Below are 72,089 nucleotides of genomic sequence, written 5' to 3'. Positions count from 1 at the left end.
CACATTCACAAATGGCCTGCCAAACCATTAGCTTCTTGCCGAATTTTTCGGTGTAAATGGCTTTCACTAGTCCAGGGATATCCTTTTCTCGGTGATGTATAAAATTGCGGTCCTGGCAGAGTCTTATAGTCCAGTTTTATATAGGTTTCGTCATCCATGATAACACACCCCATTTTTTTGGTCAGAAGTTTGTCATAAAGCTACCGAGCTCTCGGTTTCACAGATTCAGCTTGTTTTGGATTTCGTTTTGGCTGCTTCTGCTTCTGACGGGTCTGCAGACCCATTCTTCCCTTGGCATGCATAACGTTACTCGCCGAGGTTCCAAGCTTTCTCGCCACATCTCGTACTGATACTGAAGGATGCCGCTTGTAGTTTTCCTTAACCTCTTTATCCATTGTGGGACCAACAGGCCCGGGTTTTCTACCACGTCTTGGGGCATCAGTAAATGTGCACTCTTCACAATACTTTCGCAATGCGGTTTGAACTGCTCCGACACTTATACCTTCTTCTCTGGCTTATCTTATAGGAAGACCACTCACGGTGCCCCATTTGTGCACAATTCGCTTTCTTTGCTCAGGAGAAAGGCCACGCATTTTCAAAATTTCGCACTAAATGTTAGAAAAAATTACAGCATCTGTTTCTTTTGGATGTAAACAACAGGACGCAGCCAACGTTTGGTTTAATACTGCACGTTATTTGAAATGACGGTTGATCGTAAGTGTATTTATAATTATCGGAACGGTCTATACGGTAGTCGACGTCATGCGGTCGTGTCTCAATTACCACCCTCCTACCATTTTCACAGCGTACGACGAACAAACTAACACATGTATACCGGAATAATTTGTTACTTGAGTTGGGTTACAAATTTGTTACAAGAAGGTGAATTTTTCAATTTTATTTTCAAAGCGGTGAGTAAAAAAATTGTAGATGAAGCGTCCATTGTAAGTTGTGTTCTTGTAATAAGTGCAAAATATATGACAGTATGTGAAGACACTTGCCTAGCGATAAATTTAATTGCTTTCTTAGCAACAAATTTGTTACAAAAGGGAAAATTTTTCGTTATTGCTTCTTAAGTAGCAAGTAGTAGCATAATTCATTCACCAAACAGCGGATCAAAGCTTTCCATTCAATAGTTAACCAGTTTTCCAGTTCAAAAGAAATTTCTAAGCACAGATCTTAAGTTGAAAAATAAAAGATTTTAACAGTAGAAATTTACGAGATCAATTTTAGCAAAACTCAAACTCCAACTGAATATTTTCTTATCTGTTTCACTGTGATAAAGATGACCCTGGCAAACATAGGTTATGTCCGGGAGCTCAAGCTGGAATGTAATGAAAGCTCATTGCTTTTTACTAATCCTGTGAGTTTTGATCTTTCTAGCAAAGTTAACTTCTTGAGAGACTCAAATGAGTCTTCCCGTATGCCAATGTGGAAGTGACAAATCCGGCGAACACTTACTCTGCAACCTTTTTACGCACTTTCGTACTAAGGGCACTAAAATTCACAGAATGATTAAACAGCAATCATCTTTTTAGAGCAAGTCAATTTTTTTTTCGTTTCTGTTGATCAGTGTAATCAAAAGTTATCAAATCAATTTCAACTGTTTTTTTTATTAAAAAAAAAACAACTTTCTTTTGAAAAAATGGTTACCTACGGTAAAAGCACCGGTTTTCGCAATAGTATGTTATTGATGAGAGGTATTTGGCCTGGTTCCTTTGAAAAATATGTAATTGAATCAGTTCAACATGGAGATCGGATGAACTCGCCTATATTTTTCACAAACATTGGGTTTAAATAGTAAAATTATGTTATTTTGTTTATATATTTTCTAACCAAAAAACTTCTTTAGGATCTTATTTCTTAATTAACCACTCGGGGTACCTATTTTGGCCAATTCGCGAAAAAGTTGAATTCACACGAATTTATTTTATAATTTGACTTTACCATGTAGATATATTTTATCAGCAGAAAATCCTTGTTATTTAACTAACTAAAAGGCCAGTATATCTTTTAGTCAAACTAACTAATAATATTATATTCACACATAACTAGCAGTGCAAAGTACTTCGAGTAAGATTTTTTTTTGAATTGAGTAGAATATTCAATAACACTGACACCACATCATTGATCTATGTTAATTTTTCTTTTGTCATTTATCTTTATTAATAAGCTTGCGCTCTTTGCTTTTTTTTCACATAGAAACTTATTTGTATTATTAACCAACTATAGTTTAAAGCCCGAAGCGTTAGTTTCGGTAGATACAACCGAAGTTACAATTTTGTAAATAATCTGAACCAATAGAGAACGGATATATTACATCAAATAGCGGTGCTGTAATAATATATGTTTTCTTATCCAAAACCAGTTTTGTGTTTTCACGAATCTCATGTGATATATTATGACAGCCCGAAAAACGTCGTACTTTTCATGTTTTGCGTCAATGTTAATACGTTACCATGGATTTGTTTACATATGACCAATATCAGGATTATGAATTATGAAATTACTTTGATATGTGGCCAAGAATGGATCATTGATCGTTTATGGAAGCTTTTGATATTTTTGATATTGCAGAGAAAAATCATACCATAATGCTTATTTTTTTTATCCATGTGCTGTAATAAGTTGGACCTGATGCTGGTAACAAAATTTGCTATAGAAATGAACAAACTTCAACAAGATTATGCTCTACCAAAAATAGTTTGTAAATTACCTAAACGTTAGACTGTACAGTAAAACTGGGAGAGTTTATTTAGTTCCTTTATTAAAAGTAAATCACGCATATTTTTTTGCTATAGTAAGTAATGTATTTGTCGAATAACATCAGCAGTTCCAATAGGAAACTTCGAAATAGGAGTAATTTAAAATACTTCTTCACAATTATCAATTTTACTCTATCATGGCTAAAACTGGTGCTATGGCCAAAACCGGTGCTTCTAACCCTAAAATCATTCAAAGAATCGCTCATCGCTAGCTGTATAAAATGTACTGCTCATCGCTGGCAACAATTAAGACGGTAGAGTATTTGGGAAATGTGCCAAGCGAGGTAAAACTTCCGATGACATGTTATTTTAGCGTTTCTTTGTAAGCTTTACCGACATTGATAATATGAGGCCGAGCGTTGTCATGCAGTATAATCACTCTTCGTGCCTTTGCTCGTATTCTGGTCGTTTTTCGCGCAGTGGCCGGTCAGATCGCATCCATTGAAGTTGATACTGTTCCCCAGAGACGGTCCCAGCAAATAAACAGCATAACTCTCGCAGCGTGTATATTCGGCCGAGCCAACGACGCACGTAGAAGCATGACCGGGCAGTCCCCATGACTTTCCCTTCTTCGGGTTGCTATAATGAATCCGTTTTTCATCACCAGTGACGATATGAAGCAAACCCTTTCTTTTTACCGTTGGAGCACTTGTTCATAAGTGAAAAAAAACGACGCTCTACGTCTCTTAGCTTCAAATCATAAGGAACCCAAGTGTCTCATTAATCAATCATTTCTATAGCTTGCAATCGCTTGCAAATGGCTTGGTGGATAACTGCTAATACCAGAGCAAGCTGTTCCTGCAATTGGCATGGATCCTCATCGAACAATTCCTTCCAACTCTTGAAGGTTTTTGGTCATCTCGTCAATACGAAATTACGTCCTTAAAGCGACGGAACCAATCACGGCTCGGTATATCATTAGAGCCGTTCGCCTTTTGATGAAATGAGAAAAGTGACCCTTTCCGTAATTGAGAATTATTTGGCACAAAATCAGACATTTTCACTCTACAACTATTCTAACAATATGTTCCACTCGTTGTACGCTTTCAGCTTTAATGACTTTCTGGATACAGGATTCACCGTAGAGTTTAGCTCGTGGTGTATTTATCTTTCATCTCCATTCATCATTCTCACATATTCTGGCCTGAGCTTGTTCGAAAATGGTCAGCGCTTGCAAGTCTTCCTCGAGCATTGTACATGTTTCGTACCCGTTGAGAACAACCGTCTTGTACAATACGTCTTCCAATTTCTCTGCTGCATTTATTGTCTGACGTTACCAACGATCTCAATCGATCGCTACGCTACTGTCTATGCAAATTCTACTCCGCTCGGTTACTCCTGCTAGCAAATACTTGGTCTTCTACGTATTCGCCTTCAATTCAATCCAAACTCGTCTGCTTCACGTTTCCGCTTGATGTGCTGTCCTACAACTGGCTGGGGCGTTCTTCCAGCAAGGTCCACGTCGTCAGTAAATCAGATGAGCTGGCTTGATTCATTGAAGATCGTGCCCCGCATGTTGAAGACCGCGCGTTTCATAACACCTTCAAGCGCAATATCCGATGCTCCTCAAGGCAGCAATTTGGGACTTCTGCTGTTCATATTTTTCTTTAACGACATCGTCTTACCGCTTGTAGTCGACTGCAAATTAGTGTATGCTGATGACCTAAAACTATATTTAGTAGTTCAATCTGTTGATGACTGCTTATGTTTCGAGCGCTGTTAGACAGCTTTGTTGACTGGTGTTGACGAAATCGGCTTATCCCTAGTGTTTCCAAATGTCAAGTCATGACGTTTCACCGAAAAAGCAGTCCAATACTTTTCAACTTTCAAATCGATGGACATACCCTCAAGGAAGTGGACCAAGTTACGACCTGGGTAGCCTACTTGATGCCAAGCTTACTATTAAACAACATCCCTCGGCTGTTATCTCAAAAGCTACACGTCAACTATGTAGGATTTATCACAAACATTGCTCGAGACTTTAAAGTCTTACTGTCTTCGTTTGTTTCTGTATCGCTCTACGTTTTGACGAGTCCCTTGCTAACACTCTGACACTCCTTTTCAAACCAACCAGCCGTTACGTTGATTCCTTTCGACAAACTCGATAGCACCTTCCGCTGCGTTGTTATTAGCTGCTTTGACTATACTCTAGCACTCTTCTAGTAGAGCTCCGATGAGCTCTCCCTTAACCAGCAACACTACCTCAAAGCTTTGTGACGACTTCGGGTAGCGCAAGTCGCTCCAGATCATACCGTGGCAGTCGACAGTAGCGGATGTTGTTGACAACCGAAAATCTTTGGAGCATTTTAACCATCGGGCTAAAGCGGTCAGAAAAGGTAAGAAGAATACCCGAGAAGTTGTGGAAGGCTGGAAGTAGGTACTACGTATGACCCTGTTCTTGGATGCAGCGCTCGCTCGCTTGAAACATCCTCACAACAATGTTTCCCAACCAAAGTCAGTAAACACCGCAACCAACGCTATCTATGAGTCAGGTAAAAGGCTTAAACTTTAATTTGAAAAAACAGCAACTTATTTATCTCACAATGAAATATGGATTTCGCTGTCAGAAGAGTAGTTTGGTCGACCGCAAACTGTTTCAGCCGATATTAAATCGTGTAAATTAGTTTTGCAACAGAAGGGTTGATTATGCAACAGAGCACGCACTTTGCGGTTTGTTTGATGAGCACTATCCATTATCCAGTTCTTGACTTTGTAACATCCATACATTCATTACGGTGCATAATTGCGAGACACAGGTAGTACAGCTGGTCAACAAAACATTTAAACAAACAAACGCACACATCGCTGTGTTTATCGTCGGTAACCAATAATTGATGTTTAATGAGCCTAATCACAGCTCTTCTGTGGTAAGAATATATCTTATTCGAGCGCCGCGCACAAATGATGGATGTGTCTTTTAAACAGCGAAATTGTAATACAGAGAGAAAGTCCCTTAAGTCCACTTCCACTTGATAAGACGTCGGTTTGAGTAACCGTGCCACAAACTAATGAATTATTAATACTCCACTAAAGAAATGGTCCAAATTGCGATGAATCTCTCGAGACAGATTTAAAAGGCCATACATCTTTGGATTGTCCAATCTCAAGGCGGCAGAAGTAATCCTTTTGCCGCCTCTGCCTTTCCCCTCATGCCATAAATGTGTTATTGTTTCGAGAGAATTGCAAAACGTTTTTCCAACCCACCACGCAACACATATGCAGTGCGAATCGAAAGCGATTACCGTCCTATTAGAGATCCGATCCGGAAGACAACCGTCCAGAATGAAGAAATAGATCATCAGACCAGTTTTCGGGGATTGTTTTATTGTCTTCCTGTCGGTTGCCTTCGGACGAAATTTATAGCTTTTGTTGCAACCTTACCGGTGAAATATTTTCCCGGTGGGAATATCCTAACTAAACTTACCAGCGAATGTCAATGGAAATATGTTTTATTCATTTGTACACTGTACCTACAGAAGGATATTTTTATGCGTTTTTGATAAAGCGCACCCTTCCGCCTGCGGAAGGCCGGCATATTTTGACCACCAACCGAAATTATGACAGATTTATTGCCGCAGATTGTCGCTGATTTATGAAGGGACTCACTGCTGATCCACGTGCATTTTTTTCCTGTATCTAAAATTGTTATCTATTTTTACGTTTCTTGGCGCAATCTTCAATTTTCAAATTTGCCATAATTCTGTAAGTAAATCTCATTCCACTTGAGCTTCATCATGATGAAAATCCTTTCCAGCAGGCGAGGTAATAAATGAGATTTTAATTGTGTCTAAAGCTTGACGAAATCAAGCTTCCACCGTTCAGCGTTTCGAGCCACATAATCAAGCCAGGTCCGAACAAAGAAGCATCCTGTCCCCCGTCTGCCGGGTGGCACGAACCGGAACCTTGCTCGGGCAGGCAGCCCTGTGCACCAGTTGGTTTCAAGGACTCTTATCGTTCCGGGGTTTTCTCTCTGTAATAACAACCGCCCCGTTGCTGCTGCCTGCTACAGCGCGGCACGGCACAAGCTCCGGAGTGCATATGCTGATAAGGACGCAGCTTGCAAGCTACATTTACTTATTGCCGCCACCCGCCAAGCGGAAAAACGTAAGAGCTTTTATGTTTCACCCTGGCTGGTAGCAGTTACTACTGCCGCCGCCGTCGCCGTCATCGTCGCTGTTTCTGTCGGTTGGTTGATGGTACGGGGCGGGTAATGCTATGAATAATGTACGCTATTTACATAATTTTCACCGACGGAAGTGTTGTAAAACGAAGCGAATGTGGGACGCTTTTTGCTACACCGCACCGAAACATGCAGAATAAATATATCATTAAAATGCATCCTTCGCTGTGCAGACGACTGAATCTTCGGGTGAATTATTGTGGATGAAATGTTTATGGAACCTTTCGACAATTAACTTCCAATATGCAGCTTTATACGATCTTTGTTTGATACTTATGTTTTCATATATTTTGAAGATTTCAATTGTCTTAACTTCCTGTCATATTATAAGGTTATCAATTGTCCTAAATTTCTGTTGTATTTTTTCTTCCATTTTTGGAAAAAAAATTGAACCTCAGATCACCCTTTCCTCCAGATGCACGGTTATGATTCAGTTACATCGCAACTTGAAAGGTCCAGTGTGTAAATTATCCCTGCCGTCGCCTCCCAGACGCGGTCATTCGCTCCGAAAGATAAAGTTTTCGATTTTTGACTACCGCTCACAAAAAATAAACTCAAGTGTCTCACTCGGTCCGGCAAAAGTTGTTGAGCTTTTCTCAATTGCAGAAGGGATCGCAAAATATGAAAATGCACACTGCTGCACCCGTCTCTCGTAGGGGTGGGAACCAACATGGCCATGGACCGTCACTTAATCATAATCTAAAATCGATGGCGGTATTATTATTTCCTCACAGCAGAGTCCAGTATCAAGTCCAGTGGACAGCACTGCTATAGAGAAAGAGGGGTTGGAAATTGGTCCTTGCTATGTCCATCCACTCACGTTTTCCTCTTGGAGACAGAACCGAACATGTGTCGCTTGCAAATGTTTGTAGATTTCGCTCCGCACTTCCAGCAATCAAATATTTTTGCTAGATATAATAACTTGAAAGTGGTATGAAGTTTACTCGTTTGTGTCTTTGTTTCGCTTGTCCGCCGAATATAAACCCAAGCCATAGTAAATTATTTCGTATGTAATAAAAAAAACTCGCTCATTCCACAAAAGCACCAAGCCAAATGCGATTCCATCAGCAAAGGACAAATTTCCTGATTACACGAGGACGGGTCCGGCAATTGAATATGTCATCGAAAGAAAATGTCGAGCTCTGGTGGAGTAATTGAATTTTGATGAACAGTTCCGAACGTGTGTCCTGGTCAGTCAATAAAAAACAAACCGTCTGCGTCTTACAAACCAACTGTCATAAATTACCGGGAGGAACCAGCCGGAAGCGCGTGATTTTTTGTTGCTTCCCTTTATCTTGTCAGCATCCGTCGCCTGCTGTCCGATCCAGAACACGGATGGTTAACTCAATAAAAAACGATAAGTGCTCGGTGTCATTTCCTCGCTTGACCGGATGCTGTAATATGCACAAAGGAAACGAAAGCCGAATGCCGGAAGTTGCTTCCAATAAATAATTGTATTAGATATGCAACATTGCGAAAGAAAAATCACTACTAAGCGATGGGTGTTGTCCGATGGATGGGCTCTCTTGAGAGGGAAATAGTTACCAATAATTCATGCAACATGTGTCCACTTGAGTGGTGGAAGTCGTTACCGGCCTGATTCGATTGTGTAGCGAACGCTGCGTTCGCATCTTATATTGCATCTGTTGTCTCGGAGATGCATTAGAAAGATTTCTGCACTATTGGCTCTGTTACTTCAATTTTTGCAACTGAAATTTGGACTCCTACTGTACAGCTAGGATAGATGAACTAAGATGGATTTAGAAAAATATTGAACAGTCGATAGAGCTTCTTCGCTCAACGGTCAGTTTCCGCCTGTCGACTAATACATCCAAAGTCTCTTTAACGGACCATACCATTCGCTCCCAGTGGTCAGGAGAGTGTCTCGCTTGTTCAAGAGCCGTCTGATGGCTACCTCTACTGGTCCTAGATAGTTGACTAGTCGACGGATAACGGTACCCCCATTAGAGAAGCAAGAACACTTCGATTTATCTTGTACCATACACATGCCACGGTAGCTTGTCGAATTACTGTATGTACGTTCTGGATCCAAAACTTTTGACGAAGTTCGCTGACCACGGTCTCCCCTGTAAGCATGGCTGAACTTCTTGTAGTAATACAGGATCAGCTTTTGAATTATATGGCCTCTTCCCGATAGGATGATCGGGAAGTTCTAGTCGAACAGGATCGCTCCATTAGCCTTCAGTCTTCACCGTTCTAGCCGTACTGAGCTCTTTCCGGCGATTCTGAGTTCAATTTAGGATCATCTTCTGTTTTGGATTTATCTGGCCTTAGAAAGCACTTTTCGACGATTCTGAGCTCAATTTGGGATCATTGACTATTTTAGCCTTTTTTGGCCTTAGGGAGCACTTTTCAGCGATTCTAAGCTCAATTAGGGATCAATTTCTATTTTGGCCTTTTCTGGCCTTATAAAGCACATTTCGAAGATTCTGAGCTCAATTTAGGATCATTTTCTATTGTGGCCTTTTCAGGCCTTAAAAAGCACTTTTCGACGGTTCTGAGCTCAATTTGGGATCATTTTTTATTTTGGCTTTTTCTGGCTTTTAGAAGCACTTTCTGGCGTTTCTGAGCCCAATTTGGGATCAATTTCTTTTATGGCTTTTTCTGGCTTTAAAAAGCACTTTTCGACGATTCTGAGCTCAATTTGGGATCATTTTCTGTTTTAAAATTTTCTGGCCTTAGAAAGCACTTTGCGACGAATCTGAGCTCAATTTGGTTCATTTTCTATTTTGGCTTTTTCTGGCCTTAGGGAGCACTTTCCGACGATTCTGAGCTCAATTTGGGATAATTTTCTGTTTTAAACTTTTCTGACCTAAGGAAGCACTTTTCGACGATTCTGAGCTCATTTTGGGATAATTTTTTATTTTGAAATTTTTTGGCCTTAGGGAGCACTTTTCGACGATTCTGAGCTTAATTTAGGATCATTTTCTGTTTTGAATTTTTCTGGCCTTAAAGAGCACTTTTCGACGATTCTGAGCTCAATTTGGGATTATTTTCTGTTTAAAGCTATTTTGGCCTTAGAGAGCACTTTTTATTGATCCTGAGCTCAATTTAGGATCAATTTTTATTTAGGCCTTTTCTGGCCTTAGGGAGCACTTTTCGACGATTCTGAGCTTAAATTGGGATCATTTTCTGTTTAAAGCTGTTTTGGCCTTAGAGAGTACTTTCCGACGTTTCTAAGCTCAATTTGGGATCAATTTCCATTTTGGCCTTTTCTGGCCTTAGAGAGCACTTTCCGGCGTTTCTAAGCTCAATTTAGGATCAATTCCTATTTTGGCCTTTTCTGGCCTTAGAAAGCACATTTCGACGATTCTGAGCTCAATTTAGGATCATTTTCTGTTTAAAGCTAGTTTGGCCTTAGAGAGCGCTTTTCAGTGATTCTGAGCTCAAATTGAGATCATTTTCTATTTTGGCTTTTTCTGGACTAATAAAGCACTTTTCGACGATTCTGAGCTCAATTTGGGATCATTTTCTATTTTGACCTTTTCTGGCCGTAGGTAGCACTTTTTGGCGATTCTGAGCTTAATTTTGGATCATTTTCTGTTTTGGCTTTATCTGGCGTTAGAAAGCACTTTTCGAAGATTCTGAGCTTAATTTGGGATCGTTTTCTATTTAAAGCTATTATGGCCTTAGAGAGCACTTTTCAGCGATTCTGAGCTCAATTTGGGATCAATTCCTATTTTGGCTTAATTTCTGGGCTTAATAAGCACTTTTCGACGATTCTCAGCTCAGATTGGGATCATTTTTTATTTTGACTTTTTCTGGCCTTAGGGAGCACATTTCGAAGATTCTGAGCTTAACTTGGGATCATTTTCTGTTTAAAGCTATTATGGCCTAAGAGAGAGCTTTGCAGCGATTCTGAGCTCAATTTGGGATCAATTTCTATTTTGGCCTTTTCTGGGCTTATAAAGCACTTTTCGACGATTCTGAGCTCAATTTGGGATCAATTTCTATATTGGCCTTTTCTGGCCTTAGGGAGCACTTTTCGACGATTTTGAGCTCAATTTGGGATCATTTTCTGTTTTGGCTTTTTCTGGCCTTAGAAAGCACTTTTTGGTGATTCTGAGCTCAATTTGGGATCATTTTATATTTTGGCTGTTTCTGGCCTTTAGAAGCACCGTCCGGCGAATCTAAGCTCAATTTAAAATCATTTTCTGTTTTGGCTTTTTCTGGCCTAATAAAGCACTTTTCGGAGATTCTTAACTCAATTTGGGATCATTTTCTATTTAAACCTATTTTGGCCTTAGAGAGTACTTTCCGGCGTTTCTAAGCTCAATTTGGGATCAATTTCTATTTTGGCCTTTTCTCACCTTATAAAGCACTTTTCGACGATTCTGAGCTTAATTTGGGATCATTTTCTGTTTTGAATTTTTCTGCCCTTAGAAAGCACTTTTCGAGATGCTAGCAATGCCACGATAATTTCTATCGTTTTGCCCGTCACCGAATTTAAGCACGAGAAATTTCAGTGACTGCTTCCAAACTGTAGGAAACCTTGAAAGAAGACAGTATCCCCAATGAGTTAAAGAAACTTTTAACACAGCGAAGGACGTTTCGTTTTGTAGACCGCTTTTTACCACCCCAAATAGATTTGTATTCCCGACCGAGGGGTTGCGAAAAAGGCAAAGGCATCCTCGTCTTGCTTCCAGCTTCTTCTAAGAACCTCCGCTTCACACTTTGAATTGTCTTGGATGAAGACGACTAGAACCCCCCTCCCGAGTTTAGCGTCTCCCAGTGCTGTCAGGACCCAGTTGCGGCACTCTCGAAACAGTCAGCGGCATAACACCGTTAGATGATGGCCGCTACTGCTTCCGGAAACTATCCATGCATAGCATGCTCCTATGTATTCCGTTTCGTGACGTTCATCACCTACAATTTTTGATTTTTCTCCGCTGTTTTTACAGAATAGTAACCGTTTTGCTGCTCATCTTCATTTGATGTACATCTCACAGATGTCCCTTCGAAAGCAATCCGCAACTCTCCGGATGTTAAGAAGCACCGATACTAGCCTTTAGCAGTAGCATTGGATTCATGATTGAACCAACGCGTCCCCGGGGGGTCGGATTTTTTTCCAATTTCTTCTGGCTAAATTCAGCGGGAGGTACCATATCTTCGTGAGAACCACCAAGCGCAGCTTCGGCGACTTTTCCAACTTTCTATCCAACTGCTTGAGTTACTTCAGTACCATAGGGTAGCTGTCCGGGAATTTAACGTCATTCCTGATCCAGAGGCGTCCCGTCCCGTTACAGTTCCCTACGCGTTTCATGCTTCGCTCCAGTATCGTCTGATAGCTTTTATCTTCAGGTGATTCCTGGTATACCCGTAACACGGATTCTTTGAGAACGTAATCGTTTTTGAGGAGATCGTGAAAATCTAGGCTGGTGGTAGACTAGAGAGTGCGTACTGCGCCGATAGTTCATCAGCCTTGAGCGTCTGAACTAGTTGACCGTATACACTAACCGCATTTTCCTTCTTAGCAATGTAAGTCCACTGATTCATCCTGCTGGAATTTTTCTTGACTCGATAAACGACCGCCGTCCATTTGAGCACTTGTTTTTTCTTCACTAGGTCCCAGACTGAATCAAGATTGGATTGGCTAGGTGCAGTGTAAGCAGCTTCCAAATCCTTGCAAAGCCCCTCCATCCGAAATCCGAAGGGGATGAAACTGGCCAACTGGTTGATTAACGGGAAATCTAACTTCCGAACCTGTAGTTGCTTTGAGCGGCCATAAAGTCGTCGCAGCTCCACTTTTTTTTTGTGTAGTTCCAGAACACAACTGCGTCCATTAATTTGAACTATTGGTGTATGACTATGGTGTATGCCCCATATTTAATTTGGTATTCGTCAAATATCCCGTCACAATTAAGAGGTTATATACCTTTTTGGTCGAGAAAAATGAAGGAAGTTTGAATTTATTTTTAAGTGCATAGCACCATTTTCATTGCATCAAAGTGGCATTTTTCTGAAAGTACAGTTTATCAACAACAAGAAAATACGTTTGATTTTGAAATATACCAATTATTACTGGAGTAATGGCCGTTTCCCCGAAACGCTATTTTTTTGTAGAGGGTTGCGGTGATCCTGATAGAGACTCAGCGGATTAACCGAAATCAAAAAACTCATATTATTTCATTAGTTTAGAAGTGTGCCGGGTCCTTGAACGATCGCTTTTATGAGTATTTTGTTTTCAGTGCAAACGGGAACGTTTTTCCCAAAAAATGCACTTTTTGAGCGCAAAAAATTGCATTAAAAATTTTTTTGCGGCAAAATGTAACTGTATGTTTCAAAAAGCGATCGTTCAAGGACCGGCGAATTTAATAACGAAAATTTAAAAAAAAGATGAAGGAAATCGGTTCAGTAGTTTTCCCGCAATCAGGAACACGGCAAAGTCATTTTCCGGAAAAAAGTATTCCGAGATAATCGCCTGTAAAGTTTCAAGTTTAGCTAATGCGACCGTGGCGAGGCGCGTTGCAAATCGCTCTAACTTTCTTCCTATTGCTCAGATCTTGAAATATTGATGAAAATTTGTGGAAATATTCTCAAGATGTTGTATTTGAAGATAATGTAATAAAATTTTTTCCGATTTTTTTGAAAACTAAAAAGGTATATAACCCCTTAAGGTGTGATGGACATTGGTTGACATAGTATCCGATCCCAGTTTGGATCGGCTCGTTTAAGAATTCCAATACCTTTCCTGAATCACAATACCGAATTTCAAGGGGCTCTAGTAGCTCGTTTCCGAATACTGACTTCCTTTGACTGAACAATGTTTCACAATTGCAGAGTATGTGGTCTGCAGTTTCAATTTCAAATTGACAGAAACGACATTCTGTTGCGTAAGTTCTCCTAATTTAATTTTGATGATTCCTACCAACAGACCCGTTACTACCCGAAGGTTTTTTTTATTAGGATTAGGTAAGATTCAGGCTTTTCCTGCACCCGGTTTGATAAATGTTTTGGCTTGTCTGGATGCGTTCCAGCTTGATTATAAATAGCTACCATCGACTTTTCCCAGATTCTTAATTTAGTCCTCAGAGCACATCCATAGACTCCACAAAATGGTTCCGGATCAATAAAATTTTATGCTAAACCTTCTCTCGCTAGGCTGTCGGCTTTTTCATTTGTAACTGGACAAAGACTCGACCATCCTGACTCCCATTCATAGCGACTTGATTAACAATTTTGAAGGGAATATCATAGTTTCTCTTCGTCGTCATCCAATCTTCTATAGTTTTAACTTTGGAGTTTAGTCTTAATTCCTTAAATGTCCTACCAGGTCAACATCTAAAATATTGTTCTAACGTTTAAATAGCAAAGTAGGCACATTTTGCAGCCTGCTGCTTAACAAACATGTGTAAAGGTAGCATGTAGAGAAGAACTTCCAAAGCAGCTGATGGTGTATTTTTCATTGACCCAGTTATTGATATACAGGCAAGCCTCTGCAGTTTACCAAGCTACGCTTAAGCGGCTACCATGTTTATTTTAGGCTACCATATAAGTGAGGCAAATGTTATTTTTCTAAGAACAATTGTCGAACAAATCCAGTAGAGAGTTTGGATCGCAGTCTCCATGTTTTGTCGTACGGCTCTGCTACAAACCCATTTGTACCCTTGCCTAGATGAGAATTGCACTTCAGTTTTTTATCCAAAGTTACGCCGAGCACTCCTCTTTGAGGACATCTCTTTATCGATCTGATATTTAGCTTTGCACCTCCAAGATCAGCAGAGATATTTCGATCTTTCAGCATTGCCATTGCCCATGCAATGAAACAGTTATCCAGGCCACTTGCTTCTTTTGCGAAACGCTCTAAGCTATAAGAGGTATTATCGAATGCTTCTTCAATATCAAAAGAAGCAACCAGAGCTTTTTTAGCTTGAAGAGATTTCTTGATTTCACTAACTAGCGATTGTAGCGCCGTTATTGTAGATTTACCTGATTCCCAAGCAAATTGGTTATAAATTAAAGGAATCTTCATCAAGCTTGTTGGCTTAACAAAGGCGTTCAAAAAATTTTTCATGATCTTTGAAAAAACAGAGGAAAAACTTATGGGTCCCTATTTCCAACTTTTAAAATTAAAAAAAAATGAACCTGTTGTAAGTTTAGTAAAAAAAATACATTTCTCTCCATTTGTGATCAGATATTAGGCGGCTTTTTCTCCGTTTTCTACGTCACAAGCTTCATTTAACACTTTGTAGGCTCTGAAGATCAGCAGCCACACTTCCGGTTTTCCAATGAAGTTTTCTCGAAAGCCGATTCCTAACACTTAGTTGGGTTTTACTCGGCCTGGCCTACTGGTGGTCAAACCCTTTTTTGGGAAGCTGAACAGACCTTCGTCTCGAAGACACGTTGGTCCCAAACTTTTTCGCCTTGTCGGAGACACTTGGAGGGATGAGCGCAGGATTTTTACAATCACGGGTCTTCTCCAGCTTCTCCTGGCAAACTAATTGACACGGCACATCCCAACGAGACAACTTTTGGTCCTTTTTCGGCACCGTAATTACGTCCACACAGCGTGTGTGATAACTCACATCAGTCACATCAGAGCTTCATTCTCAGTCGAGACCTGTCCACATTTTTTGGGGGAATTGCTATTCATCGTGGTTCAATTTCTACACGCTGTCAGTTTGATAAAAAATACATTCTTCTTCATTTGTGATTAGATATTGGGCAGATTTTTCCCTTTCAAATGCTTCTTATCACATCCATTATTGATGGAATTTCAAGGCAGTAAATGAACGTTTTGTCACGCTTATCCAAAAATACAGAGGCTACAGCAACATTGACAGGCCGTTTTTTCTTTGAGAGTATTTGGTTTTTGTTTTAGAATATGAAGAGGATTTCACATGAAAAAATCAAACCAAGCTATCATAAATCATCCCCCAGGATTGGTTAATTTTTATCGAGCGTTTCCTTTGTTTATTTTGTTGGTAAAATGATTTAACCCGTGCTCTTGTTCCCTTCCAGCTCAAACTTCAAATTTTCCAGCTTACATGCTACCAAATTTTGATATGGATGCCAGAGCCTGTGAGTCGGAAAGTTCGGGTAATTGAAACAGAAAATTTGCTCCTTTTTGGCAGTCTTCTCCCTGATGTAAATAAACTTTCCAACCAGTAGTCGTGCCGCATTGGATGAGCACACAATGCAGCAGCCTGCGACGTGCAACAACACATGAGGGTAAAGCGGATCAATGAGGAAATTTTAGGATTTTTTTCACAATTTTGTCAAAAGACAAATCATAGAGTTCAGCCATCTTACTCGTGACATTCTCAAAAGAAAATCTGTTTTGAACAGCGGAAATTGCTGCCCCATCGACGGAGTATTTGTTTGTGCTGTGCGGTGGCTCTGTCGTCGCGTCCTGAGGGAGCGAAAGTTTTTTAATTAATACTCGATGCAGTTGCAGTGAATGAAACTGTCGATAGTATCTTCTCGGTTCTTGTTGTAATTAAGACGGGGGAAGAACTTGTTCCGAAGATCGAAGGTCTGTGGAACAACAATTAAGTAGTGAGCGGATAATTGGCGCGTATGTTTGTGGCAGTCTTCCTCGCAGTAAACTTGTTGACTTCAGCTGCTAATATGTATCAAGATTTAGCAGATAATTTCGCTAGTCTTCGGAGCTGAGCGCTAATCATAAAACATGATACGCTGTTAGCAGTTCAGTGGAGTTTTACAATCACTAAAATTTCGACAGGCATGTATGCTGTACGTCACAGACGAATTGAAGCGATGAAATTCAAGGACCGCTCCAGAACAGAACGCTGAGCATGTCATAAAACCATTCAGCGGCAAAGCGTGTACATAAAATTTTAAATTTAATTAAATTTTATTAAAATGTGCACCGTCAGTCGGTGACGCGGGTGATGATGTGGAAAACTGCACTGCTTTAGGATACCACCGAACTGGAAAACGTTGCGCCGTTCTCATTACGATGGTTAATTTTCTCACATTCCCTGCAGATTTGAAAGGTTAACATGTTGGCAGAGATGTTAGTAAAATCGCTTCAGGATACAATAATTACAGCAAGCCGCACTATTTCGGAGGAAACTGAACAACAGATGCGTGAGTCATACTAGCAGAATGCAATTTTGTTGTACGTTGGCGTTTTTACTGTTATTAGGATCCATATAAGTATAAATCTAGTGGATCTCACTCTGCTTTTAGGGAAATCATTTTTGTTTAAAATAGAGTGGTAGATAAAGTTTCATTGCCGTCGTATCACTTTCTTGATTTCATCATTCGAATACAAGCTCAAATGATAGGAAGTTAGAATTGTACTCGCCATTGAAAATTTTTCGAACCATAAATAAGATTATCCCACGCACAACGCAGAAAACTGATGTTATGACCTTTACAGCATATATTACTGTTTTCGCCTGACTGTGTTAACATTTTCATTAGTTTTGAAGTTTTTTCACATTTTAGAATCTATTTAAATTTCAAAACGCAATAGTGGAGTAGCTATTCTGCTTTGCTCACTGAAGAGTACGTTTTGCTTACCCTCCACAGATCTCTCAAATCAAAACTACCCACAAGACGCCTGTAGCTGTCTTTTCCACAGCTCCAAATGAAAAATTAATAGCGCAAATTTCTCGCTCATCTGCAAACATCAACCCAATCTAAGTAGAATGATTCTTTAGCATTCAAAGATTTCATATCGTTCATCAAAATAATACTCCTGCGACCCTAAGAAATCTTCACATGGTCAGAAGTGAATCGGTCTGAAGAATGTAAGTACATACATAGAGGTACCTACTCTAGCTTTCAGCTTTTAGCCTAATGAGTGATAATGGATTATTGTAGAAATTCGTCACCACTTTACCTTTCAGTTGCTATTCTTCTGCGTCGTACTACTTTTGGCCATGGAAAGGGCGTGCAGCCGACCACCCATTTGTGCTTAGTTGCAATCAGTGTGCGAGCAAGCATTTGTCATCGCAGCTAACTCCGCACAAAACTGGCACATCGCTCCCGGTAGAAGTTATTGTGGGAGAGATAAATAATAGTTTTTCGGGTTGAACTTGATTAATGATAGCCCTCCGTGTGTATGTTTGCAGCGCATGTTACTGCGGGTATGAAGTGTGACTAGTTGTGGCCCGGGAGGAGGGGTGAACGAATTCATGTATTATGATTTTAAATGAAGATATTTATAATTTTTCCTACGTCCCAGAGTGGCCGCAATGTGGGGAGGAAGTTGTTAGCAGCTTGCTAAACGAGACATCGTTACAACTGTCCGGCTACCGGGGATGATACTTTTCGGAGCCATCCGAACCAATTTGGATAAGTAGTTTCGCCTGTTTCCATAAGTGACTCGCCGTACGGAACCGTAAATACCGTTTGACGGAATTGGGGATGGCATCATTAATCTTGTTCCGGTTGTCCGGCGAACGATAGTCAATTTCGGAGATTGGATGTCTCAGTTATCATTTTGACAAATGATTGGAACATATTTATCAATCGTATCTACGTGTGTGTGTGTTTTTTTTCTTCTTGCAGACCAAAGATGTCAAATCATTAATTGTCGTAGTCAGGCGTTACAAAATGAAATTGCTCTCCAAAAAATAAAATGTACGAGGATGCTTATTTATGCCTAACTTAGTTTCTTAGTTTCTTAGTTTCATTTTTTATGTGGATTTTCCGGAAAAGTTGACGTAAAAACGCGAATGTTTTTGATGATGTTTCTTTTTGATAACGTTTATTCAGAGTGTGGAGTAAATTTCCGAAATCAAAATTCCAAATATTCACTGACTTTCCCTAACTTTCTACTCTTTTCAGATTTCTATCTCGATTCCCGAATGAAATTCTTCTACTCTGTAGTTATTTACGGAATCAAATCTAATTTGCTACATAAAAACCTACGCAAAAATCGATATCGTTTTTCGCGCTAGCTTTAGCGTTTAATTTTTCAACTATTCACAAAATATTATTAGTTTGCTTCTAATATCTTTGATTCAAACACCGCGAACTAGGCCACGGTCAAAGTATTGATTGGCCCAACAACATTTCTATGACCATCTTTTTTGTATAAAGAACACGTATGCCAAGTTCAGTGGAAATCTGTTCAGGCATTCAAAAGTTATGTTGCAACATAGGGTTATCATCTTTACGTTTTACTCAAAGTTTACTTCTCTTTCAATCCATGAAAACTCTCATAATCCGGCTTGACTTTGAGACACCTATTTTTGATTTCAAGGCGCCATCCCAACTTTAGAAATACTAATTTTGGAAAGTATGTGACACATTTTGTTCATTTTCAACAGCTTGTTAGATTTCAAAATGGCGGCGAGCATCGATAAAAGAACCGAGAATCACATCCCGATTCCGAAAGTATGGCAGGTTATATGATTAGTTTTCGTGCATTTTCTGAAAGCCTTAGTCATCATCTTGAATTTTTAAATGTTGTTGGACACTAATATCACTAATATGTCAGAAATCATCGAGGCATAACTAGTCTCTCAGCTGGTTCTAAGTTGTTCGAGATTATTGTTAGTAACGTAATGCTCCATTCCACTAAGAATTACATCTCTACCGCGCAACATGGTTTCATACCGAACCGCTCAGTTCATAGTAACTTACTGGAGTTTACTTCGATGTGCATTGCACATATCGAACAAAAAGCGCAAGTTGATGCCATCTGATACACTGATTTGAAGGCAGCTTTCGATCGTATTGACCATAACATACTTTTGCGTAAAATGTCACGGCTTGGAGCTTCGCGTTCACTTGTGGAATGGTTAAGTTCGTATTTATGTGGAAGGATACTTCGTTCTTGTGTCTCGTCGCAATTCACTAATAAATCGGGAGTTCCGCAAGGTAGTAATTTGGGGCCTCTGCTTTTCGCTATATTTTTTAATGATACAATGCTACGGTTAGGTGTTGGCTGTAGGATGGTATATGCGGATGATCTAAAGCTATATCTGGTAGTTCGTACAATCGACGATTGTCGTCGTTTGCAACATTTGCTGAATATATTCGTCGAGTGGTGCCATAAGAACTGGCTGATAATTAGTATTGGAAAATGTGAGGTAATGACATTCCACCGCATTTTAAATCCGATCATATTCGAATACCGCATTGATGGACTTGAGCTGAGAAAAGTTGACCGTGTTTGCGACCTTGGTATTCTACTCGACGCTAAACTCACTTTCCACCTACATCATGCCATCTTAATTTCAAAAGCGAGTCGACAGCTGGGATTCATTGCAAAAATTGGCCGTGACTTCAAAGACCCTCACTGCTTCAAAGCCTTATACTGCTCTCAAGTACGACCACTTCTTGAAAATTGTAGCTCGATCTGGTACCCTCATCAGTTAACTTGGTGTCTACGGATCGAACGTGTTCAGAAGAGATCTGTCCGACTGGCATAACGTGACCTTCCCTGGCGTGATCCGGAAAATCTTCCTCCGTATCCTGACCGCTGTCGATTACTTGGCCTCGACACGCTCGAACGTCGTCGCAAAATCCAGCAAGCTGCATCTGTTGCCAAAATATTGAATGGCGAAATAGATTCGCCAACGATCTTGTTCCAGCTAAACTTCCGTGCTTCTCAACGTTCCTTACGTTTAACTGGCCTACTACAAACCGCATTCCATCGGACGTCGTTTGGATTTAACGAGCCTATAACCGCTGCAATCAGGACCTTCTCAAGCGTAGAAGATTTGTTTGAGTTTGGCGAACCATCCAGCAAGTTTGTGAATAAGCTGAAAATTTCGAATATTTTGTAAACTTGACACTTTTTTTTTTTATTTATTAAGACTACATACTGTCAGATAAATTATTGAATAAAATTAAAATTAAAAAAATTAAAATCCAGTTTTAAAGCGTCATCTTGGCTTGCGAAGGGTTTGCGAATTGATTCCCTAGTTTTGTATAACTCCCAGAACCTGAAAGTCGCCATCTTGGAATCAAACGTGTCGACGATGTTTAAGTGTTTGGAGATCAACTTCAGGGCACGAGACATGGCAGAGGACCTGGAAATCATTGAATTCAATTAGTATATTCTCATAATACACTTAAAATTATGGATTCGGAACTAGTGTCTCACAAATGTGACGAAACACAATGCTAAAACGCTGTAGAATATGGGAAATACGAGAATACGCATGGGTCATTCTATCTCAAGTGTGCAATAAAAAATACAGAAGTGTCAACGACAATCTCTTTTTTAAAATAAATTATTCTCTTATTGTTTGATGAAACCGAAATTTTTTGTCAAAATTTTGTCGAGATAAAAACTTATACTTTATACCGACGGATGATGCCTTACGGCATCACCTGACATTCAAAGTGTTTTGTAAGTTTAACATTTATACTTGCAAATTTACATAATAAAACTATTCAGTATGATAAGAGAATAGATTGATATTCAATGTGCAATACGGTTTGTGTCGATTGTGCACATAGTTGATGAGTAATAAGAGTTTTAACATCATTTTTTGACGCAAAAACCGATTTATCTTAGCCAGGATTGGGTTAACTTGTATTTTTCGGCCAATGAGTTTTGATTTTAAATTTGATAATCTTATCGTGCTCCTGAGAACATTTTTCAAGAAAAACATTTATTACTCCGATGTATAATGAGCGATTCTTGAGATAGAGTATTTTTAAAAAACAAAAACAAAATTTTGATTTGGTTTTAAGAGCCAGTTCGCGAGAGGCGCAACCACCTTTCTCAGAGACGTTGTTTTGATGTTCTCCGATTGAGCGAAAATATTCAGCCTTTGTTTGTCTATTCAAGCTAGGAAGTTTTGCAAAATTTAAATTTTTGAGGATAAGTGAGGTAAAACGGCCCTTAAAAATGTTATGTCCAAAATGTCCAAATACTGGAAAGAGCAATAATTCCTGCTAGACTTGATGGATTTTTCTAAAAATTTGTGTTATTATAGTAACGCATGGTAACAATATATGTCAAAGAGGTAACATGACGAAAAAAATGCATTTTTATTTTAAAAATTGGCAATTTTCAGGGTCTCCCTACTCTTCTCAACAGCGCTAGAAAACATATCTGAATATAACGTTTTGTAGAGCAACTCAAAAACTATAATTTTTTTTCCAAAAACCGTCAAAATTATTAAAATCACAATATTTCATGCTAGACTTAATAGATTTTGTTGAAAATTTGATAATCACTCTGCCTTACTAAAAATCCTACTTTACCAGAAGATTCGCCACTTGGGGTAAAACGTTCCATGAAGATTTTTTTTTTTTTCGAAAAATGCCGTCAAAATCATCAAAACTGCAAGAACTCGGGTTAGACTTGATAGATTTGCTGAAAGTTTAGATTATTACTCTAGTTAAATAAGGACTTAAGCGTAAGTTGACAAAAGTGACAAATAAATTTACATGAGAAAAAAAATTTTTTTTTTTCTAAAATACTTGGCGATTTTCGGGGTGCTGTTTTTTCTACAGAAAATGGTCCAGAAATGATACAATCATCATTTTATAAAGCAACTAAAGAGCTTTCATTTGATATCAAATCCAGATGCATCATTTTTCACTGACTAAAAGGATTAAAGTTTTCTTGACTCTATCACTCAGTTTCAAGAAAAACATCAAACAAGGTATGTTATCGATATTACGGTTGCTGAAACACTACAATGTTTCGAGTTTTGTTGAAGCAAATGAAGTAAGTTATTCTTTGAGTTACATGTTCATCTTTTTAATTCAGACTTACTTTTAAATTGATTGTCATCGGTCCCATTCCTCGCATTCATCGCTTTTTCCAGAGTGTTGGCCAAAAAACATGTTACTCTGGTTGCTGTTATATCAATAAAAATAAACAATTATTCAAAAAATTGCGACTTCGAACTCTGATGCTCACCAATTTATACTCTTGATGTTTTTCAACGTTCATCAAAGCACCATCTTCCTCTGAGTGCGTGTAGGAATGTTTTTGAGTTCTTTCGTTTTATTTATCAATTTTCGCGACAAAATTGCTGGAGTAGATTTTACGCTTTAGTTTAACGGTTGTTTGGAGTAGTGGGCCGACGGCAGATTCCGCCAATACACTGCGTTTTCGCCCTCAAGGTATTTCTTGATGAACAACGCATCATTCGGCTGGCACTCCTTACTATAATTTCCCCCGTTCACGGTCAGTCCGGATTAAAAGAAGAGTGGCTTTGGCATCTCCTTCTCGCTGATTGTCATTCACAGCAGCACCTGCTTGGGGAACTTGGTGTTAAATGAACTTCACCTCGGAGCTCACTTCCTTCGTGGAGGAAGTAAAATACGAAGTGCTCTGCCAGTCGTTGCCATCCATGTTCGCCAGGTAATTTCACAGTTTGGCCGGTGGCATCAACCTTCCAACCAAGCGCACGCAGCTATATAGCCACTTTTCTTTCGGTCTTTCTCTTCACCATCCTCTGGAACTTTTTGTCGCTTAGGATCGTCGGCCGTTCGGAATCAGGCTTTCTTTCGATGCTTTGATTGTTGTCCAATAGTGTCAAGATATTGTAGATGCCGACACCGGCGTATCCGCGTCCACAAAGTGTCGCGAGATATCCATTCTTGAACGCACACACTTCTGAATGTAGTAGTTTCACTGTTATCGCCATTACAGTTAGAGCTCGAGTTTATTTTTTGCTGCTGACTCATGGGTTACTATGATTGATACATTTTTTTATGGTTTCATCCGATAATTCCGTGTGGGTAATTACAACCAGAACCAAGTTTTTTTGGTTCGTTTTGGGGCCCCTAAACAATCCTAAACTTACCGGAAGTCGATTGGTTTTGTCTCCGCTTGGCGCATTGCATCTTAAATTTGTATGAAAATTTGTATGGGAAAACCTACTTTTTTGCATTTACCATTCTTAGCAGCTCAGTAATGCTCTATTAATGCACTACATTGTGTTAAAGTATAGTATTTTAGATGCCTGACAACTTTGCCGAAGACATTGAAAAGTTAGGATATCCCTAAAAAGAGCTATAGCTGTTTAAATCTGAGTACATCGAATTTTAATGCTGAAAATTTTGTTTTCTGCCAACACTACCAATATCCGGTACATCAGTAGGATTGCCTTCAGAAGTAACCTACCTTAACGAGTTTATACACTCAGCTGGATCAAGCAAACAAATTAAAGTCAATTTTCTGGGCGTAGGTAGGATCTACAACTTGTTTCGGAGGTTACTTCTGATAAAAATCTGACTGACGCCGGTACACTAGTAGTGTTGGCAGAAAAAATGATTTTCAACATTTCTTTCGACATACTCAACTTTAAATAGCTTAAGCATTTTTGGGACATCCTAGCCCTTTGGTGTCTTTGGTAAAGTTGTTAAGCATCTAAAATACTATACTTTAACATTATGTTTAAAAACCCATTGATTTGAATTCAACTATGTTCATAGCTTCTGAAATATATGAGCGATTTTTACATTCTGACGCAGGGCCAAAACTAAAAGTTTGAATACAATGAAATTCAATAGCAGGTTTCAAATAGACCCCTCATTTGACACCTAGATAGAAAGAATCGGTCAGATCATCTCTGAGAAAAGTGAGTGCGAAAAAATGGTGCATATACACACGTACACACGTGTGTGGGTACACACAAACATATACACCTATACATGCATACATGCAGAAAATGCTCGATTCGTCGAACTGAGTCGATATACTGTTGCGATTGGAGTGCGAAAATAAAACCTTCTTCACACTCCAGCCGGAGCACGAGCAGCATGCTATGTTTTTCAAATCATATTCGCACATTTTGGTGTAGCTCCTGAAAGCTCACAACACCAGCCGGAGCGCGACTAGCAAAAGCAGCACTCCGGCCACTCTTTTATATTCAACACTCCGGCGTGATATTTATCACGCCGGAGCGCACCTATATGAGCAAACACCAGGAGTGAGTCGATTGCTATGCTTAAATTTAAGCGCGAAGGTAATGTGAACCATATGTTTCATATAATGTAGGGGAAAGTAGGTAAAGACGGACACTGCGGGTAAGATGGACACTTTTAATATTTCACAAACTAGAATGTATTATGATAGTTGAGTGATGCGAATACCTTCTTTATAGTGTGTTAATGCTTTTGAGTTGCATTATCGGTTTTCAGCAAGCAAACTGTCAAATTTGTAAGTAAAACAAAGAACATTTTCGTGAACGCGCAATTTCATGTAATTTTTATTCCACGGAAAATAGTGAAAAACTCGTGAAACTTACGTGTTTTCATTTGTTCACAATAGTAAAGTGATTAATTAGTCTTTCCTCGGTTTTCTAGTGAAAATCCAGCTGATTTTCGATGTTCCGATGAAGAGCTACGATCGTTTGAAAAATTTACAACCAGGTCGGGCAAGACGGACACACTAAGGTAGGGAAAGATGGACACACAAATTTTCCAAGAATTTTCACATGCAGCATCTGTTGTGTACTACAGATGTTCACAAAGTACACCCGCGAGAGAAACCAGCAGATATTAATCACTTAGCAGTTAGAACAGGCCATATAGGCGGAGAATTTTCGCCTTCATCGAAACCCATCCTCTCAAACTGTTCACGTGATGTATAGATGGACTCTAATAACGTAGAGTAATGTATGGCCATCACTTAACACATAAATCAAAAGAATACTTAACGTACTACATCTTTTTTGTGAGTGTCCACGTTACCTTCGTAGTGTCCATCTTACCCACCCCAAGTGTCCGTCTTTCCCAACCATGTCAAAAAACAGCAATTTGTAGTCTTATTTTTGAAGACCCAAAACACATAAAACTTGGAGGAAGTTCACTAATACCAAAAATGATTATGAAAACAAATGACCTTAAGTTTCAATTTGTATGACTACTGCGATCTAAATAGCAACACCTAAGTAATTATTTAGATTAAACCCTAGGGTGTCCGTCTTTACCTACTTTCCCCTACCTATGTTGCCACACGATAGATTGCGCTAAATGGGTCATATGAAGTATGTCTCTTTCAAAGAAATAGAGCCCACACATTGTGCCGAAGGGTGTAGTGATACTCACAGGGGTCAATACGCCTCTTACATTATTCAATGTGAGTGTCAACATGCATAGTCTGGCTGCAAAAAAAAACGGACGAGTCGCAGCTTGTGGATAGGGAAACAATCTCCAAATATGGAGAATTGGTGCGAATAAAATAAGTTAGCATATTAGAACAAGCTGCAGGAGTTTGTTAGGGCTGAGAGATGCGGCTACCAAAAGACGAGACGACGCCGTCATAAGCGTATCAACGCTGTTCCCTGCTAGCTACACCGAAGTTGATGTCTCAATCGCCAGGATTCAGGTATCGTGACATTGGTAAGGTAGCATACCGAAACCTCTCCTAACCACGAACAGAAAGACGGAACGGATCAATTGGTAACGGTCCGTCGGCCATCAAAGTGAAGTACGTATTATGGATCAACCAGTATTATGGGCCAGACTACACTTAGTATTGACTACCACTAACTGATAATTTGTTGTTGTTTTTACCATAGTCGCAAAAGTTCGGTCGTGGAAAATAAAGCTAGCTATACATACGTGAAAAACATCGTTTTATTTACCAAAATGAATGGGACTATGAATAATTCGTATGTATTTATGGAATTATGAAATACCCTCTCTGTAATTCATATGATAATTCTGAATTTTACTGATTTTGCTTCAAGGTCAATATAAACCCTGCGAGTGGTGCTGCATGGTATCATAGGCTATCCGTTTTTTTTTTTTTTTTCGCAATTGTACAAAACAAAGACTTTTTTCTGTACATAGGTATATTATCCAAAGTCTGAAAACAATTTTTCACAATTTGTCCATGGACAACATTTTAGTATATTTTCGGGACGCAATTTTTTAAAGATTTCATCTACTAAAACTTACTTCCCCTTTTGAAAAATAAAGCTTGGGTCAAAATAGTCCAAACACCTGTAAATAAGTCAGGTCTCCTCTAGTCAAAACCAAACACAAAGTTTCATTAAAATATTGTCTTTTGTCATTTACCTGTTTCAAGTGGAAATGCATAATATTCAGCTATACAATATTTCGATCTTCAATTACTTTTCGCGCACCGGTTGTAGCAAATGAGTTGAAAGCAGCAAATAGAGTTAAAAAAAATCGAAGTTGGAATGCACATGAGCAATTTTATAATAATGAACTAATATTAATTTCGTTTCGTTTTGGTTTGTATTTTGAGTTTGTATGGGGAAACAAATAGTATTTAACCTGAATTGCGTCATAACCTAAAGAGATTCTCATTTCAAAAACACAGAAACTACTTGCTTAAATCAAACCTCCTGCTATTTGCATGAACCGATTTCCCGCGAGTATCACTTAACATTTAAACTTTGATCAGAATTTATTAACTGTACTCGAAATTTGGAAATGAAACACTGTTAAATATGGTTGCGCAATGAAATTTGTGGCAATATGATTTGCAGTTGATTGAAATTCGAATGTCGTTCTTCGAGGTGATACTTATTTCTCTTCGCGGAAAGTGATTTGAGACAACAGTTGTCTTTCAAACAAAATCTGTAAGATACAAAACTATTAAAAAATATTCGAATGCTTCAAAAATGAAAACAGTTTTGTTATACCTTTAGCATATTTATTTCGTTCCTGGATATGAATACCATTCTATTAAAAGTGAAAGCGAAAATCCGGTCACTGCTACTTGTTATAAGGTAGAGATAATTATGTGGTTAACAAAATTATTCCCGTTCAAATCCTGATACCATAATCGTAAATATGTTTGATGATAAAAAACATTACAAGTCCTTCCTATCCCACCAGACTCAACTGTAATTTCGTTCGCGAAAAAGAAAATCAATCGCAGCAAACACAAGCTGTGTGACGCTCCGGAGCGATGTACTGCCGCTCATAGCAAGTCCGTCCCATTTGCGTTTTGGTGCTGATGAGAAAACAGCAATTAAAAATCGTAACACTTTAAGTGAAATTTTGCACTCAAATGCTTTTTCAATCAAAACCATCAACAGAAATTAGTACTGCAATGACAATCTAACACTTTTGCATCATGAAACTTGCATAAACACTGAAATTTGATAAAAATTTGTTGATAATCATAAGCTGGGACTCACATCTATTACTTTTAGAGTACGTAGCCAGAATGATAGCAAGTCAGTCCCATAGCCAGCTACGACCGGTTATGAAAAACAAACTAAATATCTACTGCAAATCGATGGCGGTGCTATAGCTTACGTTTGGAAAGAATCTATCGCTGGTCAATTCATAAATGACCTTCTCTCGCGCTTCATTAAACAAGTTTTTTGTGAGAAGCATAACACAATGTACCAACTGCGCCGCTCGAAATAAAATTAGATTTTGTTTTTACATTTGATACTACTGATAAATTCGAAATCAGTTTATGTGTAGACACTTGTTCTAAATTTTCCTGAGAGCGGTCACACGTTCGTGACAGCGGACAGCTTCCACGTAGCAATGGAAGCAAATATGAAAGAACACCTATAGGAAAATGATTGCTCCGTTAAAAAACAGCTAAGTAGCGTACTGAAGTATTTAATATGACTGACAAATTCTTCAAAACGAAGTTCACGACAATAATTGAACAATTCTCGCCCACGTCTTTTCATAAAAAACGGATAAAATACGAAAACTAGTATTTACTAAAGAGTGCTTTAACTAACAATACAGTGACACACCTGAAGCGTTCACTGTCAACAAACAACAGCTGAAAAAAGCTACTGGTGGAAACTTTGTCTTGAAGAAAAGATTGTACTATCACCTAGAGCCACACGATGTAGAACGCGTAGAATTCAATCAAACCTCCTATCGAATATCATTTGGTACATCCAATTCTAAACCTGAAGACCATACGTTGTGGTAAATATCACATTTTTTCATAATCATTATTGGCTGCGGGGTTAAATTGCAAAGATTTTTGCAATGGAACCGACTTGCGATCACTTTTGCTATGGGACAAACCGACTTGCTATTTTTTTCATAGTTCCTCAGAACAAAGTTTTCAAAAATATTTGTTTTATCGAAAGTAGATATAAGAAGGAATTGATTCCATAAATAAACTCAAAATTGACAAAAATGCAATTGGGTCAGACTTGCCATGAGCGGCAGTGCATATGCCTGCAGCTCACGTCGGGGTGCGAGGCGGTCGGAGTGGCTGCTACGATGCTCCATGCACGCGTGGAGCAATTGAAAATGAAATGCAGCGTGTGCATGGGTTGCTTGGAGTAAACTCCACTGTGTGTATAGCTGATAAAACGCACTCAGGAGCAGTGATGGAAACGAAACGAATATGATGCAATCGTCGTTTATTCATCACTTGTGCACTTCGCGAAGTGTACAGGCCGGGACTAAACTTGAATCCTCTCAACCCATAATGAAATGATGATATGGTGCATAGGTTTCTGGGAGAAAACAAACACATGACTAGACTACATCAGCTCTGAGAAGCGATACGATCGTTGCGTTTGTCTCTCCATAGGCCGGTAGTTAGGGGAAGAAAGGATAGCAACAGGAGAATAGCATGTCGCCTGAACAGCAGCAGAGGTTGGGTGCGGTGAGAGGGAATGTGTGGGGGAAGGGACTAGTTCGGCAGCGGTTGAGTTTAAGCGAGAGTAGGAGGGCATACACTGTCATTTTCTTTCTTTTTCTGACAAAAATTCATATTCATGAGTCAAATGAACAAGGATATAAAAAGTTCTATTCCCTCTGTGTAACAGAGACGAATAACTTCATATTCCGAGTTGTGCACATTGAGAACCACGTGTTGTGGTGTACACTAATGAATAGAAATATATCGTAAAGAAGAAAGCAGAGAGAGTGCACCAGCACCGATACTTTGTTTTTCGCATACTGACGACGATTTCAACGCATCTTAGGCTTGTTTTATGTCTATTCATTAATCGCTAGAGGTGATTTTTTTCTTCGCTGCTCAGGAGGGCCCGCCAAGCAGCTGGAGCGAGTGTGCTTTGCAACACTGGTAGTATATGACATTCGGTCATTTGGATCACTTTTCTACCTTTTAATTAGCCAGTGATCGTTAGGAGAAAGTCAACTTCCTACTTTCATTATGTGATTTCACATTTTTATGAACAACGGACAAAGTTACAATCCGATTACAATGGAATTCAATAGAAACCTATGGAGAAACTAGACCTTTCATTTGCCACTAATTTTGTGAAAATCGGTTTAGCCATCTCTGAGAAAAATGAGTGAGTTTAAACAACCTCAGGATAATTTTTCTATACATAACTTTTGAACCATATGTTCAATCATAACGAAATTTAAAAATTAAGGGTTTTGGAGACAATCCGATCATTTGAAACCAGTTTTATTGAAATCGGTAATGTGGTTTCTGAGATATTGATGTTTCGTGATTTTTACATTTTGATACATAACCTCTAAACTAAAAATCCGATTACAATGAAATTCAATAGCAACCTATGGCGCAACTAGACCTTTCATTTGCAATTAATTTCATGAAAATCGGTCCAGCCATCTCTGAGAAAAGTGAGTGAGAAAAAAAGTTGCACACACACACACACACTCACATATATATATATATATATATATATATATATATATATATATATATATATATATATATATATATATATATATATATATATATATATATATATATATATATATATATATATATATATATATATATATATATATATATATATATATATATATATATATATATATATATATATATATATATATATATATATATATATGTATACATACATACAGAGAATGCTCAGTTCGTCGAAAGGGGTCGAGTGGTATATGACATTCGGCCATTGGGACCACTTTTATACCTTTGGTTTCTCCAGTGATTGCTATACCTTTCTAGGAGAAAGGCAAAAAGAAGATGGCGGTATGACTGTATGACGGTTTGGAATATATAAAACTACAAGAGGCGTACAATATTTCTAGTCTTAATATCAAACGTCCTAATCTCTAAATTATTTGGCAACACTGTATAGCAAATGTTTACAGGTCTCAGTCAAAAAGGACAGGACTGTCAAAAATTAATTGATAGCAAAAGAGTAAAGTATTCTTTTCTCGGTTGTTGATATCTCTCGCGCCGGGTCAAGTGGCGATGAAATTATTTATCTTGTGAAGGTTTTCAGTTGAGAATGTGTGGAAAAGAGGTAACACAGCATACACACAAGAGCTTTACTTAAGTTCAAAATCTCGGAGATTGGTCCTTCAGTAAATTGCGACCTTGTAGGGTAAGGGACCCATAATTCGCCCTGACCCCATAATTCGCCCACCCACTAATCAACGAATTGTTTACGGGGTTTGTCATTGAATTATGCCAAATAATAGTTAATTTTCAATCTCAGCTGTTTCTTTTTTATGTTTAAACACGGTTCTAAGAGTTGACACTGTATTGCGAACAATAAAAAAAAAGGTGGGCGAATTTTGGGTACTCAAATAAAGTGGGCGAATTATGGGGTCGTTACCCTATCAGTTTTCGGAAGTGATTAACTACAGTCGTATAAAAACAGGATTTTTTTCAGATTTATATCATTGAAAACTACCAAATTATTTGAAAGAAACTATGCGACAGTGCATTTGCAATAACATTAAAGAAATGCTTTTGAAATATTATTCTAATAGGATGATAACTCAGTTCAGAATCTTTGTACGTACACTGTATTTGAATTTCTAGATAACTTCGGATATTAGATTTTGCTAGGTTTATAAATCGGTATTGAAATGAATTTTGTTTTCCACCTTGCACTATATTGAACTCAAGTAATAAATCCAACAACCTAAATCAAGAGGCTGTCCGTTTAGTTACTTTTTTTTTTCATGAAAACTTAATTGTTAAAACCAGTCAAAATATTTAAAAAAACGACCGACACTGACAATATTTGAATATAAATTCAATCATATTGTTGATTCTATCAATGTTATAGTTTGAATATAAATTAGTTATATAGAGTATTTCCACACCTAATGAAGGATTAACCACTGTCTAATGGCTCGAAATATTATTCCCTAGAACTCGTTCCTAGCAAATTTTTCTATACAGCTAAAGGATTCTGAGCTACAATCCTTTACATGAAGTATACATTAGGGTGTCCCAAAAAAAATCGATGTTGATAAAATCAAGGTGCTCAGCCCTAAATTGAAAGATAATGTTATTTATAGCATTTTTGTAGAACATTTCGACTTTCTAAAACATTGTTTTCAGGTTGCCCAAACGTGACTTATGAAAAAATGACTTTTTTCAGCTACAAACCCACTCTTTTGCACTTTTTTCAATTCTGTTCGATTCCTAAATTTTTCCATATATTTTTTTATTCTTGTGGGGTTGTTTTTGAATACTTTGCATGATTTGGTTCAGCATTTCATTCAGTTTTATGACTCCTAGAGCCTATTAAACATCACAAAAAACAAATAATTTTTCTAATAGTTTTTAGATAAAACCCTACAAAACACAAATAAAAAAAATGTGATCTAGAACTGAAATTTTCATTACGAAGCGGGATTTACGACGAAAGTTTACACGCAAAAAGATACTTGATATCTTATCAGGGAGTTGAGATATTGGCATTTTTATATGTGATGGAAAACTATGCATTTTAACAAATATGTTGAATAACTGTTTTATTTTGGGAGATAAAAAACAACAATGTTTAGAAAACAAATGCATTTTCAGATGGCTGATAACTTAGTAGAAGGTTTAAAAATTTGTGAAAAAAGTTAGAACGGGAATTGTGATTTTTGGTGCCTTCTATTTGAAAACTCAATGGTGCTCGTAATATATAAGAGATAGAAACATGATGTCTTCGGTAAAGTTTCTTGTTTTAATATAACCTAAAACTTTGTCGAAGACACCGTGCGTCTATCTTATTTTGATTAAAAAGTAAATTTTCTATCTCATTCATAGGTGGATTGATCACCCATCTTTCTACATTAAAAGATGCATTTTTAAATATCCTGAAACTCCTCCGAACATACCTTATGGCTATAATCATCATTTGAATCACAATTTAGGAAATTATACGCACAAACAGCAAAATAAAACACTGTGCAATGGAGATATTGAGCTTTAGTGGCATTTTTGACAAAATGCATAGTTTTCCATCACATGTAAAAACGCCAATATCTCAGCCCCACGATAATATATCAAGGATCTTTTTTCATGTAAATTTTCGTCTTGAATTCCGCTTTGCAGAAATAATATCAGTTCTTGATCAAAAAAATTTTTTATATTTGTTTTGAAGGGTTTTATCTGAAAATTATAAGAAAAATTCACTTTTTTGTGTTGTTCAATGAGCTCTGTGAGTCAAATAATTGAATGCGATGCTGAACCAAACCATGCAAAATGTTCAAAAACAATCCCACAAACATAAAAAAAATATATGGAAAAATTTAGGAATCGAACAGAGTTGAAAAAAGTGCAAAAGAGTGGGTTTGTAGCTGAAAAAAGTCATTTTTTCATAAATCACGTTTGGGCAACCTGAAAACAATTTTTTAGAAAGTCGAAATGATCTTTAAAAATGCTATAAATAACATTATCTTTCAATTTAGGGCTGAGCACCTTGACTTTTTCAACATCGATTTTTTTTGGGACAGCCTAGTGTACATACGACGTTTTAGAAAATTACTATTATGTCTCAAAAATTTGAAAGTACTACCTTTGCCAAATATTTGTGCAAAGCTTAATTTGAATGTGGAATTATGAATTGATTTTTTTGCATTTATTTCAAGTCATTTGGTTTGGTTTTCATTTTATGATGAAAGCCCTTTTTTCAGAAAATGTGCTCGAAAATTTCTCAAAAACAACAAAAACGTTATTGAAAAATTTCCAATCTATGCGGCCAGATCTTCATCAGTTAGTGATTCGTGTTGATTACATGGCACCTTTTTACTGTCTTTTTTAACTTATAAAATACCAAACATTCAGAAAGTTCGTCTACTGTGGAGAGGTAATGATGTAAACTTATTTATATAATCGAAAAAGATGTACTATGATTCAGACAATTGAAATTTTAAAGATTATGAATGGAATGAAAATAAAAGAAATGTTACGTGAATCTTTTTTTTTTTTCAGTTTTACTCCTATTTCTTGTTAACTGGCCGGGATTACACACATGCATGAAATAGTCTCAAATAAGCATGTTTCTACTGCTCTCAGATTTAATCAGTTTGGAATATAAATCCCACACAAAGATACACAAAAAAGTTATTATTGCATTAAATCTGGAAACGCCGCATTGATTCCACCATATCAAAGAATTTCACGGCCACGGTCAATCTGCTCCGAGCTGACGGGGGCTATCCGACACGTGACTGTCATCATCATCTGTCGAAAAATTATGGGCTCCCTTACGACTTTCGGCTGATCCTTCACGCGTGTGACAACTTAATCGTCCCCTGGGAAGCGCAGTTCCGGCCGACGCACTGAAAAGTAATTTAATCGTCGATTACAAATCAATGCTTGCTGACCGGTGGTGCCCATCTCCGGTGCAGCTGCAAACGAAGGGATAACAAACCACCGAAACTGTATCAATCGTGCATTTTTCATCGTCTTGTCCATCCGTTTGCTTGACCAGTCCGGCAGAGGGTCAACAAAGGAAAGCATGAACTTTCCCCCTGGTGTTTCGCACCCTCGTTCTAAGGTCACGCAGTCGATCATAAGATAAATCAATCAAATGCAGAAGCGTAGGGCACCAGGGGACAGCGATTTCGGCTTTTAGCTTAAAATTTAATTAAGGCCCCGATGACCACAAAGAACCGTGTGACAGTTCCTTTGCTTGGTCACCAGGGGCCCGACGGAAGGCTTTGTTCGGAATTACTCGTGTAATTGATACACGTGTGGCCTTTTCAGGAAGTGAAGTTTTGGCTTACTGTTGACCACTGAAGAGGCCACTTACCAGTGTCATTACAAGGGTGGTAATTAGTGCGGCTTTGGTCTGTAGTTTTGTGGGAAAGTTTTTCTCACTCAGCTTGTGTGAAATTGTGCGTAAAGCTTCGTCCATGTTTGCTATTGAAGGGTATCGCCATCTCAACTTTTAAATCCACTTTTTAACGACCAATGCACAAGCCAAAATGCGATGCAATTCGCTAAAAGCACTCAAAGCAATAACATTTTACTGTTATGGAAGCGAGTTCATGTTCAAGCATAGGAAATACTGTAAATAACAATAAACATTGACCATTGGAGCAATAAACATGAAAATTGATTGCGCTTACCGAGCAATCACCGCAAAACTGTCCTGCTTTCTTGGTTACCAAATCATGCGTGAAAATTGCATCTTTCCGTACTCCTGCGGGCACAGTCAATGAACCTACCAGAACAGACAATGTTGTCCTGCCGCACACCGGCCAACTACAATGTTGCTTACCATTATTACACCACCCAAAACCGTTCGTTTTAGCCTCCCGCAAAAGGGAGGGAGCCATTCGAACGGCCTCAGACACTCTGGACGGTTGTGCGTGTACCAACAGCTTTCCAATATAAATTGTAATTTATTGCATAGCTGTAGGCTGAATGTGAACAGGACGAATGCCCGCATTCGCACTTCGCCACCCAGCACCCGGGACCCGAGACTTCCACGTCAACGCCTAATATGCCTTGTAACACCGCGTTGACAGGTGGTTAAATCAGGATAAATAAATGCTCATGACTCAAACCATTGCATCTCTCAATCCTGTGGGAGCCAGGATCGGTCACACACTGGTATGTGCGAACAGAAGTGAACCGATAAACTGGACGACCGCCGGTGTATATTTCCAGTTTGGTTGGTGCTATGCCAGTACGCCACAATTGTCTTTAAGCCGCATGAAAACCGCAACGAACTCTCAAATAAACTTTCACGAAAATTTTAGTACTCTGTGATGGTTATATAATTTGAAATAAAAACTACGGCGTCCTACTACCTAAATTGCTTTTCTATTTGTTTTTCAAAATAAATAGACCAAAAATTAAAGTTTCGAAAATGATAATTGGAGCTTTGTATACAATTCAACAAAAAGATTGATCTCCAGTTAAAAATTGAAAATACTTTTCAAGCTTTTTGAAAATTCTTTGGCGAGAAACCATCGCCGAATGTGTAGGGATATGCTAGTGGGGGCATAAATTCAAATTAGCAGCCAATGTAATTTATCGGTGTGGTTCATTCGTAGTTTTTGGGAAAAATATCGAACCAAGCTCACAGTTGTACCTGCAATTGCCACTGGGAAAATACTCGTCCCAAAAATGCAAACATGAGCCAGCTGTTGGTCGCCGCAGAGGATTTGGAATTTAAATTAGTTCAACTTGAGTCCAATGTCCAGTGCCAGTGACTCCGTGCTCATTCAATTGGGAATTGGGAATTGGAGTATTTATACTTTCTTATTGTGAAGGGTTTGTCGGGAATTTATCTGAAACGGTGAAAGCTAATTGCGATACGTCAGACACGCGAACTGTGCACGGTTTATCTGGTCTGGACGTCTCATTTATTAACTACCGTAAGCCGGGGTGAGATAGTGCCATACAAACCCGTTGTCTGTAGTGATCACAACACCAATACTTCTTGAATAAGTTTCCTCAAATACTTACCCAAGAAAGACTAGTCTTCTGACCCGTAACAGATGGCTGACAAGTTTCGGGTTGGGTGGCTCAATCTCAACCCCACTGGCACAATCTCACCCCGGCTGACGGAACACGATAAACTTCGATGTGTACACATCATTATCACCTTAATTGCTAACTGAAGTATTCCACACAGCTGACACAGCAATAGATAAAATGGCTCTTCCGTGAAACTGGGAATTCGAAGAAATGCCGAAATTCAATAAGGCCAACTTCGAACAAGCAAAAAGTAGACTTCTTACTATCAATTTGCAGAATAAAATCATAACTGAAGGATACGTCGACATTGAGGCAGCTAAATTTCATCCACTCATGTTAAATGTAATTTTAAAAATGAAACTCAAATTTCGCACAGCTCGAGAATCAATAAAGCAAATATAACCGAATTTGGCAAGTAACTGTTTTTAGGTGTAACAAACATGTCCATAATGTTTCGACACCCTTCCTTCTTCTGACATATCTTTAAATAACATTTCGAAATCTAAGATGGCGACTTCCGGTTTCTGAAAAACAGCTGCAAATGACCAAATACCCCTCAATATACGTATTTCCGGAATTTTTATGATGCACTGAAGCCACAAATCGACCTATCAATCTAAGACAACATTTTAAATTGTAAGAAGGCGACTTCCGGTGTTTGGAAAACAGCCGAAAATGACCAAATACCACCCAATATGAGTGTTTCTTCAACCAGATTGACGCTCAAAGGCCAAAAATTGTCTCATAATGCCATTTTGAAATCCAAGATGGCGACTTCCGGTTTCTGAAAAACAGCGGCAAATTATCAAATATCACCCAATATGGGTATTTCCGGAATTGCTATGATGCACTGAAGCCACAAATTGGCCTTAGACAACATTTTGAATTGCAAGATGGCGACTTCCGGTGTCCGGAAAACAGCCTAAAGTGACCAAATACCACCCAATATGAGTATCACCGGATTCATAATGATGCAAGGAGCTATAAATAGACCTCAAAAACCCTGGTAGGGCCTATAAATTCTAGCTTATGCGCCAGAGGACCAAGATCATCTGCCAAAATTACGGATCAGTTTGCCCTGCCAGCTCAGTACTAACCCTACCGCAGGATCCAGCTCTTAAAAGTCCCGACTATTCCAAAACTCATCCACCCCAATTCGCAAAGCAGGAATGTTTTCCAAATTCAACTAAAAAAAGTTTTCAAATTAAATACGATTTAATTTCCGGAAGCATTAAAAATCGTTTTATTATTTACTTTTTTAAAAAAAGTGGATAATTCGCAGGTGATAAGAATGGTAAGGTAGAAGCTATTCTGAATAAATTACTCTTAATACAAAAAACGAGATTTATTTTGCCACTAGCTGACTCGGCAAACTTGGTCCCGCCTATTTTAGTGTTTGATTCATTAAGTTTGAACATTTCAAATTCATTGATTCCTTGCGATTGGATTATATCGTTTAAAAATGATTGGTTTTATCGGAATGACAACATCCTCGACTTTTGGCTTTTGATTATGACCTCTATTCCGGATATATATTGGGTGCATTTCAGTTATTTTTGTTGTTTTCCAGAAACTGAAAGTGGTCATCTTCTAACTCAATAAGGTGTCCAGGGTCAATGCTTGGCTTCTATACATCATTTCGATTACGAACATATCCATATGTAGTAGTATTCGGTAATTTTCGCCTGTTTCCCAGAAGTTGCCATTTTTTAATTCAAAATGTTGTCTGAGGTCTATTTATAGCTCCTTGCATCATTATGAATCCGGTGATACTCATATTGGGTGATATTTGGTCACTTTAGGCTGTTTTCCGGACACCGGAAGTCGCCATCTTGCAATTCAAAATGTTGTCTAAGGCCAATTTGTGGCTTCAGTGCATCATAGCAATTCCGGAAATACCCATATTGGGTGATATTTGATAATTTGCCGCTGTTTTTCAGAAACCGGAAGTCGCCATCTTGGATTTCAAAATGGCATTATGAGACAATTTTTGGCCTCTGAGCGTCAATCTGGTTGAAGAAACACTCATATTGGGTGGTATTTGGTCATTTTCGGCTGTTTTCCAAACACCGGAAGTCGCCTTCTTACAATTTAAAATGTTGTCTTAGATTGATAGGTCGATTTGTGGCTTCAGTGCATCATAAAAATTCCGGAAATACGTATATTGAGGGGTATTTGGTCATTTGCAGCTGTTTTTCAGAAACCGGAAGTCGCCATCTTAGATTTCGAAATGTTATTTAAAGATATGTCAGAAGAAGGAAGGGTGTCGAAACATTATGGACATGTTTGTTACACCTAAAAACAGTTACTTGCCAAATTCGGTTATATTTGCTTTATTGATTCTCGAGCTGTGCGAAATTTGAGTTTCATTTGTATGAGACCCCTCCCTTGTAGAAGAGGGAGAGGTGTCAAACCATTATGGATATATTTGTTACCCCTAAAAACATCCACCTACAAAATTTGGTTCTATTTGCTTGGTTAGTTCTCGAGATGTGGAGGAATTTGTGTTTCATTTGTATGGAAACCCCCCCCCCCCACCCCTCATAGAAGAGGGAGGGAGTCAAACCATTATGGACATATTTGTTACCTTTAAAAACATTCACATACCAAATTTGGTTGTATTTGGTTGATTGGTTCTCGAGCTGTGCGATATTCGTGTTTCATTTGTATGAAACCCCTCCCTTGTAGAAAAGGGACGGGTACCAAACCATTATGGATATATTTGTTACCCCTAAAAACATCCACCAAATCCCTTTCAGAAGAGGGAGGGATCTCAAACCATCATAGGAACCTTTCTCGGCCCCTAAAACCCCTACACACAAATTTTCACGACGATCAGTTCGGTAGTTTCCGAGCCTATATGAATCAGACAGACAGACAGACGAACAGACCGGACTGCATTTTTATAATAATTGAATTTTTTTTATTAGAAATAAAATAGCTACTTGCTTTATTTCGTTTTTTTTAATTTAATTTAGTCATAAGTCTTCGAAAAAAATCGTACAGACATTTTTAATAACTACTTATTCTAAGTCTAAACATTTATTTGGTCATATTAAAATCGTACACGTCAGAAAGAATATTAAACTTACGACAACACACTTCGAATGGATTGTTTTGAGCAAAGTTAGTGCGATATCTGGAAATCCGGAAAAAATCGCTTCGTCGAGTAAGCCTTTGTGGTACGTTGAACTGAAATTTGCTGAGCAGTTCCCCCAAGTAACAAAACTGGTTTTGTCAAAGTTTTACAGCGCTGTTTTTGCTGTATTAGGCGCTATAAAACTTCGATAAAACCAATATTGTTACTAGGGCTGGGCTGTCTAAGTTGTTTTCTAACAGGTCGAAAATGAAGACACGTTGAAGCATGGTCCTCCCTCTGTTAGAGTGTGTAGTTGTATAAGAGAGCAACGATTTTCATAGCGTGGCAGTCGTACTGGATCATTCCACGGCAGCATACGTAAAGCGAATCGAAGAAATTGACGCTGAATACGTTCAATTCGGTTGATATGTACAGCATGATAAGGTGCCCACACAATCGCTCCATACTCCAGAATGCTGCGCACAAGAGCACTGTACAGTGATTTTAAACAGTATATATCGTTGAATTGTTGCGTGTTTCTCTTGATGAACCCAAGTACAGCATAGGCCTTTGCGGTTGTAGCTGAAATATGCTGAGCAAAACTTAACTTGGCATCAAGCAAAATGCCTAAATCCTTCACAGTATTGACTCGGTTGATACTGGCTTGTGACATCCTGTAGTCGTACATCATGACATGTCTTTTTCTGCAGAACGAAACCACATTACACTTTCCCACATTTACTTCCATTCCATTAAGAGTGCACCAGCTTAACAAGGTGTCAATATCAGCTTGGATAGCACAGCAGTCAAGAGAAGATGTTACTACTCGAAAAACCTAAATTAATCCACCTAGCGGTCAGACCCAGCCTTTCTCATTCAAACTTATTATTTGTAAAAATAGATTTACATGAACGCTTCAATCCAATAAATGTGTATTCACTTTTTGGGTTGTAAAATAATGATGTTGGAATAGAAGTATAAAATATGAAATTTGACGTAATGTAAATGCTCAAGAAATAGCGAAATAAAAGAAATGACTCTTAATTTCGAACAATTCAATCACGAGCGATATCGGGAACATCCAAATGGCACGATACCACATTAAAATTATATTGTGGCCACATATATTGATCGCAGCAGGTTTAGTTTTAAATAGCCTTTGAATTTCTTTATTTCCATAACTTTTGAACCACATATCAAATTGTTATGAAGTTTGTTATTTGTAAGTTTGAGAGATGACTCGTTCGTATGACACTAGTTATGTTCAAATAAGTCGTGTAATCTTTGAGAAAATAGACTTTCGTTGTTTCATTAACATTTTAAAACATAACGGTTGCTTAGTTCGATTATAATCAAATGAAATGGGAACGTATAGGGCAGCCAAATTTTGAAACCACGTGTTAAATCTTAATTCATCAGTTAACCCTTAACTAGCCCGTTCATCTGATAATACTATTGATCAAATCGGTTGTGTACTTTTTGAGATAATGAATTAATAATGAAATTTTCACAATTCGGTACATTACAGACGAAGTTACAGTTCGATTACAGTAAAATTCAATAGGGTGTTATGAGTCAGCTAGACCTTTCATTTGACAGTAATTTCGTGATAATCGGTTCAGCCATCTCTGAGAAAAGTGAGTGAGTTTATGTATTCTTCGGAATATGTTTCTTTTCATAGCTAGATTTTACATTTTTAAACATAACAGGCAAAGTAATATTCCGATTGCAAAAAAATCAATAGGGTCTTATGGGGTACCTAGACCTTTCATATGACAATGATTTTGTGGAAATAGGTCCAGCCATCTCTGAGAAACATGAGTGAAATTAAACAGTTTTCAGAAGACGTTACTTTTCATAACTTTTGAACCACATATTCAATCTATATAAAATTCAAAATCAAAGGGTTTTTAAGATAGCCCGTTCATTTGATACCAATTTTATTGAAATCGGTTGTGTGGTTTCTGAGACATTGATGATTTTCGTGATTTTTACATTTTTAAACATAACCTCTAAAATAAAAAATCCAATTACAATGAAATTTCATAGGGTCTTATGGGGCAACTAGAACTTTCATTTTTATATAATTTCATTAAAATCGGTCCAGCCATCTCTGAGAAAAGTGAGAGAAAATAAAAATATGCATATATACACACACACACACACACACACACACACACACACACACACACACACACACACACACATACATACATACATACATACAGAACTGAGTCGAGTGATATATGCCATTCGGCCCTTTGGAGCACTTCCATATCTTCGGTTTTGCAAGTGATTGCTATACCTTTCTAGGAGCAAGGCAAAAAGCTAAAATAGTATTAATTAGGAGTAAAATATTCGTGCTGAAGAAATAGCGAAATAAAATTAATGACTTTGAATTTCGGACATTTCAATCACGAGCAATACCGGGAACTTACGAATAGCACAATACCAAATTTAAATTTTGTTGAGGCCTTATGTTTTGATCAAAGCAGTTACAGTTTTAAATAGTCTTTGAATTTCGTTTCTTTTCATAACTTTTAAACCACATATCAAAATGCTAAGAAATTTCTTATTTGTGAGTTTGAGAGACAACCCGTTCAAATGACACTAGATATGTTCAAATAAGTCGTGTGATCTTTGAGATAATAGACGCTCGTTGTTTTTATAATTTAATACAGTACAGAGACAGTTGGAATAAAAATACGATTATAGTCAAATAAAATGGGAACCTATAGGAAAGCCAAACTTTTCATTCAACACTAAGATTGTTGAATTTAGTCCAGCCATTTTTGGGAAAACGAGTGAATTTGAAAAGCCACCGGAACATGTTTCTTTTCACAATTTTTGAACCACGTGTTTAATCACCATAAAATTCATCAATTAACTTTGAACTAGTTTCATTTGATCGTTCATTTGATACCAATATTGTTCAAATCGGTTGTGTACTTTCTGAGATAATGAAGTTTCGTGATTTTCATATTTTGATACATTACAGACAAAGTAACAGACCGATTACATTGAAACTCAATAAGGTGTTATGAGGCAGCTATACCTTTCATTTGACACTAATTTCGTGGAAATCGGTTCAGCCATCTCTGAGAAAAGAGAGTGAGTTTAAGTAGTCTTCGGAATATGTTTCTTTTCAAAGCTGGATTTCACATTTTTAAACATAACAGGCAAAGTAATAGTCCGATTGCAAAAAAATCAATTGCGTCTTATGGGGTAATCAGACCTTCCAAATGACACTGATTTTGTGGAAATAGGTCCAGCCATCTCTGAGAAACATGAGTGAGATTAAACACTCTCCAGAACACGTTTCTTTAAATAACTTCTGAACCACACGTTCAATCTTCATGAAACTCAAAATTTAAGGGTTTTTTGAGTAGCTCGTTCATTTAAAATCAATTTTGTTAAAATCGGTTGAGTAGTTTCTGCGATAATGATGTTTCGTGATTTTCACATCTTTAAACATAACCTCTAAACTAAAAATCCGATTGCAATGGAATTCAATAGGGTTTTATGGGGCAACTAGACCTCTCATTTGCATATAATTTCATGAAGATCGGTCCAGCCATCTCTGAGAAAATCGAGTGAGATTGGGAGAGCGTAACATACACACACATACAGAAAATGCTCAGCTCGTCAAACTAAGTCGATTGATATACGAGATTCGACCCTTTGGAGCACTTTTATACCTTTGGTTTTTCCAGTGATTGCTATACCTTTCTAGAAGAAAGGCAAAGACCTAAAACCGAAAACCTAAGTCGAACTGCGGCAAACTATTCAGATACGCTTCAGACGAAGGTGGTCAGTTATTACTTTGCACACTCCGAAAAAAGGATGAGAATAGGTTTGCTGACTCGAGCGTTGATTCAGCCACGTTGTCGTTGTGAGTGACACGTTCGGGAACTCCAGAAAGCTGTTTGCGGTTTTCACAAAAGTCCAAAACGATTTTGGAGCCTGCTTGAAGTTGTCCTCCATACGATGAATGTAGCACATAAAGCAATGTACATGCAGTGAGTTATATTCGCTCTCAATGACACGCAGATCAGCTTTATGTTGCTCATTTCTCAGCCTGAAAAAACGTTTTCTCACTTTTCGAAGACGGTTGCGTAACCGTTGCAGCTCGTTATTTCACCAAGGTTGACGTTTGGCCCGTAATCCACTAGCCCGCCTAAGAGGAACGACATCGCGCAGTATAGTCAACAACTGCGCGTTCAAATGTTGCACAGCCTCATCTCAGCCATTTAGCAACGCGTGCTTACCGTTCAATTTAATCAATTTGCTGAACTCACGGTTTTATAAAATTGAACCAGAAAGTTTTTGTTAGGTCAACATCTGGAAAAATACAAATTAACTTAGAATACACTTCAATTTTTCAACGGTTAAATTTATTCAACTTTTATTTGCTCAGGCTTAAAATTCACTAATAAAATTAACCTTTATGGATCACTAACTCATTTTTTAGAAATTTCTGACTTGTCTGTTCGGCGGTGTGAACGGGAAAAATCGAGTTCTTTTTTTCTCGTCCAGCCAAGCCTTGAATTTTCTTAATTTCCTTTGGTTTCCGTTTGTAAAAATTCGTGATGTTGATTTCCATAAATAGGGTAAACTAACCCGTAGTGGACCTCTTTATTTTATTAACCTATAGTGAACCACCCGTCAGATTAACTCAATTTCTTGTAACATAAATCGAAATCAATCAATGTTTGTGATGCGGACTGGCTGGACAAGATGTTTCCCGGTGGAAGTTTTTTGAAAATCCATCGAGTTTTCGCATAAATTGAGTGAATCTGACGAGTGGTCCACTAAAGGAAGTGGTCCATCCAAGGCAGTTCTACCCTATATAATATTTTATGTAACGCGAAAGATAAAATTCCGCCTAATGAGAAGTCGGGAATCTACAAAATAGAATGCCAGGACTGTGCAGCTGTGTACATTGGCCAAACCCGGCGCAAGCTCAAAGTTCGTCTAAAAAAACATAAAAAGCTGTAGCCAACAAACGAACCAACGACTCAAGTGTGGCAAGTCATGCTGTTTCCCTTCAACACAATGCCGATTGGGACAACGCAAAAATTTTGGAAAGTGTTAGAAAATCGTCGCAACTTAATGCTTGCATATCGGAACAGACGCTTATGAACGAGGATGATGCTCCCATACTATCGCCGCTCGCCGTCGGTAAAAAGATAATTTTTACATTGTAAGAACCATAAGTGTTTGTGTCTCGTTTAATATTTATTCGTTAGTTCTTACGTTGCACCAAAATTTAAAATTTAAAGTTGTTCCGGTTAACTGCCGCAAGCCCACTCGCAAGGGCGTAGATTTTTTTTTGCATACAAGCTTACATAATTACCTTCCATGGGAAATTTATCAAACTCAATTATCTGTCTTAGTTATGCCCTAGTTACCTAACTCATGATTATACTCAAGAAACAGGTACTTCGAGGTACGACGCTGGTCTAACAAACCAGCCCCGCAATAGTCCTTTGCCTAAGACAGAGTTTCTCGGTCCCTGATTTTTGTTATGATTTTGTTCTGGCCACCAAACAGACTTCCCGGACTCTTCCCATTTCTATGTTTCTCAGTCATCATAATTTACAATCAATGCAGCACCTAGCTCAATGTGCACCAACTTGAGAAAGCGGTAAAATTGAGAGTTACCTTTTTGCAAAAAAAAACACGAGAGCGCGATAAATTGAGAGTCAGTGAAATCTCTCAACTCCCATACCGGTACGAATTCAAAATACGTTTCAGGAGGCAAAAACTGAATAATTATATAATTAATGGAAAATGAGGTACTGCTTTTGTTAAAAAATATTCTAAAAGAAATATTCAATTCCCTAGTTTGATTTTTTTTAAATTAAGAGTAATGTCTATATGGCTCAATATTCTCCTACGGGAGAGTATTTTTCTCCATGGCCGTTCCCTCTATCAGTATGATATCGTAACTTAAGCGGAAACGAATCAACGCTTCAATCAGTTTGTGTTCATTTGTAGCTGCAACACGTTTTCGGGTATACTTATCACCAGTCTTATTAAAAAGTTATAAAATTTGGTATAGTAGTGTCCAATCTAATCGTTATCACTGTTTAGAAAGCATAGAAATGACTCAATCAGAGCCGGGTACTTTATATGAGTTGGAAGGTAAGTACAAGTAATTGAAACTGAGTCGATCAGAAATTGTTTTACATGTTTACCTAACAAAATTCAATTGATTGGCAGTGATAATGCATCTGGTAGCAAGACCAACTGAAAATGATGCACAGGTAATGTGACAAAATAATCATTAATCCGTTACTGTAAAGTAACTGAATTCTGTCTGTAATTAGGAGAGGAATGATGAGAGTTCTCTTGAGGACGTTCTTGCTGAAAATCCTGGTTAGTAGTAATGATTCAAAAATCGAAGATGTTCATATATTTACCTAACGAAACTTAACCCATCGGCAGAGATAGAGCCTTTAAAGCGAAATGCAGTTGAAAATGATGCACAGGTAACCTGACAAAACAAATATTGTTCCGTTATTGAACTCTATCTTTAATCAGGAGAGTTCTCTGCAGGGAGTTGCTGCTGAAAATCCCGGTTAGTTGTAATGATTGGCAAGTCCAAAAAGTTTAACATCACTAACGATCAAATTTTTCGGCAGAGACACCACAGGTGAATCCTCATCCGGAGTATGTAGATAGATGTAGACCTGGTTGGCGAGACATCCGATCCTGGTTATATGCGCTTCTGATAGACATTCTTTCCTGGTTTTATAAGCGTTTATCAAGGCAAGGTAAAATCTCTTCGGTAATACATAATACTATTATTTATTTAATTGGCTTCCGCTCTCCAATCCCTGGGACACCGAGTACCCTCTGCCAGATCCTGAATGCTCCACCTGGTCTACCCATCTTGCCCACTGCGCCCCTAGTCGTCTTCTTCCTACCGGGTTTGAGGCAAACGCCATCTTCGCAGGGTAGTTGTCCGGCATTCATTCATTCGTCGCCTCCATATTCCGTTCTCCTACACGCCGCCAAAGATCGTCCTCAGTACCCGTCGTTTGAAAACTCCGAGCACCGCAATTGCTTGTGGAGCCCATAGTAGGCACAACTTCTGCTGATAATACGCCTCCGGATCTCACGACTGGTATCATTGTCCTCGGTTACCAGTGAGCCAAGATAGACAAACTCGTCGACTACCTCGAACTCATCGCCGTCGATCGTGATGCTACTGCCTTAACGATGTCGGTCGGCTTCGGTTCCGCCGGCTAGCATATACTTCGTTTTAGACGTATTTATCTGCAACCCAATTCTCGCTGCCTCGCGTTTTAGTCTGGTGTACTGTTCTGCAGTTGTTCTGCCGACAATGTCCATATCATCAGCAAAGCAAACAAATTGACTGGATTAGTTGAAAATCGTACCCCGCGTGTTTATGTCCGCTCGATTCATTACACCCTGTAGCGCAATGTTGAATAGCAGCTAGAAGAGACCATCACCCTGTCGAAGCCTCCTACGGGATTCAAATGGACCCGACAATCCACCCGAAATCCGCAAACAAAACTGCGTCCCATCCACCGTAGCCTTTATCAGTCTAATCAGCTTCCCTGGAAAGCCATTTTCGTCCATGACCTTCCATAGCTCTTTTCGGTCGATAGTGTCATACGCGGCTTTAAAGTCGATGAATAGGTGGAGTGTGGGGGGTCTGTATTCACGGCATTTCTGGAGGATCTGCCGTATGGTAATGATTTGGTCCGTCGTAGACCGTCCATCCACGAAGCCGGCCTGATAACTTCCCACAAATCTGGAGGCTAGGGGAGAGAGGCGGCGGAAAATGATTTGGGAAAGCACTTTGTAGGCGGCATTCAGGACGGTGATCGAACGATAGTTCCCACAATCCAATTTGTCGCCTTTCTTATATATAGGGCAGATAACCCCATTTTTCCACTCCTCCGGTAGCTGATCTGTATCCCAAATTCTTGCAATCAACCGGTGCAATCAGGTGACCAGCTTCTCCGGGTCCATTTTAATAAGCTCCGCTTCGAGCCCATCCTTCCCAGCCGATTTATTATTTTTCAGCTCCTTGATGGTATCCTTACCTTAGCCTATCGTTGGGGCTGGCACGCTTCTACGTTTGTCGCACCGACGGGATCGCTTTCTCCGCCGCCATGGTCTTCTGCCTGGTCCCCATTTAGATGTTCGTCGAAGTGCTTCTTTCACCTTTCGGTCACCTTACGATCGTCCGTCAGAATACTACCACCTTTATCCCGGCACATTCCAGCTCGCAGCACAAAGCCTCTGCGGGATACGTGGAGTTTCTGGTAGACTTCTCGCGTTTTCTGAGAATGATGCAGCTGTTCCAGCTCTGCAAACTCCTCCTCCTCCAGGCGACGCTTTTTTTCCCGGAAAATTTCGGTTCACTGCATCTTCTTCTGTCGGTGTCTTTCCACATTCTGACGAGTGGCACTGCGCATCTTAGCCACCCGCGCAGCATACTCCTCATTCTTCACCTTCCTACACTTGTCATCGAACCACTCCTTCCGTTGGGTTCGTCCCACATGCCCGATGACTTTCTCCGCTACGCTGCTGATGGATGTTTTAATTGTGTTCCAACAGTCCTCGAGAGAACCTTCCTCCAGCTGGTCCTCCTCCGATAGCACAGCTTCGAGCGAGTTCACGTAGTTTTCGGCGACGTTAGGTTGCTTCAGTTGCGCGAGATCTACCCGGAGCGGGCGTCGGTATCGAATGTTGTTAACAACGGAGAATTTTGGGTGCATCTTAACCATCACCAGGTAGTGGTCCTAGTCGACGTTAGCGTTCCTATAGAATCTGACGTCAATAATGCCTGAGAAGGGCCGACAATCAATCAGAACGTGGTCGGTTTGTGTTCCCGTCTGATTTGGTGACCTCCAGGTGTACTTGTGTAGAAAGTTGTGCTGAAAGCAGGTACTATGCACGGCCATGTTCTTGGAGGCGCAAAGTCTATGAGTCTTAGGCCCATTTGGTTGGTCAGCTGGTGCGAACTGAACCTCCAATCACTACTTTGTATTCCTCCTCCTGGCCGACCAGGGCGTCGGAATCCCCGATGACGATCTTGATATCATGTTTTGGGCATTGGTCGTACTCACGCTCTAACGGCGGGTAAAATTCACCCTTGTCGGTACTTCGAGGAGAGGGCTGTGCACGTTTATGATGCTGATGTTGAAGAACCGGCCCTTGATTCTCAACCTGCACATTCGAGGCCTGATTGGTCACAACCCAATCCCCCGTTTCCAAATCTCGCCCATCACTATAAAAGCTGTCCTCAGCTCATGTGTGTTACCGCAGCTCTGGTAGATGGCATGACCATTAGGGTGGGACAAAAAATAAGTAATAGCTCCAATGCACTTTTCGTGTTCCTTATGGGTCCTGTAACAACTTTGTAACTTTTCAGATCGATCGGTGGAACCCCTGATTTGCGCCCGATTTTTAAAGTTTCCATACGATTTAATATGGGAAAATCCACTTTTTCAAAACTTATCCTCTAGAAATTTCCAGTTGGCTCCTAAAAATATACCAATAATTGATTTTTGTAGGAAATTTTCCTGGGAACAATTCTTCTGAAGATTGTAAGGCGCTACAAAATTTGTAGAAAAAGTTATTCACCTTAAACTGATCGAATGTCTGACGAACGGCTCAACATTGAATTTTTCCAGCAGCACTGCTGCAGCATGCTGCTGTTGCAAACTCAACAACGTGATGAGCAACAGTTTCGCGTAGAATTAAGCTTGAAAGCGTGATTTTTTGCTCATAGTATCTTCGGAGAAAATGCTTAGAATATCAATCCCAATATTTTGATAGTATTCGTTGTGTGATTTATACCCCTAAAAGTGAGAAATCAGCTTTCTAAACATCCCTACGTAGTGACATTTTCGTGTGGGATTAAGCTTGAAGGTATGATATTGCTCACGTTATCTTCATTATCGGAGAGCTTGCTTAAAATATTAATTATTAAGTTTTAATGTAGATTGATTACTCCCCCTAAAAGAGGGAAGTAAACTTTCTAAACACCCACGACCTCAGACAACATTTTGAATTGTGAGATGGCGACTTCCGGTGACTGGATAAGACGAAAATGACCGAATACCACCTAATATGGGTGTTTCTTTAACCAGAATGACGCTCAGAGGCCAGAAATTGTCTCTGAATACCATTTTGAAATCCAGGATGGTGACTTCCGGTTTCTGAAAAACAGCGAGATATGACCAAATACCACCCAATATGGGTATTTCCGAAATCGTGATGATGCATTGAAACCACTAATCGACCTCAGACAACATTTTGAGTTGTAAAATGGCAACTTTTGGTGACTGGCAAACTGCCGAAAATGACCCAAAAACAACCAAATATGCACGCAAAAGTTGGATGGTGCGAAACTACAACTACTACAACTAAACAGTTTCAACTGGTATCAAGCAGCATTGCAAAGCGAGCGAGAAGCAAAACCATTCTCCTCCTTTCTGCTTGAGGACGAGACATATGCTACGCTTTTAAAGTCTTTTGCACACACGCTTTCGAGATACTTTTTCTTCTTTATGCATTCCTCTGAATATCAGCAAGCACTACATCCTATGATAAATTGAACAATTGTCCTTTATAAGGACAACAAATGAATTAATGAAGATTTAATTTTGAAGTAGAATACTTCTCTCAGGAAGTTCGGCTACATAGGGATGTGAAATGAAAATCTAAAACTGAAAAAAGTGAGAAAAATTTCAAATGCAATAAATCGGTTAGTTTTCGATGGATTTCCTTCGTTTTTGCAATAATCGATTAGAAAATCTTCTAAGATTCCAACCAAATGCATGAAATTGCAATTTTATCATTCGAACTATTGTACTATTGGAAATTCTTGAGCCTTGTCAAAACACAAAATTCGACCTCTGATTGGTCGCATTCCCAAGCACGGTCGGCAGAGTTATGGACCTAGTAAATTGGGAATGCATCATTTGGCCTATATAAGAGCTTCATCAGATAATAAACAGACATTTCATTGGATATTAAATTGAACAACTGAAATTTGAAGAACACAAATGAATATTTGAAGAGTTAATAATTTCTCGTTTCGCGCTATAATCCAAAGTTAATTATCTTCATCTTCATGCATACTCTGACTATTATTACGTGTTTGCGTCGCTTAGTGTTTGGCTACGGTCATGCAGAATGCCAAATAACGGCACGATGCGATTCGGCAAGACGAAATCTGTTGAAATGTATAGCTCTACTTCGCCTTAAAAAGAGCTGTACATTTCACCACGGTAAGGCGAATCGCATCGCGCCGGCATTCGCGTTCTGCATAACCGTAGCCTTTGTTCCGTTCCCGTTTAATGATGTCGTATTAAATGTGCATATTACAATTCGGCAGCACTTCAACTTCTCATTTGCACAAAATTTAAAAATATTCAATGAACTTCATTCAAAATATCAAACAAAAAGAAATTACAATACTGCCAATGAACGGTCAACGTTTATTAACTAGAAAAAATGACTGACACGCAAGTAGCCGTGTTATTATTCTTGTAAAAGTATTCTACTGTCTTCTTCTTCCTCACCTGTGTATACCTCATTGGTTCGTAGTGACCTGCTGGCCATGTATCTGCGCAAATTGTAGCTATGTATCTACAAAACTCCTTTCTGAAGGACACCAGGGTATGATCTATTGAATTGGCACCAGAACCCAAGTTGTCACACGAGGTGGGTGTTTAGAAAGTTTATTTCCCTCTTTCAGGGGGAGTAATCAATCTACATTAAAACTTAATAATTAATATTTTAAGCAAGCTCTCCGATAATGAAGATAACGTGAGCAAAATATCATACCTTCAAGCTTAATCCCACACGAAAATGTTTTTCACTACGTAGGGATGTTTAGAAAGCTGATTTCTCACTTTTAGGGGTATGAATCACACAACGAATACTATCAAAATATAGGGATCGATATTCTAAGCATTTTCTCCGAAGATACTATGAGCAAAAAATCACGCTTTCAAGCTTAATTCTACGCGAAACTGTTTCTCATCACGTTGTTGAGTTTGCAACAGCAGCATGCTGCAGCAGTGTTGCTGGAAAAATTCAATGTTGAGCCGTTCGTCAGACATTCGATCAGTTTAAGGTGAATAATTTTTTCTACAAATTTTGTAGCGGCTTACAGTTTTCAGAAGAATTGTTCCCAGGATAATTTCCTTCAAATATCATGTATTGGTATATTTTTAGGAGCCAACTGGAAATTTCTAGAGGATAAGTTTTGAAAAAGTGGATTTTCCCATATAAAATCGTATGGAAACTTTAAAAATCGGGCGCGAATCAGGGGTTCCACCGATCGATCTGAAAAGTTACACAGTTATTACAGGACCCATAAGTAACACAAAAAGTGCATTGGAGCGAAAAAATTACACCAACGCTTTTTTCCCATACAACTGTGTCCCAGTCTAATGACCATCCCGCAACATACGTACCATTGAGTCATGGTAGATATTTTTCAACAAGCAGTGCTGCATGCCACCACGGGTCGACGTGTGGCGATCGTCGAGGGCGCACAATACAAGTGTGACCACTGACAGTACCTAACAGTACCGGACCAGCAGCGAGAGGTCGCCCTGGGGTGGTGAGTGTCGAACCAGGGACAGTCGACTCCTCGCAAAAGCCACAAGTACCCGGGAGCACCTCTGACGGAGCGAATAGAGCCGCTCCCATCACCCAAAAGCACTAACCCGCCCATTGGGACTGATGCCAGTAATGTCCCGATTATGGCAACTGGCAGCGTAGTGAGCGGATATGAGCTGGATCTCGTAATGGTACCGCGTCCTCGGGCTGGCACCTGCATCGAGCTCCCTTAGTAAAGTCGTGTGACAACGGCTTGAAACCGCGAGGTGGTCCCGGTGCAGGGGTCTCCGTCCCATAAAACCTGGCAGGCCTTTCAGTACGTTCCGAGTCCATTGTCTGGTGGGAATCAGGCAGGAGTAGGATCAGATCAGATCAGATGGTTGTTCCTGACTTGCGCCGGTCGGTGGAGTCATAGTTGCTCATAAGCGCTATGCTTACCCCAGCCATGATCTCACTGCTTCGGCATAGTCCACTAAGGGACCACATAGGCGACTACTCCACCATGGACAAGGATAGCGGCTGGAAGGGGGACCCATTTAACCAAACATGAGTTCACAAAAACAAAAAGAGACGGGTGCGGAGGGATTACCTAATCTTTTCGCACGAGGTGGCATCCAGCGGTCTCCGCAGAAAAAGGCGGAGGCGGATGCGGCAAAGCCTGGAGGTGGAAAAACGGCGAATCCGTCCGTGTCCACACCAGACATTTCAGTAGACGGTCCCTTGCTAGTCAAGGCCGTCGAAAGATGCATGGACACGCGGCCAAGAGTGGCGGCTCTGTCCGAACAACTCTACGTCATAATCGAGTTCGCGGCGACTAGGCGGAATATCGCTGGTGACCTGAAGCAGAGCCTCCTCCTGCTTCGGAGCACCATTGATGAAGCCAGAAAGGAACACGAAGAACTCGTAACTCGGGTGAAGGCGGTCGAGAAAGCGGCCAGGACCAGGAGGGCGACTGCATCCAAAGAGGTGCAGACAGACGCCTCCTCGTTCGCTGCGGTTTGCTCTACGGGGCAGGTTGCTAAGATTTGACTGAACTTTGCACAGACGGTTCTATGGGCAAAGAAGCCATTCTGTGCTATTGGTTTTATTCTTTGAAACACGACTCATTTTTGAGAAGCTATTGAAAACGCTATGTTGGGAAGGTATTGATGATTACAAATATTATTAGAACCAAAACGGCTAGAATGATTGGCGTAGTGTCTTTGTGAAGTGGTAGATAATAATTTTGTCCTTCCAAAAAAGTGATACCCGTGAAAAAAATTAAAAAAAAAATTTCCCGAAAATTTTTTTTTTTCGTTTTTTATAATTTCTCCATGATCGGACAATCCGCAATGTTTAAGTAATCTCTTTTAATTTTCATTAAAAAATCGAATTCAAAAAAAAAAATTTTCAAACAAAAGTTTAATTTTTTCGGAACACACAATTATTATCTATCGTGGCTCTAAAAATGTTTGTATCTATCAATGCCTTCTCAACATAGTATTTTTTCAGTAGCTTCTCAAGAACGAGTCGTGTTTCAAAAAATTTAACCAATAAAATGGCATCTTTTGCCAATAGAAACGTCTTTGTAAAATTTTAGCCAAACCAAAAATGACAATTTGAAAAAAAAAATAATTTAACTGGAATTTATTCGTGGAACTGCTCCGTAGAATTTCCGAAAACTTCGAGAGCGTCACGAAAACTGACCACTTTCAAAACGCAGTCAGTTTTCAACCGATTTCCTTCATTCTTACAGAAATCGATTGGAAAGCCGTCTATGCAACCTCCCAAATGCAGTAGATTGTAATTTGATTATTCGAACTAATGAACTATTGAAAACTGTCAAGCCATGTTGAAACGCAAATTTCGACCACTGATTGGTCGCTCAATGTTTGCTTTCCATAACACGGTCAACAGAACATTATATCTAGTTAGCCGGGAATGCACTTTTCGGGCTATACTGCCGTTCCAATCATAGTAGTTCTTATGTTCTACACAAACCTTATGCAAACTGGGACAACTATGCTTGGAAGGGCAGTATATGTATCATTCATTCCAAAACCGGTACCAATTCGAACGCTAGGCTAGACGCTGATCGTGGCCGCTGATCGACCGTTCATCTCGGACCGTTCGCGTTGGGCACAAGCACCCGCCTTTCTAGCGGATGTCGTCAAATATCTTATAATACTCATGTCCGCCTAAATTACGTTACTGTACCACTGTGCAATGAGTTTAGTTACCTTTTTCGTCACAAGAGGGGGTGTTTCCTATCCGTCTTCTCGATAATATATAGGAAATTCGGAAGTGAACCATATTGGTATTATAAAATATTTGATGTCGTAGCGCTTTTGGTAGCGGCAGAAGTACTGAAAATGGCTGAACATTCTGCCTAAAATAACAAGATAATAAGATCAATCATCGGTAAATGTAAATCCAAAATAACGATGAATTGAACAAACTTGCTGGAAAATTTAGTGTTGCTTTCAAGACGTGTTATGGCGCTGAGAATGGCCGATTGTAAATTGTACTTGATTGGAGGAATGAATCAATTTCTCCATGTAACGTATTTCGTAACAGCTTCAGTTCCTTCAAACACAACGTGCTTAGCGTACGGAAGTCTAAACTTGGCCGCTTTGGCGCTTGTCTTCGGTGCTATATAACGATATGCTTGTAAACAATTATACAGCTGACGAAAAACTATTATGGGTATTCATCTCGAGCTCGTATACAAATACCCAGTCGTAAAAATATTCACCTCCATTGACGAGTAATAAAAGATACACAGCTTACGAATTGATTTTTTCGTACATTCGTATTGCGAAACCGGGACAAACTGTGAGAACTTGAAATAAAGGCGGAACCTTCTAAAAGATAGCTCTAAAATAAACATCAAGAACAGAACAAAATTAATTTTCGTGCATTAGTATTCCTACACACGAAATAAAAACTTTGCGCTGGTTAGAAAACGAGGGAACATGAAACAAAAAAGCGGAGCCTATTTTATAATTATCAAAGTGCGGATACCGTACGCGATCTGACCATGACGCATTTAACACTGTCGAACCCGTTTTAGAGAATTCACATCATTTAATTGAAAAGGATGTAACGTCCTTAAAAAGACATGTAACGTCTGAAAATGGGTTACATTGTGTACATTGACGCAGCTTTAATTTTCTAGTTTCGCCGGTAGAAGCAGCGTATCAGTTGAAGGCGGAAAATAGGCGAGAAAAACGAGTAAAGAGGAAACAGCTGCAGGTAGGTAGATAACACAATTGCCTATCACTCATCATTAAAATCCAAAAACGAATTCTGTTAGGAATCATGAAATTTACTCTCAGCGATACCAGGTCGCTTAGTTGATACATTATTTTTCGTAGGAAATGATCATTTTCAACATCATTCAGTCTAATCACTTCATACTTGATTTGTTTTGCAGGAATCAATCCTTGAATCTTTCCGCAAAGCCTTTGGCTTAGCTGTGCCACCAAAAAAAAGAGGAAGTCGCCAGATCAAGGTCCTGGTACTCGGGATGAAAGCAGTTGTACGTGCCAAAGTGCGTCGCCAACAGGTAAACACCGAAAATATACAACACACCTGTGGATGCTCAGGTTCGTGTCAGGCTTCATTATACTATACTTGCTCCTGTGAGTGTCCTTGCGAGTGCCACTGTGAGTGTTTAGAACAGTTGAATCAAGCTTGAAGTTCAATTCCATCTTCCAACTTTCAATTTATGGAAGACTCTGAGGCTGTCAGGATGAACTGCAAGATCAAGGCTCTCCGAAAGTTAATTAAGGAAATGAAGGATTGGGACGTTTAAACTACCATCCCGGAACCGAAGACCTTTCTGTTCAATTCCAAACTCCAACTTATTTTGGCTGCCATGCTTGGAGATATTGAAAAACATAATAACTCCTTGAGATGTTTCATAAAAACGTTTGAATGTGTGAATGAGGTAACTATTTTGTATTATTGGGGCTAGTTTCTCAACCCATACATACTTTAAATTTTAATTCAGCGGATTTTCCCGGACTTGAATACCCCACTGCACGACGCTTGCGAACAGTTGCATGAGGAATTCATAATATGGCTACTAAAACAACCGGAAATTAAGGTGAACAGTCGCAATTTACAACGAAAAACCGCTCTCTTTCTGTTATGCCAAAAATACAGCGCCGTCCCCGGCTTCAGCAGTAAATCCGAGACACAAGAAATAAAAAAGATTATCGAAAAATCCGTACAAATTTTGAATCTCATACATAGGCTACTTTTAGCAAATGCTGACTTCAACATCTGTGGCGGCCTTCGCCGGTTACCCTTCGATTTACTAGTGCGGAAGCAGTCCACTCTGCAAAAAATGTATGATGATAACCAGAGGAGTTTGTTCAAAAGCTCGGAAATGATAATTTTTTAGAGAACCAATCGGAAATACTGGAGAAGTGTGTAACAACATTTAGAAATGCTATTGCAATAAGCAAGGCCGAATCGAGAGAACTGAAAGTTTGTTTCTACAGAGACAATATTCCGAACAAGACGACCATTGAATTGTTAGAAATGTTTCTACAGTTTGGAGAAGAAGATGAATTTCTTGAGCGGTTGAAACAGCTAGCTTCGGAAGATATATCGAATATAATAAGATGCTTGTTGCACACTGCCGTAGACCTTAGTTTTGAGAGAAGTGTTAAGAAGATTGTTCAGTATTGCGAAAAAAGGATATTTGAGACAGAAATGAAAGAAATGAATAATTGGTATTTTCATTTTTTTCTACCAGAACCTATAGCTGAAAAGCTTTGTTCTAAGATAGAAGATACATTGATCAATGATGAGGATGTTGAAGACATGGATCTAAAGTATCGTGTTGAACTTAAGGGATTGTTGAGAAAAGCATGTGAAAATGGAAAGGTGAAAATATTAACTTTACTTTTGAACAAGATCAAGGACAAGAAACTTATGAACGATGAGCCTATTCTCATAATAGCTTTAAATCGAGCTCATGTCCTCCAAAATCGACCAAAAGAGAGGAAACCAGTTCTAGAATGCGCTACTTTGCTTTCCACAACCAAAAAAGTTTATCTCACCCGAACAGATAACAATGGAAATAACGCACTGCACATTGCTTTGAAGTACGGTTTTACAAATATTGCTCTTAACTTGTTGCAGCAAAAATCCGCCTTTCTGGGTGTTCGTAACAAAGATGGTTTTACTCCCTTGCAATATGCCTGTTATGATTCTGGCGAAAGTATTTTGATCAGTGCATATCGACTGACGGGCAACGATCCTACTGTGACCGAAATAAAATTAGATTCAACTTAAACGGTTTCGATCCATCAAACGACATAGAAAGGAATGCTAAGGGTAAAAACTCTCAGGAAGCAGCTCTAACTGAGATGTATCCAATCGAAATAATTGCCAAATCAAAAGACTTGAAACAACTACTCATTCATCCTGTTGTTTATTCTTTTATTTTGTTAAAATGGCACAGATTTGTCAAATAGAATTACGTAAATTTTATTTGTACACTGTTAACCATCGGCAGTTTTAGTTGGAATTTATTATTACTTTGCAAAGACAAAGATTATTCAATGTTTGTAGAAATTCCAACGGGGGTTGGCGTAATTTACATGATAGTTCGCGAGATAATACAGTTCGTGTTCCTACGGTGGAAATATTTTTTCTCAGCGGGAAACATTCAAGATCTGTCCATTATCATTTCGATGCTCTTTTTCCTCTTCAAAGGTTGTAACTTAATTCTATCCTCTCTAACCATCATCGCGTTTGCCATGCAACTCATCGTCCTTATTAGATATCTTCCTTTTGAACGCTTATCAACTTATATGCGTATGTTCAAAACCGTTGCCGTAAACTTTTTTAAAACTTTGCTCGTTTTTAGTCCACTGCTTGTTGCCTTTACATTTGTATTCTATCTCACGAACAACTATCAAAAAAGAGCCACAAACAGTACAATTGCTACGGAAACCGAAACTTCCGAAGAAGATTTCAATCAATTCAACACCTTCCCAAACACGGTCCTGAAAATATTGGTCATGGCCACCGGTGAATTCGATGCAGCTTCTACCGACCATAGCGGTGGTAAAATAATTCTTTTTTTATTATTCATGTTTTTTGTATACATGGTTATTCAAAACCTTATTAACGGTTTGGCTGTTAGCGATATCACTGCGATTCAACAAGAGTCTGAACTGATCAGCATTAGCAATAAAGTATTGATTTTGGAACAGTACGAGCGGGCATTGCAAAATATTTTTTGTTGGTGTGCTTTTATTCGAAAACTTTTCCCCAATCTGTTTTTCAAAAGGCACTCGTACGTTATAGCAGTAAATACGAAAGAGTTCCGAAAAATTATGATTCAGCTGAAAACTAAACCAACTACAGATGTGAAAAGTGAAGATTGCTAGATAGAAAAAGTGCGCGGTGGAAAAGGTAAAGAATCCAAACAAAAGTGGTCTGATGTTCTGACCCTGCTAGGCAAAATTTGGATACGCGAATCCAAAGAACCTAACAAAACCAAAAAACAGTCTTGTGATGTCAGGAACCAGCCAGCCGCAGGACCTTCACATCAACCCGAAGAACCTAAAAAATCTGAACAAAAGGGTCGTTGTGCTGAGTTCAAAAAGCTTCAGAAATTTATGTATCTGACGCTTGATGAACACATCACAAACGAAGCAGTGCGCATTGTGGACAATTACATCGAACATTGTGCCACGAACAATAATGATAATAGAAAAACCCAAGTTTCAAATTTAGTTCCCATCGAACAGTCCTAGCTCAAATATTGAACTATTAGTATGTTCACGACTCAATTGGTTGACTGACTACGGCACAGAAGGTTTGAGCAGGATACGTGATAATAAGTAAATAGCCGAAAATCAACACCAATAGGGAATAGATTAATAGAAACTACGAAACCATAAAATATGCTCACTACCTATTTTTATTATTCCAAAAATTAAAAAAAAAATAGGTCCTCGTGTTTTGTTTTATCACTAGTTTTTTATTTGTTCAAAGTTCCATACAGTTCTAATTCGAAATTTAAGCAAAATTACGGCTCGTGGGTTGGGCAAAATTACTACTAAAAATACCATTATATATCATGAATAACTTTTAACATCGATGTTAAACTAAAAAATGTATGTTCACATATAAGCTACCATTCAAACTCAATTGTTGTTCAATCAGTGTAAAAACCAGTTTGAAGTTTAAACAATTTTCCTAGGTAATTAAAGGCTAGGTAAAGCACTTGTTATAAAAAATTGAAACCCAAATCGCACTTGAACGAAATTTGTTTTAGAAACTGCCTATAGGAAATGAAAACAGATTGTGCGGTAACGAAGTTCAGTTGATAGTATCAAATTAGTAAAAACATGCGTTATGAACAATATTGGTAACTACCTGCAACAGATAATTACTAACAAAAATTTCACAAAAACTGCGAAAAATAACCAATAAAAAATTTTACCATAAAATTTTATTGTGTTATTCCTTGAAATATCCAATAAACTCCTTCCGTATTTCCAGTTTCTAATAGCATTACTTTTTACATTGGTTTTCACAAAGAGTCCTGAACCTTAAATATCGTCAGTAAACATTATTGATCAGCTCTCCCTCAGCCATATCTGATCTATCTAGCAGTCTCGATAGTAAAAAATTTTCGTCACCGCTTTTGCGTTACTAATTAAACAACCATGCGGGTCAAAGGTATACGAAAATTTGTCCGCACCTTTACAGTATTACCGTATTACCCTAATAAACTCGAGTAACCTTTTTTTTTTTTTGTTCACACAACATTTATTTGACAAGGCACAATACAAATTAATGTTTTACGGAGCCAATTAAGTCTAATGCCTTATGGTCTAAAATATCTTATAAGCTAAAGGCAAATTTTTTATCCTCGCTGCCGACTTCGAGCTGGAACTAAATCTATTACTAAAACTAACATGTTTTTTTTTATCCGAGATTCGCTTCGCTGTTAAATGGGCACCTTGATGCTCTTCAAATAGCTGTAAACAAGTAGCATGTATGGCTAGTTCCGCTGAGCGAGGATATCATGAACTGGCACATAGGGCTGTATTCCTCGGGCCCTGAGGGTATCCAAAAGTAGAGATCTGGCGCTGCGGAATTCAGCACACACCCAAACCACGTGTTCAATGTCCTGATACCCCGCAATGATTACTGCTCGCCAGCCCAATACGCAGGAGATGTGCATCTAACCCGTAGTGGTTGGACATAATCCGAGACATCATGCGAATGAAATCTCGTCCTACATCCAACCCACGAAACCAAGGTTTGGTGGAAACCTTGGGGATGATGCTGTGTAGCCACCTCCCCAGTTCTCCATTATCCCATGAGGCCTGCCAGTTGAGAAGTGTATTTTGACGTGAAATTTTTTCTAAAAATTAATTGTAGGCAATGGGTCTGTTGTAAATATCACCGTTTGTTGCGCCCACCTTAGCCAAAGTGTCCGCTTTCTCATTGCCCGGAATGGAACAATGAGAAGGGACCCACACCAAGGTAATCTGAGAAGATTTTTCGGATAAAGCACTCAGATGTTCCTGTGTTTTCCCCAGGAAATACGGAGAGTGCCTTACATCCTTCATCGATCGGAGAGCCTCAATAGAGCTGAGACTGTCCGTAAAGATGAAGTAATGGTCCGTGGGCATTTTTTCAATAATCCCTAAGGTATACTGAATTGCTGCCAATTCTGCGACGTAAACAGAAGCAGGATTATCGAGCTTGTAGGAGGCGGTAAAATTATTGTTGAAGATACCGAAGCCAGTGGACCCGTTGAGAAGTGATCCATCAGTATAAAACGCATTGTCGCAGTTGATGTTTTTAAAATATTTTAGGGATTTGCTGCACGCGTAAATGATCCGGGATTCCACGAGTTTCTTTCTTCATGGATGTATCGAAAAACACAGTAGAAACAGAAGTATCTAACAAGTTGACACGATTGGAGGTGTATGAGGAAGGATTTATACTTTGAGACATGTGATTGAAATACACAGTCATGAAACGGGTTTGAGAATTAAGTTCAACTAGCCTATCGAAATTTTCAATTACCAAGGGGTTCAAAACCTCACATTTGATGAGAATACGAGAAGTCAGATCCCATAAGCGGTCTTTTAATGGGAGAACGCCAGCCAAAACTTTCAAACTCATCGTATGGGTCGAGTGCATGCAACCTAAGGCAATACGCAAACAACGATACTGCAATCGTTCCAGCTTGATTAAATGGGTGTTTGCAGCGGAGCGGAAGCAGAAACATCCGTACTCAAGCACCGGCAATATCGTTGTTTGGTAAAGCCTTATAAGGTCTCCTGGGTGGGCGCCCCACCATGATCCAGTAATTGTCCAGAGAAAGTTTACTCGCTGTTGACATTTTTTCATCAAATACCGAACGTGACATCCTCAGGTGCCTTTCGAATCGAACCTGACACCAAGATATTATTATACCAAAACCTGAGAAATCGTTTCACCCATTAACTGTAAGTGGAGCTGAGCAGGCTCGCGCTTTCTAGAAATAACTACTATCTCAGTCTTCTCCGGAGAGAATTCGATACCTAGCTGTAAAGCCCAAGCAGTCAAATTATCCAAGGTATCTTGCAATGGTCCTTGCAAATCGGCAGCTTTGGCTCCTGTAACAGAAACCACGCTGTCGTCTGCAAGTTGTCTTATCGTGCATAAATTTGCCAGACATGCGTCAATGTCATTCCATAAAAATTGTAAAGGAGGGGGCTTAAGCATGAGCCCTGGGGAAGACCCAGGTAGCTAATACGAAAAGTTGCCAAATCGCCATGCGTAAAATGCATATGCTTTTCGGACAACAAATTATGCAAAAAGTTGTTTAAAATTGGTTAAAATCCTTGTCGGAAAAGTTTGCCCGGAAGAATGTCAATAGAAACGGAATCAAAAGCCCCCTCAATGTCCAAGCACACATATGCCATATGTTCTTTGCGAGCATATGCTAGCTGAATATCTGTAGAAAGCAACGCAAGATAATCATTCGTTCCTTTGGCACGGCGGAAGCCAAATTGAGTATCTGATAGTAGACCATTTGATTCGACCCAATGGTCTAAACGACGGAGTATCATTTTTTCCATCAATTTCTGGATACAGGATAGCTTTGCAATCGGCCTATAAGAGTTGTGATCAGAAGCTGGTTTTCCCGGTTTTTGGATGGCGATCACCTTCACTTGCCTCCAATCCTGTGGTACAATATTCTGTTCCAGAAACTTATTGAATAAATTCAATAAGCGCCTCTTGGCAGTGCCGGGTAGATTCTTCAACAAGTTGAATTTGATTCTATCTAACCCAGGTGCGTTATTGTTACAGGACAGGAGGGCAACTGAAAATTCTGCCATCTTAAAAGGTGATTCTATCGCGTCGTGGCCCGGAGACGTATCGCGAACAAAGTGTTGCGCAGGGACAGAGTCCGGACATACTTTCCTGGCAAAATCAAATATCCACCGACTTGAAGACTCCTCGCTTTCGTTGACCGTTACGCGATTGCGCACTTCGGGCTGTGTTCCAAAGAGTGCTCATCGATGTCTTCCTCGACGTTTCGTTAACGAACCGACACCAATATCCGCGTTTCTTTGCTCGGACCAAGCTTTTAAACCTGGTCTCAAGCTCCAAATACCGCTTAAAGTCGTCGGGTTTACGTTTCACCCGAAAGAAGGCCTTGAACGCGTCGGATTTTTCCGTGTAGACATCGGAGCACTCTTTGTCCCACCACGGAGTGGGAGGCCGTTCTTTGATCGTCACGCCGGGATATTTCTTCGTTTGGGCTTGCAACGCGGCGTCTAGAATCAAGCCCGCGAGGAGGTTGTATTCTTCAAGTGGTGGATGATGTTGAATCGACTCGACAGCTTCTGATATCATTTCCTCGTATAACTTCCAATCGATATTCCGTGTGAGGTCATACGGAATATCAACTGATCGCGTGCGAGTTGAACCATTATCAATTGAAATTTGGATAGGCAAATGATCGCTACCGTGGGGATCAAGGACTACCTTCCATATGCAATCCACCCGTAGCGATGTTGAACATAAAGATAAATCCAAAGCACTGGGGCGTGCTAGAGGTTTCGGAACGCGTGTCATGTCCCCGTTGTTTAATATTGTCATGTCGAAGTCGTCGCAGAGGTTATAGATCTAAGAGGAACGGTTATCATTACAAGGGAAACCCCAAGCCACACCATGACAGTTGAAGTCTTCCGAAACCAAACGTGGCGAGGGAAGAAGTTCTATTAAATCAAAGAGCAGCCGTTGCCTAACCTGTGCTTTGGGAGGAATATATATTGAGGCAATACAAAGCTCTTTACCTTGTATTGTCATTTGACATGCGACAGCTTCGACGCCTGGGACCGAGGGGAGGTTAATACGATAGAAAGAAAAGCACTTCTTAATCCCTAGAAGTACTCCTCCGTATGGGGTGTCTCGGTCAAGGCGAATTATATTAAAATCATGGAAGTTGAGATCTACATTTGAAGTGAGCCAAGTTTCACAGAGGGAAAATGCATCTCATTTATGCTTAATAAACAAAACTTTAAATGAATCAATTTTGGGGATGATACTTCTACAATTTCACTGTAAAATAGAGATAGAATCCTTCATCTCAGCCGATGAATTAGCCATCGAAGGATACGATCGCTGCAAGGAGGGGCCATTTAGCAGTTAACTGCTTCAAAAACGTTTTAACTGTTTGTAGAAATTCCAGCAGAAGACTTTTAACAGGATCAGTTATGTAAAAATTTTCGAAATCCAGTCCACAATATCTGAAAACTTCAGCAGTCCAGATTCTGGCTGAATCTTGGACGAAAAAGAAGGAAAAGTTGGGTTTTTTTATGTTCCTGGAAGTGCCGGAAACTCCTTACTTGAATTCATGCCAATCCCGGAGGAGTTTGCTTCGGGTTTTCTACAGCACTTTTTTGTTTCTTAGTATCAGTCACTTCAGATGGAGACCTTCTCTGTCCTTTCCTAGGAAGCCTAGGGGAAGAAAGGTTTTTTCTCTTCCTAGATTTTCCGGGTTCAACAAAAGAAGGTTCCCCAACTGAATCGTCAGAATCAGACACATCGGATGACAAGACCTCAAAAGGATTTGGGGAAACCAGTTTGGTGGCAGCGGCCTCTTTGAGCATGTCTGCGAAAGTGCGCTTAGAGCGCTCTTTCAGAGACCGCTTGATCTTCTCTTGGCGCTGTTTGTACGCGGGACATGCAGACAGCTCATGCGAAGTCTGCCCACAATAAAGGCACTTTTCAGCACCCTTGTTACAGGCGTCGTCCGCATGTTGCTCTCCGCACTTGCCACAACGTGCTTTATTGCCACAGTGGGAGGCCGTATGGCCCAACTGTTTGCACTTGAGGCAATTCATTACCCGCGCACCTTGTCCACGAGCACTTAGCTCGGCAGAGCTGACCCGGCGAAAGTCACGCGAAAAGAGTCTGATGGGGTGTAAGTTTTTACACCCTTGTCGAGCGATACTGAATGTAATTGCTTACATTCAAGTATCTTGGCAAGTTCAAGGCTAGAATCCTTGAAAAGGCCTTTTCCAGCCTTCAACAGGTCCTCGACGGTCAGACTCGATTCGCTGACCACACCGTCAATCTCAACTACGCGAGCTGGAATGTACACGTGGTACTCCCGCGTGAAGAGCTCACAAGCAGCAATCTCGTTTACTTGCTTGAGGTCGGACACCAAAACACGCAGTTTATTCGGGCGTACTTTGGTTATTTCAGTCACGGCTGTAAACCGTGCCAGATCTCTACAGATTTGCATTGTGTTCAATGCTTTTACTTTCGGCCGGAAAAATACAGCCCCAATACCAGCTTTGCCCTCCGGATATTGCTTAAGCCGATGGGTAGCTTCCTGCGGGGCTCCATTTTCAACCCTTGGAACTTTGTATCCGGAAGGGCTAGGCGGTGGAACGAGCGGGTTTTCATCCCCGCGTTCGTCGTCCATGTTGGACGCGTGAGCCACACACGCAAAATGCCAATCAGCAAATAATATTGTAGAAAAAAACCAAGAAAAACAACTACTTAGCTTCTGCAGCCGCTCTCCACCACAATCAGCGCACGGGCGATGCCAATCTCCAGTCCTTCTCACAAGAGTCCGGTAACAAAAGCTGCAGCCGTTCCAGCCACACAGCAGCACCAATACAGCCAAACAGCAGTGCGCCGGGTACTGGATCTCTCGCAGTAGCGACACAACGCACAGTCTGTGGCGTACGGTAGCAAAAGGCGATGATGCGTTCCTTTGTCTTCAATAGAAGACGGAAACGAGCAGCAGTGCACACGCGATACAATGCACGGTGACCTTGAAGGCGGATTACTGGTCGGCACTATCGAGATCGAAATAAAATTGCGACCGAACACGACGAGAGCACAACTCGGAATGAGTAACCTTTTCGTGTCAATTTAAACTTTGTTTGGAATCAGTTCTTAGCGTTCAACTAGAGACACTGGCGTAGCGGAGGGGGGGGGGGGGCGGGGGCGTACCGCCCCGGGTGTCACCCTCTAGGGGGTGACACCCATGGGGATAATTCACATACGTGTCACCTTCAAAAAGATGATATCCGTGAGATTGATTATAAATTAGGCAAAGATCGCGGTGGAACTCTCGAAAATTATATAAATTTGCTCCTAAGAGTATAGTCTCAACCAATTTTCCAAAAGGGGGTAGATAACAGACAGACAGACAGTTAAAATTTTCCAAAAAAAACTAAACTTTGAGCCACATTACTCAAACTTTGGGCTTATGCACTGATCCGAAGGGGGGGGGGAGGTGGCTTATTCACGACCCGAAGGAGCTACTATATACACATTTTTACGGTGGTCAATTATTGCATTGGTTTTGATTTACGGTAGCGAATTTAACCTTTCCAAAACTCTACCTCTTAATTACGCCACCCAGGTGTAATCCATATCTTTGACAAAAAAAACACGTAGAAATAAACTTGAGATATCAGTTTGCAGCAAAATAATTTAAATTATTTGTCTGAGTTTCGGATAAATTCACACATTCTTTGTTTTATATCGCCCATCATCTTTTGCGCAGTTCATCGAGTTGACAGTTCCACTATTCAGAAAGAACGACAAACAAATGAAGAAAATATATTTTGTGATTAAAACTTTTAAAGATAAAGTAAAATCTTTTTTCTACAATGTTGCCCAATATTAACGGAGCTATAATATGTAATAACTTTGTCGAAGAAAATCCAATGTAATCCAATGTTCATCATAATAGCCCGAAACATAATCTATATCATCATACGACACTGCTAGCATTATGTATGGGATATTTCATTGGACTGTCTCTTTCACTTTCCATTAGGGTGGTTCTTTTTGTTGAAAGAAAAAATCGAATTTTTATGTAATATTAAATAGATCTATCTTTATGATATTTCTATTATAATTATAATCACAATTATAATTTCAATTATAATTACACTTTCAGGTACCAACCCTTCCTGGAGCATTTTATAAATCGGTTCAGTTGTGCAAATGAGGTAACGTACCTAACCAACTGTTCTAGTAAGGCACTACTAACTCGTTCTACTTTCCAAACAGCGAGTTTACCCGAACTTGAAAGCCCCACTGCATTACGCTGTTGAACAGTTGAACGTCAAATTTATCGAATGGCTGCTAGAGCAGCCGAACCTCATCGTGAACTGCCGGAATAAACAGCGTAAGACGGCTCTTTTCCTGTTGTGTGAGCAGTATGATGCCATCATGAACAGCCCAAAACTCAGAAAACGATTGTTACGGAGTACGGTAATACCTCCACAAGCCCAAGATATCCGGGAAGCCATATTGATACTACTGAAGAAAAAGGCCGACTTCAACATCTGCAGTGATCGACTGCTGTTACCATTCGAGCTCCTGTTGCGAAACAAATCGGAAGAGAACAAACGATTTCTGAAAGAGTGCGTGGAATGTTTCAACAGTGCCATCGTTAATAGTAAAACCAACCAATTAAAAATACGAATCGTCCTTTTCTACCAAAACTCAGTGCCGGAAGGTGTGACTATCGAGCTGTTAGAAATTTATTTGCGTTTTGGTGAAGAAAAAATTTTTTCCCAGCAATTGGAAAGACTAGACATTGGGGCAGAAGATATTTCCAATATTATAAAGTGTCTGTTGCATATCGCAGTTGAGCTTGATTTGGAAAAAAGTGTTAAGAAACTTGTGGAATACGCGGGAAAAAAGATTTTCCAGACAGTGAAGCGCGTTAGAAATGGTCAAAACAGAGTTTCCTGTCCTATTAACAATGAGGAAGATGTTAAAAGATCCACACTAAAATATCGAATAGAGCTAAAAGGACTGTTGAAAAAAGCCTACGAAAAAGGAAATGTTAATATATTAGGTCTTCTGTTGAGCAACATGACCGACAGAATACTTATCAACGACGAACCTATTCTAGTTATCACATTAAATCGAGCAAATGAACTACGATACCGTCATGAAGAGAGAGCAAGAGTGCTGCAGTGTGCGGACCTACTTTCTAGGGACCAAAAAATTCACCTCACCCGAACCGACAACAATGGGAACACCGGCCTTCATAATGCCTTGAAGTTCGGTTTCACCGATATTGCTCTCGAGTTACTTCAGCAAAAGTACGCCTTTCTAGGCGCTCGCAACAAGGACGGTCTGACGCCCCTACATTATGCACGCTATGATTTCTGGAAATTGTATTTTGACCAGTGTGTGTCAATTGACGTGAAACGATCGTACTACGATCGAAACGAGATCCGATTCAATTTGAACGGTTTCGATCCGTATATATTCAAGAAGCGAAACGTAAAAAACAATACCCCTAAGGATCAGCATAAGTCGAACTGGTGGCGAATTGTGGAAAAAGCTTCTGTATCAAACATGATGCAAAGGCAGGAACCCACATTTGTAACTGAGATGGATCCAATCAGAATCATCGCTAAATCAAAAGACCTCACTGATTTATCCCGTTATCTACTCTTTCATCGTAGTCAAATGGCTCAGACTGACCAAATGGAGTTACCTCAATCTGTTTTGTACGCTACTCACCGTCTTTTGTTTCAGCCTATACTCACTGGATGCCTGCAATGGCAGCGATTATTCAATTCTCCTAACCGTCCTAACCGTAATTGGTGCAATTTACATGATAGTTCGCGAGATTATACAGGTCATGTTTCTCCGTCTTAATGATTTCTCTTCTTTGGAAAACTTTTTAGATATGGCCACTATTCTGTCGATGTTCATAGTTCTCTCCGAAGGCTGTAATTCAATTTTATCTTCTCTAATCATAATCGCATTTGCCGTGCAACTCACCGTTCTCATTGGATCCCTTCCCTTCAACAGCCTGTCGACCTACATGTACATGTTTAAGACCGTTTCAATTAACTTCCTGACGAGTTTTCTCCTTTTCATTCCACTGCTAGCCGCTTTTACATTAGGCTTTTTTCTCTCGTATAACGATCAACCAAAGGCAGGCTCGAATAATACCAATGCTTCCAATGGAGAGTTTAATAAATTCAAAACTTTCTCAAGCGCGGCCTTCAAAACACTGGTCATGACCACCGGTGAATACGAGGCGGCTGCCGCCGACTTCAGCGGAGGTAGAATGCTTCTTTTTGTACTGTTCATATTTTTTGCGCCGATAGTTATTCTCAACCTAATCAACGGCTTGGCCGTCAGCGATATCACCGCCATCAAACAGGAATCTGAACTGATCAGCATCAGCAAGAAAGTTTTGATTCTTGAACACGGCTTGCAGAACCTCCCAATTAATTTCATTGGGAGGTTTCTCCCAAGACCATTCTTTGAAAACCACTCGTACGTGATAGCGGTGAAACCGAAAGAATTCCGGAAGATTGTAGTGCAGAGCAGAGCCAAACCAGAAGATGGCTTCAGCAAGCTCCCCAAAGTAGAGCGACTGCTGGTAGTTCCGAATGTACCCGGCCGATGGTTTGTGCGAGGCGCCGAGGGTTATTACGTGAACTTAAGGCTTTTGAAAATTCCCTTGTTTTCGACGCTCGCGGGACACATCATGGACGAAGCACTGCGAATCGCTGACCACAGCATTATAGTGAAGGAAAATAAAGACAGTCGGAGACTCGAAATGGCACCAGCAGCCAGTAGGGTGCTGGAAACAGAAGTGAAAATCGAAGAGCCTAAAATGGAGATGGGAAAATTCACTCGGCTTCTGAACAAGCTTGTAATAGATAGGAATTTGTCGAAGAGAAAGCAATCCCAAAGTGAGTCTCAAGGGATCAATTACGTAGAGGATGTTCATGGTCGAGCCGGATCGGGAAGTCTAGTTCGTGAAAGAGTTATAAGGAAAAAAAATATTAGAGGGAAAAAAGATGATAGTTCAGAACCACAACCAGAGTTTCAGTAGGAAAATTTAAAAAAAATAAATCAGAAGACTCAATAAGAGTGAACAATGATAACTGATGTGAAATTCGAATCTATACTTTACTTGTTTAAAGTTTAAAAACCGTGCAATACATTTTTGATTTTTTTGGACATAAAATGGTTAAATATTAGTAGTTAAGAGATATGTTCGTTTTTTTCCCTGCACAAAAAGGCATAAGCAATGATAGATTTTATTTGAGATAAACGTTGTAAGCTGTGTTAAAAACTGACTTTATTCAAGAGTGGTCAATTACTAAGGTAAGAGTATATAACAAGGTGTGGCACTGAGCTCAAAGGCACGCTAAGGTGAAACTACTCAAGTTAACATGTTACATCTTCCATTTTTAGAATGTTAATAGTATTCGAAATCATTAAGTTTCAAAGGTTTTACAATACGGCCACTGCGAGTTGTGTGCTGTTGATTAGAAACCGGGTCTTCAGCTGGCGAGTAGACTTCTGAGTTTCTTCCTGTACTGATATCCTTACTCGATGCCGAGGTTAAAGTCAACTGTTCTTACGACACAGGCGGATCCAACTTTTCTTGGTTCTTGTTCTGCACTGTTTTGACTGGTCGTAAGTGATGAGTATTTCGTCTGAGTATAATTTCTCCGTCGGTTACTGCATATTATCTTCTCCCGTCGACGCATTGCATCACTGTTACTGGTCTCCAGGTTTTAGTATGTTGGTGCTGAAGCAAAACTGGTTCTCCAGGTTGATAGATATTCGGTTCCAAAGCTCCTCTATCAGCGTACTGTTTCTGTAACTTCCATTGTTCGTACAATGCTTCCGGAACTCCGGAAATTACCTTAGGCTGAAAGTTCTCGTCTGTAGTGGGCAGGTTTGTACGAAGAAGTTTTCCCATGAGCCTTTCACTGGGTGCAGGTAACCCGAAAGATCTTGGCGTATTTCTGGCGTGTAACAGTGCAAGCTGCACGTCTGACTCATCTTCGGCACATTTCTTGAGGATCGTCTTGGCCGTTTGAACGTAGCGTTCAGCTAGTCCGTTGGCACGAGAAAAACACGGACTTGACGTGTTATGGTCAAAGTCCCAGTTCTTCGCGAACTTTTGGAATTCTCCGGACGAGTACTGCGGTCCATTATCCGACTCCAATACACGTGGAACACCATGAACTGCATACCATTCCTTGAGTTTCGCTATCATGATTTGCGAAGACAACTCTGACAGCTCTTTAAAGTCAAAGAAACCCGAATAGCTATTCACGATTAAAATATAGTCTTTACCTTTAAAGTGGAATAGATCTGAAGCAACTCGCTGGAACGGCAAACTTGGAGTTTCTTTTGGAACGATAGTCTGTTTCACGTTGTCTCGTTGATGTATCTGACAAATTCTACAGGCGTCGATTAGTTCCTGTATATCCGACCCCATGTTTATCCAAAACAGCGACTGTTTTGCTCGTTTAACGTAACTGTGCAGGCCAGGATGTCCCAGTGTGGATAGCTGTCAGCATCTTATTTCGGAGTGATTGTGGAACTGTTACCTGATTGGCCTTGAACACTATACCCTCGTATACAGCAAGCTCGTCGCGGAAAAACCAGTATATTCGCAAAACCGGACTTACGTCATCCCGCTGGTCCGGCCAACTAGTCATTATCGTTTGAGTCAATAGCTGCATCTCTTGATCCTTCGATACATGATTTCGTAGTTTGGAAGCTGCTCGTTTCGACACTTGTAGTATGATGTGGACCTCCAATTCATCCTCGAACTCCTCATTTTGATGATTCACGACGCCCGGCTTAGTATGTCAGGAATAGGTATGCCCTTGCCTCTTACGTAGATGACCCGTGGATTGTACTGCGCTACATCCAGCCTGATTCTCTTGAGCCTTGGCGGTGCCCGGTCTAATGGTTTTCGGAAAATAGATTCTAGTGGTTTGTGATCACTTTCAATAGTCAGTTCCTTACCGTATATGTACTGATGAAACTTCCGACACGCAAAACGGATCGCAGCTGCTTCTTTCTCTATCTGTGGATAATTAAATCCGGCTGGGCTTAACGACTTTGACACATACGCAGCTGGTTTGCCACCTTGCAGCAAAACTGCTCCTATTGCTTTGGAGCTGGCATCTACCGACAACACAACAGGCGCGTTAAAGTCGTAAAAGGCTAGAATGGGTGTAGAAATCATCATGTTTTTTATCTTCAAAAATGCGTCTCGCTGCTCAATATTCCATTGCCACCCAACATTCTTAGATAACAGCATTCGAAGTGGACTTGTAATCTCTGATAGGTTTTTAACAAACTTACCGAGATATGTATCCATGCCAAGAGCTCTCTGTAGTTGCTGCTTACTCGTAGGTACTTGGAGGTTTCGGATTGCGTCAAGTTTCTCGTCATCCGCTTTTAACCCTTCGGCCGACAGAATATGTTCAAGGAATTTAACTGATGGCTGGTCAAACAGACCTTTTTTCGATTCAGCTTAAAACCTGCTGAAGTGATCCTCTTTAAAACGATGTTGGTGATTTCATGTAGTTTATTCCAGTTCGGGGCATGGATCAATATATTATCCATCGAACATTC

The 72,089-nt window shown here is 39.5% G+C and overlaps 2 protein-coding genes and 1 pseudogene across 2 annotated transcripts; 2 read left to right on the top strand and 1 right to left on the bottom strand.

The window, feature by feature from the left end:
* The first annotated feature begins 55,967 nt into the window (after positions 1 to 55,967).
* LOC129716695 (transient receptor potential cation channel protein painless-like) lies at positions 55,968 to 58,558 on the top strand. Its single transcript, XM_055666529.1, has 7 exons — positions 55,968 to 56,097; positions 56,161 to 56,501; positions 56,657 to 56,879; positions 56,982 to 57,381; positions 57,483 to 57,628; positions 57,788 to 58,380; positions 58,459 to 58,558. The coding sequence occupies exons 1-7, from the start codon at positions 56,026 to 56,028 to the stop codon at positions 58,556 to 58,558; spliced, it is 1,875 nt and encodes a 624-aa protein (XP_055522504.1). The 5' UTR covers positions 55,968 to 56,025.
* A 7,764-nt stretch (positions 58,559 to 66,322) lies between these two features.
* Positions 66,323 to 69,534, top strand: LOC129716694 (transient receptor potential cation channel protein painless-like; annotated as a pseudogene).
* A 642-nt stretch (positions 69,535 to 70,176) lies between these two features.
* On the bottom strand, positions 70,177 to 70,938 carry LOC129716693 (uncharacterized protein K02A2.6-like). Its single transcript, XM_055666528.1, has one exon. It carries the CDS (start codon positions 70,936 to 70,938, stop codon positions 70,177 to 70,179), a length of 762 nt encoding a protein of 253 aa, XP_055522503.1.
* Between the last annotated feature and the right edge of the window lie 1,151 nt (positions 70,939 to 72,089).

The sequence above is a fragment of the Wyeomyia smithii genome, chromosome 1 (assembly GCF_029784165.1).
Source record: "Wyeomyia smithii strain HCP4-BCI-WySm-NY-G18 chromosome 1, ASM2978416v1, whole genome shotgun sequence".
In the NCBI taxonomy this organism is placed as follows: Eukaryota; Metazoa; Arthropoda; class Insecta; order Diptera; family Culicidae; genus Wyeomyia; species Wyeomyia smithii.
The sequence above is the reverse complement of the archived record's forward strand: the minus strand, read 5'-3'. Positions and strand labels throughout refer to the sequence as shown.

Coding starts and splice junctions, on each gene's coding strand:
- LOC129716695 (XM_055666529.1), top strand. CDS start 56,026: ATGCTTGGAGATATTGAAAAACATAATAACTCCTTGAGATGTTTCATA. Junction 56,880..56,981: donor TTGAGACAGAAATGAAAGAA/ATGAATAATTGG, acceptor GATGTTGAAGAC/ATGGATCTAAAGTATCGTGT. Junction 58,381..58,458: donor AAAGTATTGATTTTGGAACA/GTACGAGCGGGC, acceptor GTTTTTCAAAAG/GCACTCGTACGTTATAGCAG.
- LOC129716693 (XM_055666528.1), bottom strand. CDS start 70,938: ATGGGGTCGGATATACAGGAACTAATCGACGCCTGTAGAATTTGTCAG.